The following is a 69,161-nucleotide window of genomic DNA, read 5'->3' as shown; positions in this document are numbered from 1 at the left end:
TCGGCTAAACGGTGAAAAACCCGTCTCTACTAAAAAATCAAAAAACTAGCCGGCGTGGTGGCGGGCGCCTGTGTCAGTACTCGGGAGGCTGAGGCAGGAGAAGGCGGGAACCCGGGAGATGGAGCTTGCAGTGAGCCGAGATTGCGCCACTGCACTCCAGCCTGGGCAACAGAGCGAGACTCCGTCTCAAAAAAAAAAAAAAAAAAAAAAAAAAAAAAAAAAAAAAAAGATGCCATTTCATCAATACTTCCAATCTTTAGCTCACTGCTTCCCCCCGGTCCTTTTTTTTTCTTTTTGAGATGGAGTTTTGCTCTTGCCCGGGTTGGAGTGCAATGGCATGATCTCTGCTCACTGCAACCTCTGCCTCCCGGGTTCAAGTGATTTTCCTGTCTCAGCCTCCTGAGTAGCTGGGATTACAGGCGTGCGCCACCACACCCAGCTAATTTTTTGTCTTTTAAGTAGAGACAGAGTTTCACCATGTTGGTCAGGCTGATCTTGAACTCCTGACCTCAGATGATCTGCCCACATCGGCCTCCCAAAGTGCTGGGATTACAGGTGTGAGCCACTGCACCTGGTTGATTTTTTAAATTTTTGTTATGGAATATGCCAAACATAAATAAAGATAATTTATAGTGACACAAAACAGAACAGTTGTTGCCTCTGGAGTGAAAATTGACTTGTAAGGGATAGGAGGGAACTTACTGAGGCAATGGAGATACTCCATATCTTCATTGGAGTGTGAATACAATAGTCATCAAGTGAGTAAACTTAAGGTTTATTTATTTTATTGTATATAAATTATATCTCAATTGAAATGTGAAAACAAAGCAATAAAACATCCCCTGTTCCCATTTCAGGAGTCATGTCTGGGCTGCCTGGGAGGAAAACAGAAATACTACTCCTTCCTCCTTCCTTCCTTCCTTACTTTCCTTTCCTTCCTTTTGAGATGCAGTCTCAGTCAGTCACCCAGGCTGGAGTGCAGTGGCGTAATCACAGCTTACTGCAGTCTTCACCTCCCGAACTCAAGTGATCCTCCCGCCTCAGCCTCCCAAGTAGAAAACAGGACACAATTGAGAATAGTCTATCAATCAATAAACTGACCCAGAGCTGACACAAATGTTAAAATTAGTAGACAAGGATATTAAAAGTTATTGTAACTATCGCCTGTGCTCACAAAGTTAGTAGAGACATGGGAAATGTTTGTAAAAGACCCAAATCAACTTTATAAGACTTCTACTCCTGGGAAAATGAGGTAGATGCATTTTTTCCTGTTCCTCCCACTAAGTACAACTAAAAATCCTAGATTGATGTTTCTAAAACAAACATAAGAAGATTCTGGGCTGAGCGCAGTGGCTCACACCTGTAATCCTTGCACTTTGGGAGGCTGAGGCAGGTGGATCACCTGGGGTCAGGAGTTCAAGACCAGCCTGGCCAACATGGCGAAACCCCGTCTCTACTAAATAGACAAAAAGTAGCTGGGCATGGTGGCAGGTGCCTGTAATCCCAGATACTTAGGAGGCTGAGGCAGGGAGAATCGCTTGAACCCGGGAGGTGGAGGTTGCAGTAAGCCAAGATCATACCACTGCACTCCAGCCTGGGCAATGGAGTGACACTCCATCTCAAAAAGAATAAAGTAAAATAAAAATAAAAGTGTGGCACTTCCCCCTGCTTGGCTCCTGCTCTGGCTATGTGTTGCACCTGCTCCCCCTTCACCTTCTGGCATGATTGTAAGTTTCCTGAGGCCTCCCCAGAAGCTGAGTAGATGCCAGCACCATGCTTCCTGTACAGCCTGCAGAACTGTGAGCCAATTTAACTTCTTTTCTTTTTTTTTTTTTAGACAGGGTCTTGCTCTGTCACCCAGGCTGGAGTGCAGTGGCATGACCTCAGTTCGTTGCAACCTCTGCCTCCTGGGTTCAAGCAATTCTCTGTCTCAGCCTCCCAAGTAGCTGGGATTACAGGCACCTGCCACCATGCCCAGCTAATTTTTGTAGTTTTAGTACAGATGGGGTTTCACCATCTTGGCCAGGCTGGTCTTGAACTCCTGACCTTGTGATCCACCCCTTGGCCTCCCAAAGTGCTGTGATTGCAGGCATGAGCCACTGCACCCTGCGCTAGTTTTGTATTTTTAGTAGACATGGTTTCACCATGGTTTCACCATGTTTGTCAGGCTGGTCTCAAACACCTGACCTCAAGTGATCCACCCACCTTGGTCTCCCAAAGTGTTGGGATTACAGGTGTGAGCCACTGTACCTGGCCTTCCTCTTCTTTTTATCTTTAATATATATATATATATATATATATATATATATATATATATATATATATATATATATATATATTTAATTAACTGAATGCTTGCCACAATATTCCTCTTATAAGGACATCAGTTCTATTGGATTAGGGCTCCACCCTTTTAACCTAATTTAACCCAAGTTATCTCCTTAAAGGCCCTATCTCTTTCAGTCACATTGAGGGTTAGGGCTTCAACATATGAATTTGGGAGGGCACAATTCAGTCTGTATCAACAACCCTCGGCTAGGTGTGGTGGCTCATGCCTTTAATCCCAGCACTTTGGGAGGCCAAGGCAGGTGGATCGTTTGAGGTCAGGAGTTCAAGACCAGCCTGGCCAACAGGGTGAAACCCCATCTCTACTAAAAATACAAAAATTAGCTGATTGTGGTGGCACATGCCTGTATCCCCAGCTACTTGGGTGGCTGAGAAAGGAGAATCTCTTGAACCTGGGAGGCAGAGGTTGCAGTAAGCCAATATCACGCTGTTGCAGTCCAGCCTGGGTGACAGAGCCAAACTCCGTCTCGAAAACAACAACAAAAACAAAAGAAAAACACAAACAAAAAGCTGGGGGCAATAAAGGCATGAAGGGCTAATGTACACGCCTTCACAATTGCGTGCTCACCATCAAAATGAGGAGGACCAAGGCAGGGTCTCCACCAGATGGATTCATTCACTTTATAGAAGGATCTGGGGAAGAGGAAGTCAGAGGGGATGCTGGTACAATAAACAGTTTCCTCCCACACCACCCCATCTTTCTGTTTTCCCCTGCCTGACGCAGTAGTGTCAGGACCAGAACTGCAACTGTAGCTTCCAGAAGCAGGGATGAACCCTAACCAAGAAACTTTAACTGTACTTTTACATGTTTATGTCAGAAATCCTAAGGGCTTGATATAGTTTGAATATTTGTCCCTGCCCAAATCTGTTTTTTGTTTGTTTGTTTTTGTTTTTGTTTTTTTCAGTAGAGACGGGATTTCGCTGTGTTGACCAGGCTAGTCTGAAACTCCTGGGCTTAAGTGATCCAGCCACCTTGGCCTCCCAAAGTGCTGGCATTACAGGCATGAGCCACCACACCAGGCCTCAAATCTCATGTTGAAATGTAATTGCCAGTATTGGAGGTGGGGCCTGGTGGGGGGTGTTTGGATCATGGAGGTGGATCCCTTGTGGCTTGCTGCTGTCCTCACCATAGTGAGTGAGTTCCCCTGAGATCTGGTTGGTAGGTGTGTAGCACCTCCTCGTGCCATGCTGTCTCTTGCTCTCCTGCTCCCACCAGATGAGATGCCTGCTCCCGCTTTGCCTTCCGCCATGATTGGAAGCTTCCTGAGGCCTCCCCAGAAGCTGAGCAGACATCAACACCATGCTTCCTGTAAAGCTTATAGAACTAGACTGGGCACGGTGGCTCACACCTGTAATCCTAGTACTTTGGGAGGCCAAGATTGGGCAGATTCCTTGAGCTCAGGACTTCGCGACCAGCCTGGACAACATGGTGAGACCCCATCTGTATTAAAAATACAAAAAAAATAGCCAGGTGTGGTGGTGTGCATCTGGGTCCCAGGTACTTGAGAGGCTGAGGTGGGAGGATCGCTTGAACGCGGGGATTGGAGGTTGCAGTGAGCCGAGATTTCACCACTACCCTCCAGCCTGGATGACAGAGTGAGACCTTGTCTCAAAACAAAACGAAACAAAACAAAAGCCCACAGAATTGTGAGCCAATTAAACCTCCTTTCTTTATAAATTACCCAGTCTCACGTATTTCTTTATAGCAATGCAACAACAGCCTAACACAGGGCCTAATGTGATAGACTGCACCTTCACCTCATCTGGCAAATTAGGGTTGACACTGAATGCATGCAGCTGTGTTACCTAATGACTGAGGTAGCCCACTGGTTCCATACCTATGTAACTATACCCTACATGGATGGGGGTAGACCGAGGCGGAAGCATTTGCTAGACTGGTATTGCTGCTGATAATCTAGACTAGCACAGAGGCTGAGCCTAATGTCCCTTCCAAAGGTGGAAAAGTAGGGTCAAATTCAACCATACATGGAGAAAAAGAGGAATGGTACCTGAGAGTAAAAGAATGAAGAAGTGTGTTGTGCAATAAGGAAAAGTCATTACATTGATGCCCTGAAAGAGGCTGAGAATAAGAGATGACTTTATTTATTGGCTCAGTTATACCAGATATCTGAAAGAATGAAGTGACCAGGCATGGTGGCTCAAGCCTGTACTCCCAGCACTTTGGGAGGCTGAGGTGGGAGGATCGTTTGAGGTCAGGAGTTCAAGACCAACCTGGGAAACCTGGTGAAATCCCATCGCTACAAAAATTACAAAAATTAGCCAGGCATGTTGGTGCATGCCTGTAGTCCCAGTTATTCAGGAGGCTGAGGTGGGAGGATTGCTTGAGCCCAGGAGGTCGAGGCTGTAGTGAGCTGAGATTGAGTCCACTGCACTCCAGCCTGGGCAACAGAGCAAAACTCCATCTCAAAAAAAAAAAAAAAAAAAAGATTGAAACCCTATGTTGCGAAAACTAACCTCAACATGTATAACCTAACAAGGTTGATGCCTGTAAACCTCAGTGGCATTGCTCTGGGAGATTAACTGGACCAACTGTTAACGGAACTCCACTAAATGTATCTTTTGACTCTTACTCTGCAGGTTACATTTACTACCATAGCATGATATAATGTAACACTGGCATTGTTGCTAAGATCATAATATCTACATTGATGGTCAAACATATTGGTAAGTTGAGCTAAAGCCTTTTCAAGATATAATACTAATAGAAAATGACTGCCTTGTGGAAAAACTTGTTTTGGCTAACCATCAGCTAATTTCTATGCTAAACAGTTTTTTTTAAAATTTTATTTATTTATTTATTTATTTATTTTAAAGACGGAGTCTCGCCCTGGAACCCTGGAGTGCAATGGCATGATCTCGGCTCACTGCAACCTCCACCTCCTGGGTTCAAGCGATTCTCAAACCTCAGGCTCCCAAGTAGCCGGGATTACAGGCGCATGCCACCATGCCGGGCTAATTTTGTGTTTTAGTAGAATTTCACCATGTTGGCCAGGCTGGTCTCAAACTCCTGATCTTGGGTAATCTGCCCGCCTTGGCCTCCCAAAGTGCTGGGATTACAGGCATGAGCCCCCACGCCCAGCCTGCTAAACAGTTTTATACAAGTTTATCTAAGATACAAATAGAAGGAGATCAAAGAGGAAGAATAATCAAATTAGTACAAAAAGCCGGGCTCGGTGGCTCACGCCTGTAATCCCAGCACTTTGGGAGGCTGAGGCGGGTGGATTGCTTGAGTCCAAGAGTTTGAGACTAGCCTGGGCAACATGGCACAACCCTGTCTCTGCTAAAAAGACAAAGAATTAGCTGGGTGTGGTAGCATGAACCTGTAGTCCCAGCTACTCTGGAGGCTGAAATGGGAGGATCACTTGAGCCTGGGAGACAGAGGTTGCAGTGAGCCATGGCTGTACCACTGCACTCCAGCCTGCGTGACAGAGAGAGACCCTGTCTCAAAACAAAAACAAAAACAAAATAAAAAAATAAAAAACAAAAACAAACAAAAAATAAAATTAGTACAAAAATATGAAGATGCATATAATGGCTTGACAGGATGAATTAGTTTTTACTATTATTATATGTTATACAAATGCTATGCTAAAAGTAGATGCCCAGACAAATACGATCATTTTGCTGTGAATGAGTCTTGGCCAAAGGCCAGGGGTCACCTGTGTATTAATGAATTTAAGTTTATCCGAAGAGAGGTCTGGCCTTTGCCATCAGATTCCAGTTGGTAATCTCTAAGCCCTTGGACTGTTGTGTCTGACAGGAATCTGTCTCTTTGTTTGCTTGGGGGTCTTGGGCCAGTTAGATTGAAGCAATGTGATTTAGGGTAGGGATTTAGCCCAGCCAGATAATAGCTATGTGATTTAGGGTAGGGCTTGACCTCCTGAGGGCTGGAAACTGAAATCAACCACGTGGACAGTCAACTGTTCCTACATGATGGAGCCCTGGACACCAAGGCTTGGGCGAGATTCCCTGGTTGGTAACACTCCATGCTATTGTCACACATCAATGCTGGGACAGTATTGCTGTTCTGATTCCTTGGAAAAGGACAACCGGAGGCTCTGCATTTATTACCTTCCTGCACTCTGCCCTATGTGTTTCACCCCTCGGCTGATTAAAATCAGTATCTGTATCCTTTCACTGTAATAAAATGAAACCATGGGTATAACTGCTTTCAGTGAGTTCTGTGAGTCCTTCTAGTGAATCTTTTTTTTTTTTTTTTTTTTTTTTTTTTTTAGAGTGCAGTGGCACAATATCAGCTCATTGCACCTCTGCCTCCCGGGCTCAAGCAATTCTCGTGCCCCAACCTCCCGAGTAGCTGGGATTACAGGCACCTGCCACCAAGCCAGCTAATTTTTGTATTTTTAGTAGAGATGGAGTTTCACCATGTTGGCCAGGCTGGTCTCGAACTCCTGACCTCAGGTAATTCACCCGCCTCGGCCTCCCAAAGTGCTGGGATTACAGGCGTGAGCCACCGGCCTAGCCTCTAGTGAATTGTTGAACTTGAAGGTCTTGGAGACCTTTGAGTTTGCAATTGGTGTCAGAAGTGGATACAGTCTTGTATGGTGATTATTCCCTCTAACTTTTGCACAAGGTAAACATACAAACATCCATTTATTGTCCATAGACTAGCAATTAACAATAAGAAATTGAACTTAAAAATGAATACCACACAATAAAGTGGAAATAGAACAATACCAAGTGAAACAGCATAAAAATATGAAATATGTAGGGAATAATTTGTCAAAATATGTGAAAGATCTGTACACTGAAAAATACAAAATATTACTGAGATAAATTAAAGAAATGGAGAGGGGGCTGGGCATGGTGGCTCTTACCTGTAAGCCCAGTGCTTTGGGAGGCTGAGGTGGGAGGATTGCTTGAGGCCAGGATTTTGAGACCAGCCTGGGCAATATAGCGAGATGCCCATCTCCACAAAAAATAATTTTTAAAAAATTAGCCAGGTGTAGTGGCACATGCCTGTAGTCCCAGCTACTCTCAAGGCTGAGGCAGGAGAATTGCTTGAGCCCAGGAGTTGGACGCTGCAGTGAGCTATGATCATGCCACTGTACTCCAGCCTGAATGACAGTGAAACTCTGTCTCAAAAATAAAAAAACAAAAAACAAAAAGCAGAAAATAAAGAAAGAAAGAAATGGAGAGGCATCCTGATTTATGAGTCAGAAAACTCAATATTGGCCAGGTGCAGTGGCTCATGCCTGTAATCCCAGCACTTTGGGAGGTCAAGGCGGGTGAATCAGTCGAGCTCAGGAGTTCAAGACCAGCCTGGCCAACATAGTGAAACCCCATCTCCACTAAAAATACAAAAAATTAGCTAGGCGTGGTCACGGGCATCTGTAATCCTAGCTACTTGGGAGGCTGAGGTAGGAGAATCGCTTGAACCAGGGAGGTGGAGGTTACAGTGAACTGAGATCACGCCATTGCACTCCAGGCTGGGCAACAAGAGTGAAACCCCATTTCAAAAAAAAAAAAAAAAAAAAGAAATCCAAAAAAAAAGAAAACTCAATATTGTTAAGATTTCAATTCTGGTCAGGTGCAGTGGCTCACACCTGTAATCCTAGCCCTCTGGGAGGCTGAGGTGGGTGGATTACTTGAACCCAAGAGTTTGAGACCAACCTGGGCAACATGGCAAAACCCCATCTCTGCAATAAATACAAAAGTTAGCTGGGCATGGTGGTTCACTCCTGTAATCCCAGCTACTCAGGAGGCTGCGGTGGGAGGATCATCTGAGCCTGGAAAGGTTGAGGCTGCAGTGAGCTGAGATCAAGTCACTGCACTCCAGCCTGGGCGACAGTGAGACCCTGTCTCAAAAACAAAAAAAGATTTCAAATAAATCTCTCCAATTGATCTATGGATTCAAACCAATCCCAAAAAAAATCACAGCAGCCTTTTTTTTTTTTTTTTGGCAGAATTGGATAAACTTATCTTACAATTCATATGGAAATGTAAAGGATCTATAATAGCCAACACAGCTCTGACTTTATTAAATTTACCTACTTGTGCAACTGTCACTACATTCAAGTTTTAAAACATTTATGTAGTCCCAATAAGATCTCTTTTGCTATTTTTTTTTTTTTTTTTTTTTTGAGACAGGGTCTCGGTCTCTCACCCAGGCTGGAGTGCAGTGGAACGATCACGATTCACTGCAGCCTCCACCTCCTGGGCTCTAGCGATCCTCCCACCTCAGCCTCCTGAGTAGCTGGGACAGCAGCCATTATGTATCACCATGCTCAGCTAATTTAAATTTTTTTTTTTTTTTTTTTTTTTTTTTTTTTTTAAAGAGACGGGGTCTTGCTTTGTTGCCCAAGCTGGTCTTGAAGACCTGGGTTCCAATAATCCTCCCCACCTCAGCCTCCCGAAACACTGAGATTTTAGGCATGAACTACTGTGCCTGGCACTTTGTGTTAATTTAGTTAATATCCATTAATTGCAATTCCCACCTTCAGACAACCACTAATCTACATATCACTATAGGTTTTTTTTTTTTTTCCCCTTAGAAGGTCTTGCTCTGTCACCCAGGCTGGAGTGCAGTGGCACGATCTCAGCTCACCACAACCTCCACCTCTCGGGTTGAATCAATTCTCCTGCCTTAGCCTCCTGTGTATCTGGGATTACAGGCACACGCCACCATGCCTGGCTAATTTTTGTATTTTTAGTCACTTAGTATGTTTTTGAGGTTCATCCCTGTTGTATTTCCCAACATTTTATTCCTTTTTCTTGGTGATTGTACCACATTTTGTTTATTCATTTGCCAGTTGACAGGCTTTTGGGTTCTCTCCTTTTAGCTAGTTTGAATAATGCTGTTCCAGGCCGGGCGCGGTGGCTCAAGCCTGTAATCCCAGCACTTTGGGAGGCCGAGACGGGTGGATCACGAGGTCAGGAGATCGAGACCATCCTGGCTAACACAGTGAAACCCCGTCTCTACTAAAAAATACAAAAATCTAGCCCGGTGAGGTGGCGGGCGCCTGTAGTCCCAGCTGCTCCGGAGGCTGAGGCAGGAGAATGGCGGGAACCCGGGAGGTGGAGCTTGCAGTGAGCTGGGATCCGGCCACTGCACTCCAGCCCCGGCGATAGAGCGAGACTCCGTCTCAAAAAAAAAAAAAAAAAAAAAAAAAAAAAGAATAATGCTGTTCCAAAGATTCAAGTGCAAGTGTTTGTGTGAACATTTGTCACATTTCTTTTGGATAGATATCTCGGAGTAACATTGCTGGGTTGTATATATGATCAACTTTCTTTGTTTTTTGAGACAGTCTCGCTGTGTCACCCAGGTTGGAGTGCAGTGGCATGATCTAAGCTCACTGCAACCTCTGCCTCCTGGGCTCAAGCGATTCTCATGCCTCAGCCTCCCAAGTAGCTGGGACTACAGGCACCTGCCACCACGCCCAGCTAATTTTTGTATTTTTTAGTAGAGACGGGGTTTCGCCATGTTGGTCAGGCTGGTCTTGAACTCCCAACCTCAGGTGATCCACCCGCCTTGGCCTCCCAAAGTGCTGGGATTACAAGTGTGAGCCACTGGGCCCAGTCAAATTTTTGATCAATTTTCTAAGAAGCTGCCAAACTTTTCCAAAGTGGCTATTACATTTTACATTCACAGCAGAAATGTATGAAGGTTTCTTATTCTCCACATCCTTGCCAACATTTCTTATAATTGACTTTTTAATTATAGTTACTTTAGTGAATATCAAGTGGTATTTCATTGTGGTTTTAATTAGCATTTCCCTAATGACTTATGATGCTATGCATCTTTTCATGTGTTATAGGTTGTTGTTGTTGTTGTTGTTGTTGTTTTGAAACGAGGTCTCTCTCTGTCACCCAGGCTGGAGTGCAGTGGCTCCATCAAGGCTCACTGCAGCCTCGATCTCCTGGGCTCAAGGGATCCTTTCGCCTCAGCATCCCAAGTAGCTGGGACTACAGGCTTGTGCCATTGAGCCCAGCTAATTTTTAAATTAGTTTGTGTAGAGCCAGGGTCTCGCTTTGTTGCCCGGGCTGGTCTCGAACTCCTGGGCTCGAGCAATCTTCCTGCGTCAGCCTCCCAAAGTATCATGTGTTTATTTGTATATTTTCTTTGGTGAAATGTTTTTGCAATATTTTTGCCCATTTAAAAACATTTTGGAATTTTCTTAATTTTTTTTTTGTTTCAACAATAAAAGTAATATGAACCATTGTAATAAAAAGGGGGATTTAAACAGTATAGAAACTGGCCAAGCATGGTGGCTCACATCTGTAATCCTGGCACTTTGGGAAGCTGAGGCAGATGGATCACCTGAGGTCAGGAGATTGAGACCAGCCTGGCCAACATGGTGAAACCCTGTCTCTACTAAAAATACCAAAATTAGCTGGGCCTTGTTGTGCGTGCCTGTAATCCCAGCTACTCGGGAGGCTGAGGCAGGAGAATCGCTTGAACCCAGGAGGCGAAGGCTGCAGTGAGCTGAGATCACACCACTGCACTCTAACCTGGGTGACAGAGCGACACTCCGTCTAAAATAAATAAATAAATAAGACAGTATAGAAATATATAAAGAGAAGCACTTCCTTCCTCAGTGCACTTGCATACTCTTCCCATTAACAGTCTGACATGACCTTTCAAACTTTTCACTGTGCATTTATAGAAACAAACATCAAAAACTATGTTTGTTGTGTGTTTTTACATAAATGAGGTCTTGCTGCGCATACTATTTTGTAATTTGGTTTTTCCTCCTGGCAATGTTTCTTCGTTAGCGTCACTGTGCACCCCTGCCATATGGATGTGCCCCAGTTTCTCAACCAATACCCAAGTTATGCATTCAGGATGTTTCCAGTTCTTCTCTACTACACACTAAACACTTTGTTTTCTTATTCTCCTGGTATAAGGTATGCCACACCATTCTCATCCTCTAGTGACGGAGGAGGAGTCTCAGCTCAGAGAGGACTAGGACAGACCAGGATTGCTCAGCAGGACCCTAGCAGGCAGGAACCTGACCCGGCCAGAGACACGCCTGCTTGGAGCTGAGCGGGTGGCAAGGCAGGCAGGGGCCTGCAGGAACATCTGCCTGGGACAGAGTGGGCGTGAGGGGCGCAGGGGCAACCTGGCATTTCCCTGCCCTATGCACTCCCTTTGGCCTCAGCATGGGGACACTGATACACCTACACCCACCCTCTTTTGCCCATTTTTTAACTGGGTTGTCTTCTTTTTGAATTCTTTTAATTAGAGACCAGGTCTCCCTAATGTTGCCCAGGCTGGTCTCCATCTCCTGGGCTCAAGTGATTCTCCTGCCTTCACCTCCCAAATTGCTGGGATTACAGCGTGAGCCACTGCGCCCAGCCTGAGTTGTGTTCTTTATAGATTCTGGATACAAGTCCTTTATCAGATACATGATTTGCCAGTGTTTTCTCCCAGTCTGCGTTTTGTTTCGTCTTTTTTTTTTTTTTTTGAGACAGAGTCTCACTCTGTCACCCAGGCTGGAGTGCATTGGTGTGATCATAGCTCAATGCAGCCTTGAACTCCTGGGCTCAAGCGATCCTCCCGTCTTGGCTTCCCAGAGTGCTGGGATTACATGTGTGAGCCACCGCACCCCGTCAAATTTTTGCTTTAATGTCTTCAATAGAACTGGGTCCTTTCAATGTTTTAGGAGGTTTTTTCCTGTTTTTGGAAGGATTCTTGACTTCTGATCTTGGTGTTGATGGTAGTGAGTCATTTTCATCTCGTTTGATTTTTGTGCATTTTTGGCTGGAGTACCTCGTATAGATTTCTCCACTGGGGTTTTTTTCTTCAGTTTCCTCATTATGTTCATCATCTGCATCATCTTCCTCATCATATTCATCAGTAGCAAGTTTTAGTTTTTTAATGTGGAAACTTGCTACTGCTCCCGGGGCAGATTCCTTTCCAGATAGACTTAGGGATTTGACATCCTCCTCTTCATCTGACTCCTCCACAGCTGCTAAGTGCTACTAATATGCATAGGCCCTAGACCACACTTCAATTGTAAGACAATAGCCAGCGTTATTTCCAAGCCCCCAAGAGAAGCTGTTGGCTGTACAAACATTTGCAAAGTTGCCAGTGTTACTTTTTTTTTCAGAGACAGTCTTGCTCTGCCGCCAGGTTGGAGTGCAGTGGCACGACCGGCTCACTGCAGTGGCGTTACCTTGGCTTACTACAACCTCTGACTCCCAGGTTCAAGCAATTCTCCCGCCTCAGCCTCCTGAGTAGCTGGGATTACAGTCACCCGCTACCGCGCCTGGTTAATTTTTGTATTATTAGTAGAGATGGGTTTCACCATGTTGGCCAGGCTGGTCTCGAACTCCTTGCCTCAGGTGATCCATCTGCCCTTGGCCTTCCAAAGTGCTGAGATTACAGGCGTGAGCCATTGTGCCTGGCCAACCAATGTTACTTTTAATTGGACTGCTTTCATATACATTGCCTCTGCTTCAGCAATGTGCAATTCACCCTTTGCATCAGCCTCTAAACTGTCCTTTCTGAAAGATAACTGGTGCTCATTTTCATCATTATCCACTTTAAAGTGATCAATCTTTGTCTGCCTTTAGTTTGCAACCTAAAAGATACTTCTGGGAGCTCAGGGGGCTCATATCCATGTCCACTGAATCTTCCATGGGGTGGTGGCATGCACTTAGATGGGAGGGAAGGTGGAAGGAGCTAAACGGCTACTGTTCCAGAGAACAGCCACACAGAATCACATCGGTGCAAGCTACTTTGATTCAATTTTGAATGTTGGCTGGGTGCACACACCTGTAATCCCAGCACTTTGGGAGGCTGAGGCAGGTGAATTGCTTGAGCTCAGGAATTCAGACCAGCCTGGACAACATGATGAAAACCTGTCTCTACAAAAAATACAAAAATCAGCTGGGCGTGGTGGTGTGTGCCTGTGTTCCCATCTACTTGGGAGGCTGAGGTGGATTAGTTGAACCCAGGAGGTTGAGGCTACAGTAAGACTGGTGATCACCCCACTGCACTCCAGCCTGAGCAACAGAATGAGATCCTGTCTCAAAAAAAGAAAAAAAAAAAAAAAAAGTTCAAACAGCCTTGAATCACTGGATTAAACCTCACTTAGTCATTATGTATAATTCTTGATAGGTTGCTAAATTTAATTTGCTAGTTTTCTTGTGATGTGTTTGTTTGGCTTACATCTCAGAGGTCTCTTAGGTCTCAATACTGGCTTCATAGGGTTGGAGAGTGTTCATTCCTCCTCTCTCTTCTGAAAGATTTTGTAGTGTTGGTATTATTTCTCCTGTAAATGTTTAATAAAATTAATCAGTTAAACTATCTGGCTTTGGGTTTTTCTTGTGTGAACAGATTTTAACTTACTTATTACAACTCTTTTCATATTTTCTTTCTTTTCTTTTTCTTTTTCCTTTTCTTTTTTTTCCTGAGACGGAGTCTCACTCTGTTGCTAGGCTGGTGTGCAGCGGCGAGATCTCGGCTCACTGCAACCTCTGCCTCCTGGATTTAAGCGATTCTCCTGCCTCAGCCTCCCGAGTAGTGGGGATTACAGGCGCCTGCCACCACGCCCGGCTAATTTTTGTGTTGGCCAGGATGGTCTAAATTTCCTGACTTCGTGATCTGCCCACTACGGCCTCCCAAAGTGCTGGGATTACAGGCATGAGCCACCACGCCTGGATCTGTCCATATTTTCTATGACTTCTTGAGTCAGTTTTGATAATTGGTGTACTTTTACAAATTTGTCCATTTTGTCCAAGTTGCCTAATTCATTAGCATAAAGTTTTTATAGAATTATCTTGTCATCCTTTTCCTTTCCATAGGGTCAGTGGTCTTGCCTCCTAATTTTGGTGAAGTGTCTTCTCTCTTCTTGGTCCATCTAAATATTTGTCAATTGTTTGATCTTTTCAAAGAATCAACTTTGGTTTCACGAATTTTCTTTATTGTTTTTTAAATTTTTCCATTGCAATGATTTCCATTAAAATCTTTATCATTTCCTTACCTCTGCTTGCTTTAAGTGTAGATTGCTACATTTCTACATTTTTAAGGTGGGAGCTTAGATTATTGGTTTCAAATCTTTCTCCGTTTTTCTTTTCTTTCTTTTTGAGACAGAGTCTCGCTCTGTCACCCAGGCTGGAGTGCAGTGGCACAATCTCAGCTCATGGCAACCTCTGCCTCCTGGGCTCTAGTGATCCTTCCGCTTCAGCATCCCAAGTAGCTGGGACTACAGGCACGTGCCACCACACCTGGCTAATTTTTGTAGAGACGGGTTTTGCCATTGTTGCCCAGGCTCATCTCCGGCTCCTGAGCTCAAGCAATCTGCCCGCCTTGACCTCCCAAAGGGCTGGGATTACAGGCAGGAGCTACTGTGCCACCCTCTCCTTTTCTAATATAGGTATTTAAAGCTATACATTTCCCTTTAAGCACTGCTTTAGTCGTATTCCATAAATTCCTGTATGTTGTTTTCATTTTCGTGCAGTACTTTCTAATTTCCTTTGTGATTTATTCTTGATTCATGGATTATTTAGAAATGTGTTAAATTCTGGCCGGGCCCGGTGGCTCATGCCTGTAATCCGAGCACTTTGGGAGGCTGAGGCGGGTGGATCACCTGAGGTCAGGAGTTCAAGACCAGCCTGGCCAACATGGTGAAACCCCCGTCTCTACTAAAACTACAAAAATAAGCCAGGTGTGGTGGCAAGCGCCTGTAATCCCAGTTACTCAGGATGCTGAGGCAGGAGAATTGCTTGAGCCCAGGAGGCGGAGGTTGCAGTGAGCCGAGATCATGCCATTGCACTCCAGCCTGGCCGACAGAGCGAGACTGTCTCAAAAACAAAAAACAAAAAACAAAAACAAAACAAACAAATGAAACAAAACAAAAATGTGTTAATTTCTAAATATTTGTGGGTTTCCCCAATTTCATTCTCTTGTCGAGTTCTAGTTGTTATAGTAAGAAAATAGATTTTGTAGAATTTAAGCCCTTTAAAATTTTTTGAAACATGTTTTATGGTCTAGCATAGATCTATCCTGGAGTGTGTTCCATATGTATTTGAAAATAATGTGTATTCTGCTGTTGTTGACTGCAGTGTTCTATTGATGTCAGCTAGGTCACATCAGGTTTATAGTGTCCAAGTCTTCTATATCCTTGATGATTTCATTTCTAGTTGTTCTACTAATTCCTGAGAATGGGTTATTGAATTCTCCAACTGCTATTTCTGAATTGTCTATTTTTCCCTTTGTTTCTGTCAGATTTTTGTTCTGTGTGTTTCGAAGCTCCTTTGTTAGAGGTGTGTATATATATATATATATACATATATATACACACACACACATACAGTTTTATAAATATATATTAAATATATTTTTAAATAAAATAAACATTTATATAAAATTTTATACATTTACATAAAATTTAAAAATATATTTTTCTGATGAATTGACCATTGTATCATTATAAAATGACCCTTTTGTGTTTAGTAACATTTTCCAACTAAATTTCTATTTTGCCAGAAATCAGTATAGCCACTCCAGCTCATTTATGCTATTCTTTGCATGTTAGATATTTTTCTATCATTTTACTTTCAATGTATTTGTAACTTTGAATCTAAAGTGTGGCTTTTATAGGTAGCATACGGTTGGATCCTCTCTTTATCCTAATTTGAGAGCCTCTGCCTTTTGATTGGAGAATTTAGTCAATTTATTTCTGATATAATTATTGATATGGTTAGATTTACATCTGCCATTTTGAGATGTTTTCCTTAGTTCTCATATCTTTTTTGTTCTCTTTTTTTTTTTTTGTTAACTAGATATTTTATTTTATTTGTTATTTTTGAGACAGTGTCTTGCTCTGTAGCCCAGGCTAGAGTTCAGTGGCACTATCATGGCTTACTGCAGTCTCTAATTCCTGGGCTCAAGTGATCCTTTTGCTTCAGCCTCCTGATTAGCTGGGACTACAGGCATGTACCACCACACCTGGCTATTCAATACATAAAGACACCAAGTCTTTATCTATTAAATGCAACATGTGGACATCCTCAGAGACAGTTTCTAGTGGACTGGTATTTTTTTTTTCCTGTGTATGGACCAGAATTCTGTGTGTGCAGTTTGTTTTGCATGTCTCATAATTGTTAAAAAGTTGACACTGTAGATAATATATTTTAGTAATTCTGGATTATGATCCCACCCTCCAGTTATTATTTTTGCTGTTGTTTTTTGTTTAGGGACTTGTGGGGACTAATTCTGTAGAGTTTTTCTTCCCTCAGTGTGCAGCTACTGATGTCTCTTAGTTTTTTTTTTTTTTTTTTTTTTTTTTAGACGGAGTTTCACTCTTGTTGCCCAGGCTGGAGTGCAGTTGTGTGATCTCTGCTCACTGCAACCTCCACCTCCCAGGTTCAAGAGATTCTCCTGCCTCAGCCACCCACGTAGCTAGAATTACAGGCATGTGCCACCACACCTGGCTAATTTTGTATTTTTAGTAGAGACGGGGTTTTACCATGTTGGCCAGGCTGGTCTCGAACTCCTGATCTCAGGTGATCTGCCTGCCTCAGCCTCCCAAAGTGCTGGGATTACAGGTGTGAGCTGCCACACCTGGCTGGTTAGTTTTTAAATAATTCTTTCTGTTTTTATACCTGGCTTCCTTGGGGTCACCTGTGGGTCTGCATAGCTTATTTTTATCCAATGATTGCTTAAAAGTTGTGGTTATACACCTCAAACCAGTATGGCTTCCACTAAGGGGGTAAATGTGTGAGTTTGAGTACACATATTAAGTTCAGGCTGCTTGTAAGTCTGTGCTGGCATTCATTTCGGCTTGCATCGGGTCTCACATTCATGCAGGGACCTGATATTTTGTGGTCATGTACACAGCCTTCCACATCCTCACGCATATGCATGGGCTTATCAATTCCCACTATTGCTGTCTTATTTTCCATATCCCCTTAATTTTTTGTCTGGTCTGCTGTTCACCCAAACAATGCTGCAGCCTCAGGCAGTAGTGAGGTTGGCCTTCCCCAATTACTTGCTACCAACATTGTTGTTGTTTTTGACAATACCCCTAAGCATGGAGCTTTTCTCTGGAGCTCAGAGTCAGGTCAGCTCCCTCCATTTACAGTGAGGCTTCCATTCCTCATGGCTACCATGCCCACAGAGCTGAGGACGGGAGCAGCTCCAAGTCTAAATGCCACAGACCCCACTGTTCTTATCAAGGTTTGGTAGTTTTTCCATCAATAAATACTTTTCAATTTGACACATGCTTTTGGTGAATTGCCAGTGTTCTAAAATGCTCATTTTTGACCATTTAAAAAATGTTTTATAGTTGCTTTTGGGGGAGGGGTTCTGATGAGCTCCTCACCCTACCATTCCAGAAGCGCTACCTCTGGAGAAGTGATTGTTTTCTTCTTTTTAAAGAGACTGGGTCTCACTCCGTCACCCAGGCTGGAGTGCAGTGGTGTGGATCATAGCTCCCTGCAGCCTCTAGCTCCTGGGCTCAAGCAATCCTCCCACCCCAGCCTTCTGAGTAGCTGGGACTATAGGCATGCACCACTACCTGGCTAATGTAAAAAAAAAATTTTTAGAGACAGGATCTTGCCATGTTGCCCAGGCTGGTCTTGAACTCCTGGCCTCAAGTGATTCCCCCCTCATCAGCCTTGCAAAACACTGGGATTACAGGCATGAGCCACCATGTCTGGCCTGGACAAGTGACTTTTGACAAAAGTCAAAATATTGAGAAAGGGTAGTATTTTTAAACAAATGGTGTGGAAACATTTGAATATCCATAAGCAAAAACAAAACAAAAACAAAAAAGAGCTTGGATCCATATTTCACACCATATAACTCAAAATAGATGCCAGACCTGGATGTAAAACTTAAAACCTTTGGAAGAAAACACAGGAAAAAAATCATTGTAATCTTTGATTAGGCAAGGATTTCTTAGATCCAGCACTCAAAGCACAACCCAGAAGTGAACAAATGGAAAGACTGGACTTCATCAAAATGAGCAGTTGTGTTTGTCAAAAGACACTCTTAAGAGAATGAAAAGACAATCCAGAGACCGGGAGAAAACCTTTGCAAGGATAATGGACTGATAATGAAGTTATACCCAGAATATATTTTTAAAAACTCTCAGTGTTCAACAGTAAAAAAACCCGGTTGATAATGGGCAAAAGATTTGAACAGACGCTTCATCAAAGATTCTCAATAAAAGATGATCAATATTATTAATCATTAGGGCAATATAAATTAATATCACAATATCACTTCACATGTACTAGGATAGCTATAATAAAAAAGACTGATAATAATAAGAGTTGGTAAGGATGTGAAGAAACCGGAACCCTCATACATCGATAGAATGTAAAATGGTACAGTCATGTGAGGAACAGGCCTAGGTCTCAGGTCTCAGCCATCACTCATCTAACGTGGGGAGATACTACAATGGTTCGGAGGACAAGAATATAAAAACGAAAATCTGTTTGGAGGACAAGGAAAAAAAAAAACGAAAAACGAAAACTGACATATCACTATATGCCCACCACTAATAGCTATAGTAAAAAAGATGGAAAATGCCAAATGTTGGCAAGTATGTGGAGCACTAGAACTCGCATACTGTGTTGCTGGGAGTGTACATTGGTACAACCACTTGAAAACTGGTTTTATAATATATAGCTGAACATATGGATACACTTAGGTACATACCTAACAGGAATACACACATATGTTCACCAATACACAGCAGCACAATTCCTAATAGCCCAAGCTGCAAACAACCCAAATGTCTACAAACAGTAGAATGGATAAATTATATTGCAGTATATTCACAGAATGGGATACAACATGACAATGAGAATGAATTATCTACAACTATATGCAACATATGGATGACTCTCACGTACATAATGTGAATGACAGAAGACAGATGCCAAAGAGTATATTGCTCAATTATATGATATATAATTGTTTGGCTCAATTTATATAAAATATAAAACAGGCAAAATGAATCTATGCTGTGAGAAGTCAGGATAGTGTATACCCTTGGGGGCTTGCCTGGAAGGGAAAGTGGGGAAGGCTTCTGGGGTGTGGTCATGTTCTGTTTCTTGATCTGAGTATGTTCAGTTTTTGAGAATGCATTGAGCTGTATGTTTATGATATATGCATTTTCTATATACAGTTTAATAAAAATATTTTAAAATAAAATAAAAATACAATTGCATGCTAGAAAGTTCCTTTTTATGAGTATTGTAAAAAAAAGTTTAAGGGAAAATGAGAAAGTGTCTATATATCAGTGTCAAAAAAGAGCAGTGATCTTTCTTGAGAAGTCTTCCAGTTATTCAACTATGATAAACTGTAATTATGTTTTAGAAAAACTAATTGCAATGCAACATGAATTTATCCCATAGCGGTCTACACAAAACTACCCTTAATGTGCATGTAGGAAATGAAATGAATATACCTTAACCAAATAGGAAGAAAAACAAAATACTAGAAAGTGAAACCCAATTTTTCAACCATTCTTTTTCAAACAGGAATCCCAAGGAATGCAGGGGTGTTGGTGGGTGAGCCTGAAAATCTAGAGTGCTGTGGATCAGTTCCATTGTTGTAGGGTCAGTTACTGAGGGGATAAGGAATCTACGGCCTGAAGCTTATGCAAATAACAGCTGTGGGGAAACAGGTTAGAAGGCATGCATACCTCTTATAGGGTATGACTCACCTGCTCTCCCAGCAGGGAATTAATAATGAGACAACTACTACCTTTATATGTCTGTATCATTCAATGACTATATTTCTGTAACACAGGCTAGAGCTAGGCCTAATTTCCCAATTCATAAAGTTATACCTTTAAATTTAAAAATTCTGTTGCACTTAAAATACATATACCATGAGGACTTCCCAAGGGAAGAGAAAAAACAGTTTTTCATGGGAATCTTTTCTGTGTCTGAAGTGCCAATGATCACAAAAACAGATATCTGCATTCCCAAGTAGATTTCCTGCCTTGATGTCAGTGCCCTGCCAGTGTTTGGACAATGAAAACTCTTCTCCCCAACCTAGAGATTTGAAAAAGTGTTTCCCAGTAGTGAGTACTTTTATGTCCCCGGATATGCTGAACTAATCAGTACTGAATTTAAAAAGTTCTTTATCCAAAAAGTGAAGCATAGGAGATGACAAGTCATCTCCTCGAGTCTTAATTCTACTATTTCCAGAGGTCTGTATGAATCATGTCACCAAACATGACTATGGCTCAAATGCTTTCTCTAAAGGCTCTTCCTATGCGTCGAATTGCATATACACTGTGGTGATGCAGGAACTTGTCTTTCCAGTGGACTGAAGGATACTTGGCTCTGTTTGCTTTCAGTTCACTCAAGCCTCAGTCTCTCATATCCATTTCCCCCTGCACAACGATTGCAGCATCAGGCCTTCCTCGTCCCTACTATTAGATACCTGATGCATACCCAGTTGTGATTTCCAGGTGAAGACTTTCTCAGTCACTGGCTTTATAGCGTTTTTCTCCATTATGCGTTTTCTGGTGTTTAATGAGATTCGATCTGTCAGTAAAGGCCTTCTGACATTCTGTACAAGCATAAGGTTTCTTTCCTGTATGAATTAGCTGATGCATACTTAGTGTGGCTTTCTGGATGAAAGCTTTCCCACATTTACTACATTCATAGTGTCTTTCTCCAGTATGAGACTTCTGATGTATATTGAGGCGTGACTTCCAGGTGAAGGTTTTCCCGCAGTCACCACATTTATAGGGTTTCTCCCTAGTGTGGATTTTCTGATGCGTTATGAGATTTGATCGGTCAGTGAAGGCCTTCCCACATTCAGCACATATATTGGGCTTCTCACCTGTGTGGATTTTCTGATGCACACGGAGTTGTGACTTCTTAGTGAAGCATTTCCCACAGTCGCTGCATTCATAAGGCTTCTCTCCAGTATGGATTCTATGATGCGCAATGAAGTGTGATTTCTGGATAAAGGCCTTCCCGCATTCAGGACAAACGTAGGGTTTCTCTCCTGTATGGATTCTCTGATGCACGCTTAGTGTTGATTTCTGGATAAAGGCTTTCCCGCAGTCCTTGCATTCATAGTGTCTCTCTCCAATATGAGATTTCTGATGTATTTTGAGGCGTGACTTCCATATGAAGGCTTTCCCACAGCCATTGCACTTATAGGGTTTCTCTCCAGTGTGAGTTTTCTGGTGTTTAATGAGATTTGACTGGTCAGTAAAAGCCTTTCCACATTCAGCACACATATAGGGTTTCTCCCCAGTATGAGTTTTCTGATGTGTGGTGAGGTTTGTCCTGTGAGTGAAGACCTTTCCACATTCTGTACATATATAGGGTTTCTCTCCGGTGTGAATTCTTTGATGCACATGGAGTTGTGACTTCTTAGTGAAGGATTTCCCGCAGTCGCTGCATTCATACGGCTTTTCTCCAGTGTGAATTCTCTGATGTGTGTTGAAATGTGATTTCTGGATGAAGGCCTTCCCACAGTCAGCGCATACATAAGGTTTCTCTCCTGTGTGGATTCTCTGATGCATCCTGAGTGCTGATTTTCTTGTGAAAGCCTTCCCACATTCATTGCATTCATAGTGTTTCTCTCCGGTATGAGTTTTCTGATGTATACTGAGGTCTGAGTTCTGGGAGAAGCCTTTTCCACATTCACTGCATTCATAAGGTTTTTCTCCTGTATGAATTCTCAGATGTCTAAAGAGGTCTGATCTCTGGAAAAAGGCTTTTCCACATTCACTGCATTTGTAGGGTTTCTGCCTGGTATGAATTTTTTGATGTGTAATGAGGTTTGATTTGAGGGTAAAGACTTTCCCACATTGAGTACACAGATAGGGTTTTTCTGCTGTATAAACACTCAGATGTGCATCAACCTGGGGTTTCTGGGGGAAGACTTTGTTGCTCTTGTCACATTCACGGGACTTTTCTCCAGCATGAATTCTCTGATGCTCAAACAGATGTGACTTCTGAGTAAAGCCTGTTACACATTCAGTACACATATAAAGCTTCTCCTCAGGATGAATTTTCTGATGGTGGGTGAGAGCTTGCTTGTGGCTGAGATGTTTTTCATAGTGATCATGTTCACAGGAATTTGCTCCTGTCTTAGCATTCTCATTCTTAGTAGAGGAAGGGCTATGGGGGAAATTATTACCATTTCCAAAAATCTTGCCAAGGTTCTTTGTTGCACTGTTTCTATTATGATTATGTGAGTTTAAAGTATGCTTCAAAATTGTGTCACAGTTATGGAGTCTTTTAATTGAAGGAACAAGCTTGGTAGTCACATGAATTATTTTTTCAATGTTTTTACGTTCATAGCCCCTCTCCTTAATCAATACTTTCACATGACTTAAAAGGTTATTCTGGTTTTCCTGATATCGCTCTAACTGGTCATTATCTTGCCACAGTGCTTCTAAAATAGAACACAATGAATCTTCTCCTATGGGTTGATCAAATTTCTCACAGTGGAAGAAAATTTCTCCAGGAATTCCCTGTTGCTGCATTTTCTCAATAGCCTCACCTAAAAAGAAAAAGAAAGAAATGAAAACGACACAAAGAACAATTAGCAGAGGCTAGAGAGGACATGTAGTTCAGACAAGATGAACACAGATAAACGGAAGAGCCCATAGAACAATACAGTAGCAATCATGTAGCAACACAACATTCTTATAGAACACTTAATAAATGCAAAACAACTATATACCATTTATGATGCACAGGGACTGTTACAAGTGCTTTACACGAAACAGCTCATTTAATCCTCACTAAACCCTATGAGGTAGCTATGATTATCAATTGTTTTACAATTGAGAAAACAGGCACAGAGAAGTCATGCAACTTGCTGAATATCGAATAGCTCAATAAGTGGGAGAGATGGGATTTGAACCCTCAGAGTCCAGTTCCACTATGTAAGAGGCCTGGATTGTGAGTAGAGTAACCAGAAGAAACTGTAGCCTGTGAAGGGGAAGCCTGGCATGGAAGAAATATTTCAGAAGGTATGTTCTTAATACATATCAGCTCCACCACTTTACTAAGCTCCCTGCTTCTTCTTGCTTTTCCCTCTATACCATTATGAGTGGAGCTCTTCAAATTTAATGTGAATTTGAACATTAAATCTATATGCCTCAAACACCAATTTCTTTATATCTATAGAAAAACCAGTTGCAACACGCCATCCTGACACAGACAAACAGTAAATAGATATCTACACTCCAACTCTATAACCAGCTGCAAGTTTCTTTTTTTCTTTTTTCGTTTTTTGAACTGGAGCCTCGCTCTGCAGCCCAGGCTGGAGTGTAGTGGTGCAATCTCGGCTCACTGCAACCTCCACCTCCTGGGTTCAAGCAGTTCTCCTGCCTCAGCCTCCCAAGTAGCTGGGATTACAGGTGCCTGCCACCACACCCAGCTAATTTTTGTAGTTTTAGTAGACACGGGGTTTCACAATGTTGGCCAGGCTGGTCTTGAACTCCTGACCTCAAGTGATCTGCCCACCTCGGGCTCCCAAAGTGCTGGGATTACAGGTGTGAGTCACTGCGCTGGCCCCAGGTGCAAGTTTCTATTGGTTCCAGGAATACATGCTTATAACAAGAAGTATAAAAGAGGAAAGGAAAAGCCATCTGTGGCAGAATCTGCAGGCCCTCCCCTGAGATCTATTCTCCCCATCTTTCACAGGATTAGAATGTGGCTAGGACTTACATCCACTGGCCTTGCTGTGTTCTCACCAGTGGAATACGAGCAGAAGTGATATATGCTACTTGCAGGCCAGCCTTAAGACAGTGGGCAAATCTCCTTTATTTCCTCTTCCCTCTTCCCACTGGACTCCACAGTGACCCATCATTAACCAGGCAGGTGATAACGATGCCCCAGGAGATGTCAGAAGAGTGACTTACAACATGGTCCCTGAATGACCCATCAGGATTAGAGTTGACTTATTGAACTGGACCCATTCACCTCAGAATTATCACGTAGGGGAAGATATACATCTATATTTAGCCTCTTGTTTTGTTCCTCCATGCATATCCAAAATGTGTTGTCTTTCTAAATATTAGTTCTAATTTTGGTATACTTCTAGGGAGCTTATGTTTGCTATGAATTTGTAAAGCAGACACTGTACCATTCATATTGATACTCAGTTTGGCACAGTTTTATAACAGAAAGGACAAATACACAAAGGGTGAGAGTGTTAACATTTCATGCAGCCATCTTCCCTTTCCAAATATACTGTATGTTCTTTTGAATTCCTCTGAGCAGACACTTGAAAATTTCATCTGAAAGAGAAAAAATCTCCTCCTCTGCCTATATCCCCAAATTCAATAAATTCATTTACTAAATATTTTCTACATGCTCCACTTCAGAAAAGTGAAGAATGCGGCACTATTCACAATAGCAAAGACTTGGAATCAACCCAAATGTCCATCTGTGACAGACTGGATTAAGAAAATGTGGCACATATACACCATGGAATACTATGCAGCCATAAAAAAGGATGAGTTTGCGTCCTTTGTAGGGACATGGATGCAGCTGGAAACCATCATTCTTAGCAAACTATCACAAGAAGAGAAAACCAAACACCGCATGTTCTCACTCATAGGTGGGAACTGAACAATGAGATCACTTGGACTCGGGAAGGGGAACATCACACACTGGGGTCTATCATGGGGAGGGGGGAGGGGGCAGGAGGGAGGGATTGCATTGGGGAGTTATACATGATATAAATGATGAATTGATGGGTGCTGACGAGTTGATGGGTGCAGCACACCAACATGGCATAAGTATACATATGTAACAAACCTGCACGTTATGCACATGTACCCTAGAACTTAAAGTATAATAAAAAAAAAAAAAAAAAAAAAAAAAAAGTGTGCTGGTTATCAATGTTTTGCCTCTCAGTTCCAAATTCACCCTTCCTTGCCTGCTCAACAAAAACGGATCTGGCCCCATTTACCCTGATGTGATTATCACACATTGTATGCCTGTATCAAAATATCCCATGCAGGCTGGGTGCGGTGGCTCTTGTCTGTAATCCTCAGCACTTTGGGAGGCCGAGGTGGGTGGATCACTTGAGGCCAGGAGTTTGAGACATGGAAAAACCCCATCTCTACTAAAGATACAAAAATTAGCTGGGCATGGTGGCATGTACCTGTAATTCCAGCACTTTGGGAGGCCGAGGCAGGCGGATCACCTGAGGTCAGGAGTTTGAGACCGGCCTGGCCAACATGGCAAAATCCCATCTCTACTGAAAATACAAAAATTAGCCAGGCATGGTGGCATGCACCCGTAATCCCAGCTACTCAGGAGGCTGAGGCAGGAGAATCACTTGAACCCAGGAGGTGGAGGCTGCAGTGAGCTGAGATTGCACCACTGCACTCCAGCCCGGGTGACAGAGTGAGACTCTTTCTCAAAAATAAAAAACTCCAAAACCCTCAAATATCCCATGTACCCCATAAATATATATACCTATGTACCCATAAAAATTAAAAATTTAAAAAGTGGATCTCAGCCTCTTTAAATATTTTTTTCTTCTGCCAGCTGGCATGATACTAAACTTTGTCAGTATAAGATGCTAGAGAGACACTGCAGGAAGAGGGGGGTTTGCTTCCTGGTTCTAGGGTGCTCACTCAGCAGGCTCATCCAGCAGGGGTAGCCTGTCCAGCACCAGGCTCATGTAGTGTGGGCATCTTTGCCAACACTTGGCTCCTGATGCACATGTAGTGTTCCCAGTACCCAGGGCTCATGGTCTTCTCTTAGAGCTCGGCTCCTGCAGTGTGGGTGACTTCTCCAGCACCCAGCTCCTGCAGCTCATATGGCTTCCCAAGCAACTAGTTCCTGCAGGCCCCTGTAGCACTGTATAGTCAGCAGCACCCAACACCCCCCAGTTTACTCTCAGATGATTTGTAGTGGAATAGCTCCAGTGAGTCACCTCCGTATCAACAGTTTTCTCGGGAATCCTAGAGGGCAGATTTCCAGCAAGTTCCACCAGGACAGCACCATAGCAAGTATTCTACCTGCCTCGAGCCATGGTTGTGCCCTCCCTACAAGGTCTGAATCTCATCCCTGGGAAGTAGGGAGCCTCTTCCTTGGGTACTCGCTCACAACCCTAGAAGAACCTGCTGTGCTTTCTATCTGCTATTCCTTTATTCTTCAGAGTTTCTTTTTTTGCTAGCAAATCCCTCATTATTCCAGTCCCACGGCTCACTGAAACCTCCACCTCCTGGGTTCAAGTGATTCTCCTGCTTCAGCCACCCGAGTAACTGGGATTACAGGCGTGGGCCACCACATCCAGCTAATTTTTGTATTTTTAGTAGAGATGGGGTTTCACCATGTTGGCCAGGCTGGTCTTCAACTCTTGACCTCAGGTGATCCACCTGCCTTGTCCTCCCAAAGTGCTGGGATTATAGGTGTGAGCCACCACACCCGGCTGCAAAGAATCTTTATGTTAACCATTCTCTGCTCCCATTAGTCTGTGGTTTCTCCCTCGGTAAGACCCTGAGTTATACTATAAGAAATAGGCTCTTCATGTATACATATTTCAAAACATCATGTTGCACATGATGAATACACGCAATTCTTTTTTGTCAAATTAATAGATTTTTCTATAAAAAGAAACAGGCTCTTTTTTCTTAAAATTTTTTTTTTTTTGAAATAGAGATGGAATCTTGTTGTGTTGCCCAGGCTGGTCTTGAACTCCTGGCCTCAAGTGATCCTCCTGCCTCAGCCTCCCAAAGTTCTGGGTTTACAGACATGAGCTACCACACTCAGCCTGAAATAGGCTCTTAATTCCGGAGACTTTCTGAAAACATAGAGGTAAAAGCCTCAGTTACCCTATATGCTAAAATCCTGTGATTTTTTCAGAATTCTTGTGGGATGGAGGATGAGAAAAAGGAAAGAGCCATATAGGCTGGAATAATTAAGAGCCATTTTGTGAGACAGGTGAGAACTGATCACAAGGTGGAAAATGTCTCATCTGAATAGAGCACAGAATAAACAGTCAGATTCAGGGAGGACTATCAGATATGGTCAACGTTAAGAAAATATTAAAAATGGAGTTGAGCAGAGGTTACAGAAAATATACAGATATGAGTTGAATTGGAAATATGTGGCCATGTTTTTTATCTCCTTGAAAGAAGAGTTTAATTGTCATATACTAGGTAATGGAGAACAGTTGTAGGTTTGTTTCATAATGCTCATGACAAGAGAAATAGAATGTTTTAGGTAAAGATATCTGTCATTAGCATTTAATATGAAGTAGTAAAAACAATGGAATCAGCAAATCAAATCAGGAATAGAATAATTGCAGTTCAGGCAGCAGAAAATATGGAGCTGGCTGGGCGCGGTGGGTCACACCTATAATCCCAGCACTTTGGGAGGCCAAGGCAGGCAGAAACACTGAGGAAGCCAGAACCCTTGTACAGTGCAGCTAATCTGAGAATAATATGGCGGTACTCAGTCCTATTCTGGATGAGATACTCCATGATTAGGCACAAATCCTCTCTTCTCTACACATCCCTGAGAAATTCTCACACCCTGTAAGGAAACATTTATGTAGAAGTTGATTGCAGAATTGTTTGTATTAGATGAGACTTGGACACAATGCTCAGCATCCATGACTAGGTGAGTGGTTAAGTATGATGTGGTGCTGGGGACATTGTGAAATACTACGTAGCAATTTAAAGAACAAACTCAGACAAACACACTAAAATATGGAGAGACCATAGGAATGAGTGGAAAAAAAAAAGGAACAGAATTGAGAAACATAGTATAATATGTTTTATATATACTAAAAATACATACTTATAAACCAATACTTCAGGCTTTAAGAGAATATCACACAATTTCAAGGTTCAAACACAGTAGACTAGCTGCCCATGGGAGGAGGCATAAAGAATGGATATGGAGAACTGGAATAAAAGAAAAGACCTGGCCGGGCACGGTGGTTCATGCCTGTAATCCCAGTACTTTGAGAGGCCGAGGCGGGCAGGTCACTTGAGGTTGGGAGTTCAAGATCAGCCTGACCAACATGGAGAAACCCCATCTCTACTAAAAATACAAAATTAGCTGGGCGTGGTGGCACACGCCTGTAATCCCAGCTACTAGGGAGGCTGAGGCAGGAGAATTGCTTGAACCTGGGAGGCAGAGGTTGCGGTGAGATGAGATTGTGCCATTGCACTCCAGCCTGAGCAACAAGAGCAAAACTCCGTCTCAAAATAAATAAATAAAAATAAAAATAAAAATTAAAAGACCTGTAATCCCAGCAAAGACCTGTAATCCCAGCACTCTGGGAGGCTGAGTCAGGCAGATCAGTTGAGCCCAGGAGTTCGAGACCAGCCTGGCCAACTTGGTGAAATCACGTCTCTACAAAAAATACAAAAATTAGCTGGGCATGGTGGCGTGTGCCTGTAGTCCCCACTACTTGGGAGGCTGAGGTGGGAGGATCACTTGAACCTGGGAGGTGGAGGTTGCATTGAGCCGAGATCATGTCACTGCACTCCAGCCTGGGCAACAGAAATTTTAAAACACTTGGATATACAAGAAAAGACTAAGATGGGGGGCAGGGGTAGAGTAGGAAGAACAAAAAGGTACTAGATAAGACAGGGTGGTATGTGATACACAGTACAGAGACTAGAGACAGCTCTCTTGCCAAAAGGCCAATCAAAGAAGACAATAATGTGGCAAGGATCATACATGGAAATGGCATTTAGGTATTTGAGGGCTATTGTAAACTATCTCCAATTGACTCCAAAAGTTTAGAACTTTCAAGATGGGTTATCTTCAGAGTGTTTCAAAGGCATCAGGCTTTCCTAGGGAAAGTGAGACTGACTTCCATGTCCCTGTCTGTCTGGGTCACACCCACTCACCTGAACAGCTCTGATGTGGGGCTTCCCCTGCCAGCGTCCATGGCCCCTCTCCTTGCTCCAACTTGAAGGCGGCCTCTGACTTGGGAACTTGGTACCCTGTTAACAGGACATGATACATGATTGGGTCCAGCTGACTGGATTTCAGGGGCCTTTCACTGATACTTTCCCTTTGCTTTTCAGAAAAATAAACACATTTCACTGGGAATAGAGTAATAATCACAGAGGTGAAAAGGAACTGAATCCCAGACAAATCCAGGATGACACCATCACATAGTTTAGGTGTCGGGCAGCACTCAGCAGCCGAGAATGGAAATACCCTCACTAGCAGATGCATAGGGCAGCTATGCTTACCCACTGAGAGCAGGTGGCTGTAGTTCTCTAGTGTCACATCCCAGTACAGGCGCCTCTGGGCAGGATCCAAGTGCTGCCACTCCTCCCTGCTGAAGTCCACAGTCACATCCTCAAATGACACTGAAGCCTGTAACGACACAATCCTGTTCAAGGCAGCATGGTCAGCACTGGGGGATGGAAGAAGGTAGATAGCAAGCTGTTTTTAATGCTTTTTACCGTAATGTATCATGTAGGGTTTTCACTAAGTACCTAGTTTTGTATTTTATTTTGTGAGAGTTAAAAAGCTTATTCAGGCCGGGCGCGGTGCCTCAAGCCTGTAATCCCAGCACTGTGGGAGGCAGAGATGGGAGGATCACAAGGTCAGGAGATCGAGACCATCCTGGCTAACACGGTGAAACCCCGTCTCTACTAAAAAAAAAATACAAAAAACTAGCCGGGAGTGGTGGCAGGCGCCTGTAGTCCCAGCTACTGGGGAGGCTGAGGCAGGAGAATGGCTAAACCCGGGAGGCGGAGCTTGCAGTGAGCTGAGATCTGGCCACTGCACTCCAGCCTGGGTGACAGAGCAAGACTCTGTCTCAAAAAAAAAAAAAAAAACTTATTCAAGTATCTTGACATTTGTTGTATACTACATTCATTAGTTTATTCATTCATTCTCTCTTCAAAATGAGGATTTTAAATGAGCTCTCTTTAAGTCCTCTAGCTAACTTAAAAACAAGATACTGGCCGATTATGTGTCAGATGATGTTCTAGGCAATGGTGATAAAGAGTTGAGTAAAATATAAAGCAACTTAAAGACTTGGATAACCAACAGAAGAAGACACAAAGGGAGCTTTAGGAATTTGGAAGAAAAGTATAGGAGGTATAATGTTAGACTTCATAGAGACAGTGGGGCGAGAGTTATCTAGAAGGGAGAAGCATGAGCAAAAGTGTGGAGAAAGGGAAACAGAAAAATACATGGTAGATTCTGAGAACTGCAAGTAGTTCCATATAAAGGAAAGGAGTCTGTGTAGTATATTGAGAAGGTGACTATGAGGAAAATCCAGTAGAGATATACTAGCATCAGAACAAGGAACAAGTCTTTTTTTCTAATAGAGAATGGACTGCAATTTATATGCAGGAAAAGATATGATCGTAATTGTGTGATTTCAAACAGTATTCAACATGCATCACGCTGGGCACGGTGGCTCACTCCTGTAATTTCAGCACTTTGGGAGGCCGAGGCGGGTGGATCACCTGAGGTCAGGAGTTCGAGACCAGCATAACCAATATGGTGAAGCCCCATCTCTACTAAAAATACAAAAGTTAGCTGGGCGTGGTGGCACACACCTGTAATCCCAGCTACTTGAGAGGCTGAGATAGGAGAATTGCTTGAACCCGGAGGCAGAGGTTGCAGTGAGCTGAGATTGTACCACTGCACTTCAGCCTGGGTGACACAGAGTGAGACTCCTTCTTAAAAAAAAAAAAAAAAGGCCGGGCGCGGTGGCTCAAGCCTGTAATCCCAGCACTTTGGGAGGCCGAGACGGGCGGATCACGAGGTCAGGAGATCGAGACCATCCTGGCTAACACGGTGAAACCCCGTCTCTACTAAAAATACAAAAACTAGCCGGGCGAAGTGGCGGGCGCCGTAGTCCCAGCTACTCGGGAGGCTGAGGCAGGAGAATGGCGTAAACCCGGGAGGCGGAGCTTGCAGTGAGCTGAGATCTGGCCACTGCACTCCAGCCTGGGCGGCAGAGCGAGACTCCGTCTCAAAAAAAAAAAAAAAAAAAAAAGGATAGATCACGAGGAATATTTGAAATGGGTGAGTCCAGATTGATCTGGAGACGCACTACAGAGTTTATGTGAGAGAATAAGACAATCTGGACTTAAGGCAGTAGTTGTCATGGGCAAGTAAAAGAAGGTGTTGGTAGGCGTGGTGGTTCACGCCTGTAATCCCAGCACTTTGGGAGAATGAGGCAGGCAGATCACCTGAGGTCAGGAGTTCGAGACCAGCCTCGCCAACACGGCAGAACCCCCGTCTCTACCAAAAATACAAAAATTAGCCAGGCATGGTGGGTGTCTGTAATCCCAGCTACTCAGGAGGCTGAGGCAGGAGAATCACTTGAACTCAGGAGGCAGAGGTTGCAGTGCTGAGATCATGCCACTGCACTCCAGCCTGGGCGACAGAGTGAGACTCCATCTCAGAAACAAACAAACAAATAAACAAAAAGAAGGTGTTGATACTGTGTTTTAAAGAGGTTGAATTATGGGAGTGAGAAAAAGAAAGAAATCTAGGGCAATTCTCAGTTATTGGTTTTGTACAACCATGCAGAGGGTGGTGGTACATACTGAGAGGGGCTAGTAGATTAGGAAGGGAGTAGGGAAGAGAATGAAACACAATGTTATATTTTGTCCATGTTGAAATAAAGGTGAAATAAAGAATGAAACATAATGTTACATTTTGTCCATGTTGAAATAAAACATGCAGGGAGTTATACAATAAGATGGGCTAGAATAGAGATAAGATCTGGGAGTTCTCATATAGAGCTGGGAAACAGATGAGATGGCCCAGGAAGGGCACACAGATAGAGAATATACAAAAACCATCTCTTACAGACCATCTCTAAACCAAGTGTATTTAAGTCAGAAATCAGTAATAAGAAGAAACTTTTCAGAAATCATCATTTTAAAGTTTAAAAATACAGTTCAAAATAACTGATCGTCTAAGAAGATACGCTAAATATCAATGTAATCAGTACATGTAAGAATTTGTTGAATTACGAAATGGTAACTAAAGTGGAAATTAGGGTCTTCAGTGCTTATATTACAAAAGAATAAAGTCCAAAATTCCATGCATTAAGTATTGAAATAAAGACGTTATAAAAATAACAATAGAGTAAAACCCAAAAGAAAGTCTTTAAAAAGCAGAAATCAATACATTCAATGCCATCCCAATTGAAATCACAACAGGATTTTTGTAAAATCTGACAAACCAATTCTAAAATTTCTGTGGAAATGCAAATGGCCAGGAATAGCCAAGACAATTTCTTTTAAAAAAATTATTTTGTATCTTGTTTTCAGAGACATGGTCTCACTTTGTCACCCAGGCTAGGGTGCAGTGGCACAACCACAGCCCAATGCAGCCTCAACCACAGGCATACGCCACCATATCCTGCTTCGTTTTTTTTTTTGTTTGTTTTTTTTGTATTTTGTAGAGATGGGGGTCTCCCTAGGTTGCCTAGTCTGGTCTAGAACTCCCGGCCTCAAGTGATCCTCCTCCCTCAGCCTCCTAAAGCACTGGGATTGCAGGCGTGAGTCACTGTGCCCGGCCTGCCAAGACGCTCTAGAATAATTAAAGCAATGTGGGAGGACATACTTTACAAGACCTCAAGACTTACAAAGCAATGGAAATTTAAGACATTATTGTCCTGGTGCTAGGACAGACAAATAATCCATTGCAACAGAATATAGAGTACAGGTCGGGTGCAGTGGCTCACGCCTGTAATCCTAGCACTTTGGGAGGCCGAGGCATGTGGATCACCTGAAGTCAGGAGTTGGTGACCAGCCTGGCCAACATGGAGAAATCTCTTCTCTACTAAAAATACAAAAATTAGCTGGGCGTGGTGGCACATGACTATAGTCTCAGCTACTTGGGAGGCTGAAGCAGGAGGATTGCTAGAGTCCAGAAGGCGGAGGTTGCAGTGAGCCGAGACCAGGCCACTGCACTCCAGCTTGGGCAACAGAGCGAGACTCAGTCTAAAAAAAAAAAAAAAAAAGTCAATTCCAAGGCCAGGTGCTGTGGCTCATGCCTGTAATCCCAGCACTTTGGGAGGCCGAGGCAGGAGGATTGCTTGAGTCCAGATTTAAAACCAGTCTGGGCAATATGGCGAGACTCTGTCTCTATAAAAAAATAAAATATATAGCACATACATAAAAATTAGCTAAGTGGGGTGGCATGTGCCTGCAGTCTCAGATACTCAGGAGGCTAGGCGGGACGATCTCTTGAATCTGGAAGGTGGAAGCTGCAGTGAACCATGCTTGTGCCACTGTACTCCAGTCTGGGTGACTGAGTGAGATCCCATTTCAAAAATATATATAAATTCCAGATGTATTATAGACTTAAATGTGAAAGGCAAAAAGTATAACGCCTTTAGAAGATAATACGGATGGCTATCTTCATGACCTTGAATTAGGAAAATAGTTCTCAAACATGAAACATGAAAATTGATTAAGTCTTTCTAAAACAAAGTTTAGAACTACTATTCATTTAAAAGATAGCATTAAAAGAGAACAAAGGGAAAGCCACAGAGTAGGAGAAGATATCTCCAACATACATTATCAACAAAAGGCTCAGAGCTAGAAGATGTAAAGAACTTGTACAAACCAGTAAGAAAAAAAGAGACCACCTAGTAGAAAAATGGGTGAAGCATTCATTTTACAAAAGAGGAAATCCAAGGCTTTAATAAACATATAAAAAAAGATTTAACCTTCTTAGTAGCAAGGGAATACAAATTAAAACTACAATGGATACCACTACACAACCTCTAGAAAGTCTTAAATGAAAAAGACTGATAGTACCAAGTGTTGAAGAGAATATGGTGCAAGGAGAACTCTCATATTGCTGATGGAGGAGGTGGGAATTGCTACAATCATGCTGGGAAGTATTTTGGCCCTAAGTGGTAATGTTGAAGACATGCAAGCAATATGACACAGTGAGTCCACTCATGGAAATATATACACTCACGTGGAATATATGCACATGTACAACAGGAGATGCATTCAAGAATATTTCTAGTGGCATTATTTAAAATATATATAATATTTCATGATAAAAAGGTTTAAAAACAGTGATTTAAAAATCAGTATTCAAAAAAATCAGTATTCAATATATGTACAGTATCTATTGTCTTTGTAAAAAAAAATTAAGGATATTTTCTTTTTCTTTCTTTTTTTTTTTTTGAGACAGGGTCTTACTCTGTCACCCAGGCTGCAGTGCAGTAGCTTGATCTTGGTTCACTGCAACCTCCACCTCCTAGGTTCAAGTGATCCTCCTGCCTCAGCCTCCCCAGTAGCTGGGATTACAGGCGCCCACCATCGTGCCTAACCAATTTTTGTATTTTTAGTAAAGACAGGGTTTCACTATGTTGGCCAGGCTGGTCTTGAACTCTTGATCTCAGGTGATCCACCTGGCTCGGCCTCCCAAAGTGCTGGGATTACAGGCTTGAGCCACCGCGCCTGGCCAGGATATTTTCTTTTTTTCCTTTTTTTTTTTTTTTTGTTTTTTGAGACGGAATCTCACTCTGTCGCCCAGGCTGGAGTGCAGTGGTGCAGTCTTGGTTCACTACAACCTCTGCCTCCTGGGTTCAAGCAATTCTCGTGCCTCAGCCTCCTGAGTAGCTGGGATTATAGGCGCCTGCCACCATGCCTGGCTAATTTTGTATTTTTAGTAGAGATGGGGTTTCACCATGTTGGTCAGGCTTGTCTAGAATTCCTCGCCTCAAGTGATCTGCCCACTAGACTTCCAAAAGTTCTGCTATGACAGGTGTGAGCCACCATGCCCGGCCTCTTTTTTTATTTTTTTGAGACAGGATCTTGCTCTGCTGCCCAGACTGGAATGCAGTGGTGCAATCACGGCTCACTGCAGCCTCAAACTCCTGGGCTCAAGGGATCCTTCCCGCTTCAGCCTCCTTAGTAGCTGAGACTACAGGTGCACACCACCATGCCCAGCTAACTTTTAAATTTTATTTTTACATTTTTGTAGAGATGGTGGGGGGGGGAGGATGTCTCACAGTGTTGCCCAGGCTGGCCTCCCTCCTGGGCTCAAGCAACCCTCTTGCCTCTTAAGTAGTTGGGATTACAGGCATGAGCCACAGCACCTGGCTGTAAAAACTTTTATTATATGCACTGGGAGCTGGTAGACAAAAAACCACCTCACCTGTCTCTCCCTCCCTGGAAGTCATGAAGGTCACATTAACAATGCCACGTTCACATGCACAAACACCATGCCAGGCATCACAAGCATTGACAGATGCAATAGAAATACAGACAAGGTACACTGCCCTGTTTGGTCCCTTCCCCCACCAAAATAGAAGCTTGGGACTCCACCATGGCTGGGAAGGAATGTGTAGGGTGGTGAAAGAGGGCTCTGGAGAGATGTGGGGAGAAAGCTGATAACACAGACACACCCAGATTCCAGCCTCACCTGCCACATATGAAAAGGTGTCATTTTTCTGGGCAGTATCTACCATGGAGGATGGCGTGTGTCCCTACCACCACAAGGACTCCTACAAGGACTTCCTCATACTAGGTAAGGGCCCCCATCCCAGAGCCTCATGGCTCTCCAGCTAGTCATGCAGCAATGTCTCCATTCAGGGTCATCTCAGTCCCAGCACATTCTGCACCCTCACCCCTGGGGGTATACTCTGCTGCCAGGACTGGCTGCCGACTGCCCAGTCTGTCCCTGATCCCTTAGGCACCTGCTCTGTCCTATCCTGCAGCTGGCTGGGGGCTCAGGCCTCTTGCTTCGGGGCTGCTCTCATTCCTGCCTCAGGATACTTCTGTCACCTCCTGGTGTGATCTTGCCCTTTCACTCTGCCCCAGGCCTAGCAGAAGGGCTTCCAGGGCACATAGGAGCATTGCTGGAAGTAAGCCTGGGGCGAGGGACCCAGCTGCTCTGCAGGTTCCCCCAGGGCTGGGGGCGCCCTGGTCTTTGCAGGATAATTTTCTGGGTGGCCGTGGACCAACCCAGTTGTCCCCTCTGTCTTGCTTGCAGTTCTCAAGAATAACTGTAGAATGTGCTGGAAATGGAACATCCTGAGCTGTGGAGGGACTGGTCTAAACAGGAGAGAGAGCTGGGGGCTCTCCTGGAAACAGGATGTCCAGTGCTTTAGCCCTGAACGTTGGGTTGTCCTAGGATATAAAACCCCACACGGGCTGCTTTCTGGGATCCCTCAGCTGTGGCGCAAGTGGGGCACGCGCAGATGAGACTCCAGCTGTACCAAGCAGCTTTCATGAGACTTGGGGGACCAGCTTGCAATGAATCGTAGGCTTCTGCTGTCCCTCGCTGCCTACCTGTAATAACCCTGCTCCATGTAACTTGTGTGCATGGGTGTTTCTGTCTCATGGGACGTAGACAAGCTGGTAGCCAGTACGCAGAGACCCTGCTTCGGTTTTTGTGAAAAAAAACATGAAGGATATTTTCTTTTTTTTTTTTTTACTTTTTTGAGACACGGTCTTGCTCTGTTGCCCAGGCTGAAGGGCAGTGGTGCAATCATGACTCACTGCAGCCTCAAACTCCTGGGCTCAAGGGATCCTTCCGGCCTCAGCCTCCTGAATAGCTGAGACTACAGGTGCACCCCACCATGCCCAGCTAATTTTTAAATTATATTTTTACTTTTACTCCTCCCTGTCCATCTGAGTGTTTCCTATTCCCCGGGACTGTTCTCTGTGGCCCTGCAACTGTTCTTCCCTCTTTCTGGCTTTCCCCGCTTCCCTTGCTGCTTCCTGTACAGCTGTTTTCTGCCTGCCCAGATCTGTCCCTGCTCCCTCTGCTGGTTCTTGTTCCCTCTGACTTTTCCTTGGTCCCTCTCTTTCCTATTCCCTCTAAATGGCTCTTGTTCCTTCTGAATATCCCCGTTCTTTTATTGCTTTCTTTGACTCTACCTGGATCCCTCTAACTATTGTTTCCTGTTCTGACTGCCCTGTGCTCCCTTTGTTGTCCCTCCAGCTGATCCTTGTTCTGTGGCACCATTCTGATTGTGTGCTAGTCTACCTGACTGTTCCCTGGTCCCTAAGGGCCTTTCTTGTTCCTTCCAGCTGTTCCTGGCTCACACAGACTGACTGCTGTTGGATTCTGCTGACTAATCTCTAGTCTCCTGATTCTTCCTTGTCCTTGGACAGTTCCTTGAGTACATTTCTTTCTTTCCATTCTTTCCTTCCCTTCTTCCTCCCTTCCTCTTTCTGAGACGGGGCGTCACTCTGCCACCCAGGCTGGAGTACAGTGGCACAATCATGGCTCACCAGCCTCTACCTCCCGGGCTCAGATGATCCTCCCACCTCAGTACCACCCTACCTGGCTAGTTTTTTTTTTGATACATATATATATATTTGTAGACATGGGGTTTCACCATGTTGCCCAGGCTGGTCTTGAACTCCTGGCCTCAAACAATCCTCCCGCTTTGGCCTCCCAAAGTGTTGGGATTACCACCGTGCCTGTCCATTGAATTCATTTCTACTATGCTCTCCCGCGATGTTCACCCATCTGGTCTGTGGACCACACTTTGAGCAGTACCTAACTAGCTAGCTTACGCCCTTACCCATTAAAACGCACTACTGCGTGTTCTATGCCACAGCTGGATTCTGTACTTGCACTGCCTCCATTACTCACATTACATTTAACTATTGGCTGGTTCCTCTGATTGCTTCCTGGGTAGGGTGGCCAAGTGTCTCAGTTTGCCCAGGAATGTTCCTGTTTTAGCACTGGAAGTCCCATGTCCCCTCAGTCACAGGCAAACCGGGATGGTCCTGGGAACTCTGGCTGTTTCCCAGCCTCTCCAACTGTGCCTTCACGCCAGTAACTACTGCATGGGCCCTTGGGCTGTTAACTCGCTTCAGTTATACCATTCCTTCTGGTTCTCCTCTGTTCTCTCTAGCTGGCCACTGGTCAATCAGGCTGCTACCCCATACTGGATACATGTTTAATGCTCACTTGACCTGTTCCCTATTCCTCTGGTTACTTCCCAGGGCCTCTGGTGGACCCTCAGCCCCAAGCACATTTTGGCTGCTCCCTCTGGCTGCCCCCCAGCCTCAGTGACCGTTCCTTGCTCCAGATGTTCCACAGTACTCTAGGCCATTCTGCAGCTTCAGAGGCTCTTCTCTCATCTTTCCACCTGTTCCATGGACTCTGTCCCTTCCCTGATCCCTCTGCCCATTCTACAGCCTCAGCAATTGTCTCCTGGTTCCTCTGGCTGCAACCCATTCTCTGGGTCATATTTCCCATTTCTTGTTCCCTGGTATTTCTGTCTTTTGCCTATACCCTCAAGCTCTCTTCTAAACCAAGGAACTGCTTCCTGGTTCCTCGGGAAGTTGCTTGTCCCTCAGGCTCATACCCAGTTCCTTGGATATGTTTGCTTTTTCCATTTTATCTGATTCTTCTGCTTCCTCACCCCTCTGGATACTGACTGCTCCGTCTGGCTGTTTTCTGGTTCCTCTGTTTCCTGGTACCTCCTCCTATTTCATGATCCTTCTCACTGTTCTTTAACCCTCGGCTCTTCCCTGCTCCCCAATGATCACCACTTCTCCAGCCTCAGCAACTGTTTCTTGGTCTCTGGCTCCAGCGTCTGACTCATGTCCTGTTTGTTTCATTATTCTTCCACCTGTATCCTGGACCCGTTGGCTACTCTTCATCTCTAGTAAGTGCTCCATGGTCCCTGTTCCTTATTCCCTTGTGGCTCCCTCCAGCCCTCTTTACCTTACTGATCCCTCTGCTTATTCTCCATCTTCAGCCACTGTTTCTTGGTACAACTGGCTGCTCCTCAAACCCTGGGGACATTTTTATTGGTTCCTAGGTATCTCTGCCTATACCCTGCTCCCTGATGTTTAATGAAAAAACCAAGACCCTAACCAATAAATAAGTCAATAAATAATATTCCCCCCAGGGTCTCGGTCATTTCCATCTCTTCTTGAGGTGGGTCAGAGATTTGTGGTTAGGAAGGAAGAGATGAATAGAGAAATGTGCCTTCCAGAATCATTCTTCTAGAAATCCCCACTGTTGGCTGGGCAAGAGGCCATGTGCAGGAGTGGGGAGGACCACATTGTCATGGCCCTAATCTGTGGGTCCGTGACTGACACGACTGGGCAGAGCTTAGACAAGGTGGAAGTGTACTACTGTCGAGCATTGATTCACTTGCTATTTAATGCCCCTATACCTTTGACTGAAAAATATAATTTCAATGACTTGGCAGAAAGATGTATTTATTTATTTACTTATTTATTTATTTTGAGACAGAGTCTCACTCTGTCACCCAGGCTGGAGTGCAATGGTGTGATCTTGGCTCACTGTAGCCTCAACCTCCTGGGCTCAAGTGATTCTCTCACCTCAGTCTCCCAAGTACATGGAACTACAGGTGCACACCACCACACCCGGCTAATTTTTGTATTTTTGCTGAGACAGAGTCTTACTATATTGCCCAGGCTGGTCTCAAACTCCTGAGCTCAAGAGATCTGCCCGCCTTGGCCTCCCAAAATGCTGGGATTACAGGCATGAGCCACCATGCCCAGCTGGCAGAAAGATTTAAATGTAGGAATTTTATCATAGTAGTTTAATCACAATAGAAAACCTGAAATACCCTAAATGCACATTATTATTATTATTATTATTTTCTTTTTTTTTTTGAGACAGAGTCTCGCTCTGTCCCCCAAGCTGGAGTGCAGTGGCCGGATCTCAGCTCACTGCAAGCTCCGCCTCCCAGGTTCACGCCATTCTCCTGCCTCAGCCTCCCAGGTAGCTGGGACTACAGGCGCCCGCCACCTCGCCTGGCTAGTTTTTTGTACTTTTTAGTAGAGACGGGGTTTCACCGTGTTAGCCAGGATGGTCTCGATCTCCTGACCTTGTGATCCGCCCGCCTCGGCCTCCCAAAGTGCTGGGATTACAGGCTTGAGCCACCGCACCCGGCCTAAATGCACATTATTAGTGAACTGGTTGTGGGGGGATGGGGAGACACTGGTCAAAGTATACAAAGTTTTTGTTAGAGGGAGTAAGTTTTTGAGATCTATTGCAGTTTGGTGGCTAGTTAATAATGATGTAATGTTATTTCAAAATTGCAAAGAGAGCAGATTTATTTTTTTTTTTTTTTTGAGACGGAGTCTCGATCTGTCGCCCAGGCTGGAGTGCAGTGGCACGATCTCGGCTCACTGCAAGCTCCACCTCCCAGGTTCATGTCATTCTCCTGCCTCAGCCTCCCGAGTAGCTGGGACTACAGGCACCCACCACCACGCCCGGCTAATTTTTTTTGTATTTTTAGTAGAGACGGGGTTTCACCGTGTTAGCCAGGATGGTCTCGATCTCCTGACCTCGTGATCCGCCCGCCTCGGCCTCCCAAAGTGCTGGGATTACAGGCGTGAGCCACCTCACCCGGCCGAGAGCAGATTTTAAATGTTCACATTGGGCGGGTGCGGTGGCTCAAGCCTGTAATCCCAGCACTTTGGGAGGCCAAGACGGGCGGATCACAAGGTCAGGAGATCGAGACCAATCTGGCTAACACGGTGAAACCCCGTCTCTACTAAAAAATACAAAAAGCTAGCCGGGCGAGGTGGCGGGCATCTGTAGTCCCAGCTACTCGGGAGGCTGAGGCAGGAGAATGGCATAAACCTGGGAGGCGGAGCTTGCAGTGAGCTGAGATCCGGCCACTGCACTCCAGCCCGGGCGACAGAGCGAGACTCCGTCTCAAAAAAAAAAAAAAAAGTTCACATCACAAAAGAAATAAGTCTTTGAAGTAATGGATATGTTAATTAGGTTGATTTAAATATTCTACAATGTATACAAATATCAAAACATCACATTGTACCCCATAAATATACACAATTATTATTCATCAATTAAAAATAAAATTTGCGGGGCATGGTGGTGACTCACGCCTGTAATCTCAGCACTCTGGGAGGCCAAGGCAGGAAGATTACTTGACCCCAGGAGCTTGAGACCAGCTGGGTGTGGTGCCATGTGCCTGTAGTCCCAGCTACTTGGGAGGCTATGGTGGGAGGATCGCCTGAGCCCGGGAGGTTGAGGCTGCAGTGAGTTGAGGTTGCAACACTGCACTCTAGCCTGGGCAACAGAGGGAGACTGCCTCAGAGGAAAAAACATTAAAATAAATAAATAAAATTTAAAAAATAGCGAACTGGTTAAATTATGGACATCATAAGTGTATGAAGAAAAATACTTGCTGCCTAGCAAATCATGTTAAACTGCCCAGTTAAAAATGAGGTAACCAAAGAGTATCATTCTGTTTTAAAACTTTAGCTATATATGTGTATGTGTACAGTATGCATGCACACTCAGGCCCCACACATATACTCACAGACATGCACACACAAAGGAAAAAACCACTGAAAGGAAATACAGCTAAATGTTAACACTGGTTAGCTTTGGGTAATGTTGGAAGGACAAGTAATTTTTTAGTTTCTTCTATTTGCTAAACTATACTTTCTAATATTTTATTATGAAGTTATAAAATGACCAAAAAATAATATTTAAAAGTTTAATGTTATCCTAATGACCACATGACCCTGAGCCCCTGAGACAATGAACCCTTCCAGAGTCAACAGCATCCACAGGCAGGTCTGAAAGGAGGGAGCTGTCGGGCAGGGTCTGGCTCGCTCGTGGTCCTCCTCGGCTTACAGAATCTCAATGGGAACTCTATCTGAACGGGAGCTCTGAGCAGGAAACTTAATCTCAGCTGTGGTGTGGTGAGGGTGGAAGACACAGTCAGGAGACCTGACTCCAGTCTAGTGGTGTCACCGCCAACCTGAGAGGCCTGGGCGAGTCATGTGTCTTCTGGGGCATTTTATTCATCTTTCTTTTTTGTTTTTGAGACGGAATCTCACTCTGTCACTCAGGCTGGAGTGCAGTGGTGTGATCTCAGCTCACTGCGACCTCTACCTCCCAGGTTCAAGCGATTCTCCTGCCTCAGCCTCCCAAGTAGCTGGGATTACAGGCATGCGCCACCAAGCTCAGCTAACTTTTTGTATTTTTAGTAGAGACGGGAGTTCGCCATGTTGGTCAGGCTGGTCTTGAGCTCCTGACCTTAAGCAATCCACCCGTCTCAGCCTCCCAAAGGTGCTGGGATTATAGGCATGAGCCACTGTGCCTGGCCATTTTATTCATCTTTGAAAGGAAGAGGGAGAGCCAGAAGGGACCCAGAGACTATGGTGGCCCTACTACCCTGCCAGTCTCTAAGTTCCAAAGAAAAAGGATTTTTCTCTACCTAAATCAGGATAGAGGAGAAATTGCCAGATCCCCAGAGACCTGGGGGAAGGGGGCACTGGTGGGGATCAGCTGACGTCTGTAAAGAGCCGATGGAGAGGGAAGGGTTGGTGCTGGGGTGGCGGATGGAGTCTCCCTGGCTATGGATAGTGGCTGCTTCCACCTGGACCTCACCCTCATTTGCCCTGCAGGGAGCTGCCCCCACTCCCTAGGTTGTGGGGCTCACCCTCCACATCCTCCCTCTCCTCTAGTGTAATCAGCCACATTACCCTGTCCACTGAAACACGTGGGGCTCTGGATGTGGCCGCATCAGTCAAGTGGTGCTCACTCTCAGTGGGAGGACCCTGATCTGTCTCCAGGGCAGCAGGTCCGGAATCTGCCGCTTCCCCTGACTCACCTGCTCCTGCCCTGAGGCCCTGGGGACAGGTCAGGGTATCTCCTCACTGAATGAATTCTTGCCTCCGGGGGCCTCTCCCTCCTCACCTCACATGAGCTGCCACGTCCCTCTGCAGCCACGACCGGGGACCATGGGGAAGAGTCCCCATTAGCTGCCATGTTCACGCTGGGCCTCAGCCCTCAGGCTCTCCTGCTGACAACCCCACTCTTTCCCAAGCTGGAAGCTGAGCTGGCATCTGTGGACTCAACCGGAGCTGCTGGGGCGAGGCAAGCAGGAGTCAGAAGGAAGATCCTGCAGTTTCCACTAAGGAGCCTAGCCCCCAGACTCTGCAGAGGCTCCAAGAAACCCTGGAAAGACAGTGTCCACATGGTCATCACTCCACGTTCACCCATAAATATTTTCTGGTGGTGCCCAGGGGAAGCTCACTGTGCTGGATGCTGCAGAAGAGAAAAGTTCAGTAAAACCCACACCAAGTATTAAAGCAAAACATGGGGAAAATTCACAAGATCTGGTGTAAAATGAATGAGCATTTGTATTCAAGCTCTTCTATGTTCTAGCTAGAATCTGAGGAAGTCATTTTATGTGAAGTTTTTTCATCTTAAACAGGATGAAAATACTTATCTCATAGGGTTGTTAGAATTAAATGAAATGATGCTTCTACGCACACCTACTTGGTACCTGGAACATGCTCAACTCATTTTAAATAGTGCTATTATTACAAGGTGCAAGGCATGTTTTATTAGGTACCTCATTTAATTTTCACACTCATCCTGTGGACTAGGCATTACTATTATTACTAATCCCATTTACCATCAGATAGAGCTGTTCAGAAATATTAAGAAATTTACCCCAAGATCACTCAGATGAGGGGGAAGGACAAGGATTCAAACTCAGGTATGCCTGGCTCCAAAGCATACTTTCTTAACTATTGAGCCATTTGGTACTCTATTCAAGGCAGAATCACAATAAACACTGTGGTTCCTGCTACCTTCAAAGTGCTCTGGCTGAGCACTGACCATGCCACTTGAGCATAAACTGAGCTTCTGTGTAATTCAGTGTACATTCTGTGCAAAGAACAGAGCCCACCCTCTTCTGTCAAAGATGAAAACTCAAACTTGTCCCTTCTCTTCTGCAATTCCCATCAGGCCCTGAAAACCAGCAGGTCTGCACAGGCTCCTAAATCCCTATAGCCCACATTGCTTGACAAAAACTGTGTACCAAATGGTGTCATCAACTGGTTTCCACAGGCTCCTCAAGTTATCACCAACCCAGGCAGCACATCATCAATAGGATCAATGACTCCCATAAAACCCTCAGTAATAGAAGTTCCAGTTCATCACACAGCAACTCACACAGTACTATAATAACCAATGTCCATAGGTCCCAATCCAGGACTGCCACAGGCCCCCCAAAACTGACTTGTAATCCCTGTGAATCCCAGACTTGCAATCATTCACCACCTTAGCACCCCAATCAATAAACTCTCATGGACTGAATCGATGACCTCAGATACTGACATTTCCAACACTTCCAGGCAGAACCAACACGTCATTTACAACGAAAAGGGATCACAGTGGCACTAGATGTATTTACAAAAACAGAGGCCATGTTAGAAGAAAACTCTACAAATTATTGCGAGAGAAGGTCTGAGATCCAAGAATTCTAAACCCACCCTAGCTAGATACCATTCTATTGTCAGAGCAAAAGAAAGACAATTTTAGACATAAAAGCATTTCTAGCATTTTATGCCAATATTCCAATCTCAGGAGAACACTCAAGGGAATAGTCTAAACAATGGTAAATGGAATAGAAACAAAAACTCTCACAATAGGAAAGCAGTTTTGAGATAGGATTCTTGCAATTGATATATAATTACATCTGGATAAAGAAAAACAACGTAATTGGGCATCTGTAGTAAATAAGGCTGTTACTATTAACTATGTAGAAATTTAAAAATTCCCTGGCTGGGTACGGTGGCTCACACCTGTAATCCCAGCACTTTGGGAGGCCAAGGCGAGCGGATCATGAAGTCAGGAGATCAAGACCATCCTGGCTAACACTGTGAAACATTAAAAATACAAAAAATTAGCTGGGCGTGGTGGCATGCACCTGTAGTCCCAGCTACTTGGGAGGCTGAAGCAGGAGAATTGCTTGAACCCAGGAGGCGGAGGTTGCAGTGAGCCGAGATCATGCCACTGCACTCCAGTCTGGGTGACAGAGAGAGACTGTCTCAAAAAAACACAAACAAACAAACAAAAAAATTCCCTGGGAAAATTTACTGAACAAAATGAGGAGAAGGCAAATTACAAATTTCCATGGGCAGATATCGGTACAATATTATTTGGATTTAGTAATATAGAAAATACATACAATCATATTTGTAAGGAAGGTAAAGGCAACTACTAACAGAAATTCATTAAAAAAAAAATCAAAATTTCAAACAATCAAAACTCAAAAGTAATAAAAACCTAAAAGGGGATTAAGCGAAACATGAATGAGGCCAGGTGCAGTGGCTCACACCTGTAATCCCAGCACTTTGGGAGGCCGAGGCGGGCGAATCACGAGGTCAGGAGTTTGAGACCACCCTGGTCAACATGGTGAAACCCCGTCTCTACTAAAAATACAAAAATTAGGTGGGTGTGGTGGTGCATGCCTATAATCCCACCTACTCAGGGGGTTGAAGCAGGGGAATTGCTTGAGCCCAGGAGGCGGAGGTTGCAGTGAGCCGAGATCTTGCCACTGCATTCCAGCCTGGGTGACAGAGCGAGACTCCATCTCAAAAAAAAAAAAAAAAAAAAAGAGAAACATGACCAGCCAGGCACAGTGGCTCACACTTGTAATCCCAGCACTTTGGGAGGCCAAGGCGGGCGGATCACCTGAGGTCAGGAGTTTGACACCAGCCTGGCCAATATGGTGAAACCCTATCTCTACTAAAAACACATAAATTAGCCGGGCGTGGTGGCAGGCGCCTGTATTCCCAGCTCCTTGGGAGGCTAAGGCATGAGAATCGCTTGAACCCAGGAGGCAGAGGTTGCAGTGAGCCGAGATTGTGCCATTGTACTCCGGCCTGGGGGGACACAGTGAGACTCTGTTTAAAAAAAAAAAAAAAGCAAACGAAAGATAATAGGAGAAAAAAAGGAAAAAAATAATAGGAGGCATAAAATCAAGTATGTTAAAACAAAATGATGAAGATGTGAAACGAAGCACTTGATAGAAATACACCATATCATTGATCATTCTTTCCTTTATGGTTGGCATGCATTATGTCTTGTTAGGAACCTTCGCCTATCTCAGGGTCATGTAAAAGTTTTATCATTTTAGCTTTCACATGTAGACCCACAGTCCATCTGGGAAGGATTTTAGCGTGTGGTATATGTTAGAGTCAAGATTCATTTCTTTCATATGGAAGCAAGATAATCCAGCACCATTTATTGAAAAGCCTACCCATGGCCAGGCACAGTGGCTCATGTCTGTAATCCCAACACTTTGGGAGACCGAGGTGGGCGGATCACCTGAGCTCAGGAGTTCGAGGTCAGCCTGGCCAATATGGCGAAACCCTATCTCTACTAAAAATATAAAAATTAGTCAGGCGTGGTGGCAGACGCCTATAATCGCAGCTACTCGGGAGGCTGAGGCTGGAGAATCGCTTGAACCTGGGAGATGGGGGTTACAGTGAGCTGAGATCTCGCCACTGCACTCCAGCCTGGGGGGATAGAGTGAGACTCTGTCCCCAAAAAAGAAAAAAAAAGAAGACTATCCTTTCTCCATTGCTCTGTAGTGTCTCCTTGTGATCATATATGTGGGGGCCATTCCTGAACTCTGTAATTTTCATTGGTTTATTTGTGTATTCTTGGACCAGTGTTATAGTCTTAATTAATGTGCTTTATATTAAGTCCTGATAAAGGATACCTAAATTGGACTACATTAAAATTAAGGACTTCTGTTAATCAGAAGATAAAATTAAAAATGTAAAGGCAAATGCTACAGTGGGAGAAGGTAACTGTAATACCTATATTTGACAAATGATTAATATCTCAAACATATCAAGAATGTCTAGAAATCACTAAGAGCCACAGAAAAAGGGCAAAAGGAACAGGCATTTCACAAAGAAAATATCCAAATAGCAAACAAGCTTATAAAAAGATGCTCGACTTCACCAGTTAGCAAGGAAATAGAAGTTAAACTACAATAAGATAATCCTCCACATAATCCTCCATATCTACAATAAGATAATCCCACCAGAAATTGCCAAAATGAAAAAGACGGGAAATAAACAAGAGCGGGCAAGGATGTGGAGCAGCCAAAACTCAGATTGCTTGTTAGGAGCATAAACTAGTACATAAACTTTGAAAACGTGTTTGGTAGTCTTTATTAATGGTGAATACATGCAATATCCTATGACCCTGCTGTTTGACTCCAGTTCTCTCTCACTCAAGAGAAACGCAAATATATGTTTACTAAAAGAGATGATAATGTTCATGGTAGCTTTATTCAAAACTAAAAATTATGTAAATGCCCATCAACATAAGAATGGATAGACAAGCTGTGTTATATTTATACAAGGAAATGCTATACAGCAATGAGAAAGAACAAATTGCTGTACTCAACATGCATGAGTCTCGTCCCATGAACACTCTGTTAAGCTAAAGAAGCCAGACTCAAAAGAGCAATGAAGCAATGCCATATGGTTACGTTTATATACATTTCAAAAACATGGCTTCTTTTTTTTTTTGAGACAGAGTCTCGCTCTGTCTCCAGCCTGTCGTACAGTGGTGAGATTTTGGCTCACTGCAACCTCCACCTCCCGGGTTCAAGTGATTCTCCTGCTTCAGCGTCCCGAGTAGCTAGGACTACAGGTGTGCGCCACCATGCCCAGCTAATGTTTGTATTTTTAGTAGAGACGGGGGTTTCACCATGTTGGGCAGGATGGTCTCGATCTCTTGACCTCATGATCTGCCTGCCTCAGCCTCTCAAAGAAACATGGCTTCTTTAAAACTTTTTTCTTTGTTTTTCTTTTTTTTGAGATGGAGTCTTACTTTGTAGCCCAGGCTGGAGTGTAGTGGTGTGATCTCGGCTCACTGCAACCTCTGCCTCCCGGGTTCAAGCGATTCTCCTGCTTCAGCCTCCCGAGTAGCTAGGACTCTAGGTGTGCGCCACCGTGCCCAGCTAATTTTTGTATTTTTAGTAGAGATGGGGTTTCACCATGTTGGGCAGGATGGTCTCGATCTCTTGACCTCGTGATCCGCCTGCCTTGGCCCCCCAAAGAAACGTGGCTTCTTTAAATTGTTGTTGTTGTTGTTGAGACAGAGTCTCATTCTGTCACCCAGGCTGGAGTGCAGTGGTGTGATGTCGGATCATTGCAACCTCTGCTTCCCGAGTTCAAGCAACTCTCCTGTCTCAGCCTCCCAAGTAGCTGGGATTACAGGCGCCCACCACCACGCCCGACTAATTTTTGTATTTTTAGTAGAGACGGGGTTTCACCATATTGGCCAGGCTGGTCTCGAACTCCTGACCTCGTGATCTGTCTGCCTCGGCCTCCCAAAGTGCCGGGATTACAGGCATGAGCTACTGCACCTGGCCTTACAAAAAAATTTTTTTTTTTTAGAGACAGGATCCTGCTCTGTCACCCAGCCAGGAGTGCAGTAGCACGATCATAGCTCACTGCAGCCTCAAACTCCTGAGCTCAAGTAATCGTCCTGCCTCAGCCTCCTAAGTTGCTGGGACCACAGGTGCATGCCACCACACCCAGCTAAAAAATATGACTTCTTGAGAGATAGTAACATTTCTTCATCTAGGTGGTGGCTATGCAGGTTTGTTTGGTCTGTTAAAAAATCATCAAGCTAAATATGTACAATGTGTGCACTTTTCTGTATTATGTAATATTTCAATGAGGATTTAAAAGCTATACAATTTACTTGGCAAATACCAAGAAAATGAAAGGAGGTCTGAAAATACAATTATCGTGGGGGAAATTAAGGTCCAAAGCATTCAACAGATTAACAAAAAAGGGGAATATCTTTTTTTTTTATTTTTTATTTTTTTATTTTTATTTTTATTTTTTATTTTTTATTTTTTTTTGAGGCAGAGTCTGGCTCTGTCGCCCGGACTGGAGTGCAGTGGCCAGATCTCAGCTCACTGCAAGCTCCGCCTCCCGGGTTTACGCCATTCTCCTGCCTCAGCCTCCCGAGTAGCTGGGACTACAGGCGCCCGCCACCTCGCCCGGCTAGTTTTTTTTTGTATTTTTAGTAGAGACGGGGTTTCACTGTGTTAGCCAGGATAGTCTCGATCTCCTGACCTCGTGATCCGCCCGTCTCGGCCTCCCAAAGTGCTGGGATTACAGGCTTGAGCCACCGCGCCTGGCCGGGAATATCTTTTAATAATAAAAGAAACAATAAAGAAGTACTAACTAGCATAAGCCTTCAGGATCATTCAACACATACAAATAAAACCAGCACAAATGCATTAAACCATATGAAGTCTTAAAAGTCGTATTTGTTTTTGTATTATATTTAACAAGTGTTGCTATTAAGGTTATGCCAGCTTTTAAAAGGAACTCAGGAAATTTATTTTTATGTGTTAAAATGGCATAGATACTATCTTCTTTAAAGCTTAGCTATAAACACATTTAGAACTGGTGCCTTTTAAAAATGGCACATTTTAACTATTTTCCTTTCTTTGAATATTGGTCTTTACCAAATGTTGGAGAGGACTCAGGGAAACTGGATCCCTAACATATTGCCAGCAGGAATGTAAAGTGGCACAGCCACTCTGGAAAATAGTTTGGCAGCTTCTTTAAAAACTAAAATACTTACCACATGATCCAGCAATTGCACTTCTGGGCATTCATCCCAGAGAAAGGAAATCTTATGTGTACACAAAAACCTGTACAACATTGTTCATTACAACTTTATATGTAATAGCCTCAGACTGGAAACAAGCAAAATGGCTCTCAATAGGTGAATGGCTAAACAAACTGTGGTAAATCTATAATATGGAATACTACTCAGCAACAAAAAGAAATGAATTATTGTTCTAGCAACAGTTTGGATGGTTTTCAAGGACATTATGCTGAGTGAAAAAACCAACCTCAAAAGATCACACACATTGGGCCAGGCGCGGTGGCTCACGCCTGTAATCCCAGCAGTTTGGGAGGCCCAGGCGGGCAGATCACCTGAGATCAGGAGTTTGAGACCAGCCTGGCCAACATGGTGAAACCCTGTCTCTACTAAAAATACAAAAATTAGCTGGGTGTGGTGGCAGGCGCCTGTAATCCTAGCTACTCAGGACGCTGAGGTGGGAGAACTGCTTGAACCCAGGAGGAGGTTGCAGCGAGCCAAGATTGTGCCACTGCACTCCAGCCTGGGTGACAGAGTGAAACTCCGTCTCAAAAAAAAAAATAAATAAATAAAATAAATCGCAGTCTGTATGGTTCCATTTATATAACATTCTCAAAATGGCAAAACTAGAGAGATGAAAAACAGATGGTTGGTTGCCAGGGGTTAGGGATGGCGGTGGGAGTAAAGACTATAAAAGGTCTGGGCACAGTGGTTCGTGCCTGCAATCCCAGCACTTTGGGAGGCCAAGGTGGGAGGATCGCTTGAGGCCAGGAGTTTGAGACCAGCCTGGGCAACATGGTGAGACCCTCATCTCTACAAAAAATTTAGAAAGTAGCCAGGCATGGTGGCATGCGCCTATAGTCTCAGCTACTCAGGAGGTCAAGGTGGGAGGATCACTTGAACCCAAGAGTTCGAGGCTGCAGTGAGTGATGATGGCACTACTGTACTTCAGCCTGGGCAACACAGTGAGAACCTGTCTTAAAAAAAAAAAGACTAGGCCGGGCACGGTAGCTCACACCTGTAATCCCAGCACTTTGGGAGGCCGAGGTGGGCGGATCACGAGATCAGGAGATCAAGACCATCCTGGCTAACACGGTGAAACACTGTCTCTACTAAAAATACAAAAAATTAGCCAGGCGTGGTGGTGGCGGGTGCCTATAGTCCCAGCTACTTGGGAGGCTGAGGCAGGAGAATGGCGTGAACCCGGGAGGTGGAGCTTGCAGTGAGTCGAGATTGCGCCACTGCACTCCAGCCTAGGTAACAGAGCGAGACTCCGTCTCACAAGAAAAAAAAAAGACTATAAAGGAGTAGTAGTTCTGTATCTTGATTGTGGTGGCTGTTACATTAATCTATGAACATGACAAAATGACGTAGAACTATGCACACACTAGGCTTGGTGCAGTGACTCACACCTGTAATCCCAGCACTTTGGGAGGCCGAAGCAGGTGGATCATGAGGTCAGGAGTTTGAGACCAGCCTGGCCAACACGGTGAAACCCCGTCTCTACTAAAAATACAAAAATTAGCTGGGCATGATGGCGCATGCTTGTAATTCCAGCTACTTGGGAGGCCAAGGCAGGGGAATTGCTTGAACCTGGGAGGTGGAGGTTGCAGTGAGCAGAGATCACGCCATTGCACTCTAGCCTGGGCAACAGAGCAAGCCTCTGTCTCAGAAAAAAAAACACACAAAAACAAAAAAGAACTATGCACACACCTTGTACCAATGTCAAATTCTACATTTTTATATTGTATTGTGATTTTATAAGATGTAATCATTGGAGAAAACTGGGTGAGCGTATACAGGGCTCTGTGCTATGTTTGCAACTTCCTATGAATCTATAATTATTTCAAAACAAAAAGTTTAAGAAAAATCATAATTATGCCAGGAGATTTTATTGTATCTCTTCTACGATGTAATGGATCAAGTAAACAAACAAACAAAAAGCAAGTAAAGCAGATTTGAGAAATACAATCAACAAGCTAGGCTCAAGACACATAACTTAACTTTACCTAATGAATATACTCTCTTCTCTTAGACCCATGGCATAGTTTACAAAAATTTTTAAAAATAATGTAACTTGGACTTGAAGAAAAAATCTTGATACATTTAAAAATTAGAGTTTTGGCAGGTTAAATTGACTATAATCCTGTAAAATCATAGATAATAAAACGATAAACTACCAAATCCAGATTTCGATTAAGAAATATTCTCTAAACATATACGAATTGAAGATGGCATTTGATAACAAAATTTTAGACTTCATAACAAATTTTGAGACATAGCTAAAGCTATATTTAAAGAATATTTTATCTTTGGCTAGAGTCACAGAGGAAAAAAAGAATATTTTGGCCAAATTATTTTTAATGTTTAAAAATAAAAGCTAAAGGTAAATGAACTAAATGTTCAATCTAAGAAATTAAAAAAAAAAAAAAAAAAAAAAAAAAAAGGCCAGGTACAGTGGCTCACGCCTGTAATTCCAGGACTTGGGGAGGCCAAGGTGGATGGATCGCTTGAGGTCAGGAGTTCCAGACCAGCCTGGCCAACATGGTGAAACCCTGTCTCTACTAAAAATAAAAAAATTAGCCAGGCATGGTGGCACACACCTGTAATCCCAGCGACTAAGGAGGCTGAGGGGGGAGAATTGCTTGAAACTGGGAGGCAGAGGTTGAGGTGAGTCGAGATTGCGCCACTGCATTCCAGCCTGGGCAACAGAGCAAGACTCCATCTTAAAAAACAAACAAACAAACAAACAAACAAACAACAACAACAAAAATTAGCCGGATTGCTTGAGCCTAGGAGGTGCAGGTTGCAGTAAGCCGAGATCGCACCACTGCACTCCAGCCTGGATGACAGAGGGAGACCTTGTCTCAAAAAAAAGGAAAAAAAAAGTCAGGGCACAGTAGCTCACACCTGTAATCCCAGCACTTTGGGAGGCCTACCGGGCGGATCACGAGGTCAGAAGTTCGAGACCAGTCTGGCCAACACAGTGAAACTCCATCTCTACTAAAAATACAAAAAATTAGCCGGGTATGGTGGTGTGTGCTTGTAATCCCAGCTACTCGGGAGGCTGAAAAAAAAAAAGAAATTAAAAGAAGACAACAAAATATTCATGAGAAACCTGATCAAGGTAAAAGAGAAAGGAAATATATATATATATAAATATATATATATTTATATATACATCCACACACATCAGAAGCATGCACACAGTTTTAGGAATGAAAAAAGAAGCTATTGCCACAGGTATGGAAATGATCAAGGTAAATTAATGGAGCATTATGCACAAATGCACAAAAACATAACATCCCTAGCAAACATACACTATCAAAATTAATCCCCCCCACTAGAAATCTGTAGAGCAATAATCAGAGAAAACAAAATAGTTAAAAATTGCCATTTTAAAAAAGGCATTAGTTCTAAATGCGCATATAGTTGAACTTAAGAGAATGTCTATGCTATTTTAACACATACAAAATGGAAATCTCCTGATTTCCTTTTAATACCTGGCATAACCTTAATACCAACACTTGTTAAATATAGTAAAAACAAGAAAACTATAAGCAAATTTTTTATAGTGGCAAAAATTCTAAATAATATATTACTAACTGAGGCCTCCTGGTGCTTACCACAGGCTGTGTTCTGACACTGACTGCATAGAAAAAGAAGTGGGCCTGCCTTCTCTGTTCTTATACTGACTGTATAGAAAAAGAAGAGATCCTACCCTATATACGTCTCTGCCCAGGCCCTAGTCATGGTCTGAACTGTGAATGGGGGGCCATGGAGTTGAGGAAAAAGAAAAAAATACATTACTAACTCAAATACGACCATGACTCATAAGAAAAATTGCCCTTGACCAACAGAATTATCCCAGGAAGGCAAGGATGGATCCGCCTTATATATCAGTATCATTCATTACAACAACCAATTTAGGAAAGTAACATCATTAGGCTATTACATCAAAAAGGCATCTGACATAATTCAAGAGCCATTCCTAAGAAAAATACAAATCAAGATAGGAACATATGAAAACTATAAGGACACCATCAGGAAAGTGAAAAGACACAGAGGCTGGGCGCGGTGGCTCACGCCTGTAATCCCAGTACTTTGGGAGGTCGAGGCAGGCAGAGCACTTGAGGCCAGGAGTTTGAGACCAGCCTGACTGAAATGGTGAAACCCTGTCTCTACTAAAAATACAAAAATTAGCTGAGTGTGGTGGTGCGCACCTCTAATCCCAGCTACTTGGGAGGCTGAGGAAGGAGAATTGCTTGAACCCGGGAGGCAGAGGTTGCAGTGAGCCGAGATGGCACCACTGTGCTCCAGCCTGGGCAATAGAGCGAGACTCTGTCTCAGAAAAACAACAACAACAACAACAACAACACCCCACAGAATGAGGGGAAATACATGCAAATCACATATGTGACAAAGGACTTCTATCGAGATTATCTAAAGAAGTCTTACAACTTGATTAAAACAAAGACAATTCAATTTAAAAATAGGCCAAGGATTTGAATAGATATTTTTTCAAAGAAGATATACAGATGGGCAATAAGTACAGGAAAAGATGCTCAACATCAGTGGCCACTAGAGAAATGGAAATCAAAACCACAAGATACCACTTCACACCTACTAGGAAGGCTAGAATTAAAAAGACAATGAACGTTAGCAAAAGTGGCATTTAATTGAATTAGAAAACGGTATTCATTTAACGACTGGTGCTGGCAAATTAGGTATCCAAATGGAATATATGAACTGATTCCATCTCATACCATACACCAAAATAAATTCCAGTTAGATTAAAATTTAACTTTAAAAATTGAAACAATAAATACATTAAATATAAATTTAAGGCATATTTGTTTGAACATGAAATGAGGAGAAGTCACTAGGCAAGACAATACACTCAGAACTTGTAAAGGAAAAGGGCAGATATATCTTCATAGATGATTTTTAAAAAATCGGCTGGGCGCGGCGGCTCAAGCCTGTAATCCCAGCACTTTGGGAGGCCGAGACGGGCGGATCACGAGGTCAGGAGATCGAGTCCATCCTGGCTAACATGGTGAAACCCCGTCTCTACTAAAAAATACAAAAAACTAGCCGGGCGCTGTGGCGGGCGCCTGTAGTCCCAGCTACGTGGGAGGCTGAGGCAGGAGAATGGCGTGAACCCAGGAGGTGGAGCTTGCAGTGAGCTGAGATCCGGCCACTGCACTCCAGCCTGGGCGGCAGAGCGAGACTCCGTCTCAAAAAAAAAAAAAAAATCAAAGGTGAAGACATCTTTCAAAAGTCAAAATACAGAGATAGAGGAAATATAGTTACAATACAGGTTAATACTCACAAATTAGTAAGAAAGACAAACCACCTAAAGGAAACAAAGGGCAAAGGACATGAAAAAGTTTAAATATATATTTCAATGGCCAATAAGAATGAAATAATGTTCAGCCACTAGTTGTCAGGAAAATGTACATCAAGGCAAACTAGATACCCTTGTGTTTGGCCCTCAGAATGGGGAAAAAAAAAATCCAGTGTGGAAGAGGATTTTGGAAGAAGCCTTTTTATATGTTGCTGGTGGGAGTTCTAATTTTACAAAAGTTTTGGAAAGTAGTATGGTGGTATGTATTGAACTTAAAAGCATCATTCCTGCACGTAATGATCACTCAGGTGACAGCCTCTAACTACAATTTAGAAATCAGTAACAAAAATGTCAATGTTTTGGGAAATCAAAATCTCATATTTAAATAACCCAGAGGTAAGAGTGAACATTGCAACTGCAATTAGAAAACATTAGAAGGAAACTATAGTGGAGATGCTACATATCAAAACTTGTGGGTTGGATGCTCATGCCTGTAGTTCCAGCACTTTGAGAGGATGAGCTAGGAGGACTACTTGAGGATTGCTTGAGGCCAGGAGTTCAAGACCAGCCTGGGCAACATAGCAAGACCCCAATCTCTACCAAAAATTTAAAAATTAGCTGGGCAAGCCTGCCTGTAGTCCCAGCAACTTGGGAGGCTGAGGTGGGAGGATCACTTGAGCCTAGGAGGTTGAGACTGCAGTGAGCCATGATGGCTCCACTGCACTCCAGCCTAGGCAATAGAGAGAGATTCTTGTATGTTAAAAAAAAAAAAATCAGCCTGGGCAACATAGTGAGACCCCGTGTCTACACAAAATAAAAAATTAGTGGGTGTGGCAGCACACGCCTGTAGTTCCAGCTACTTGGGAGGCTAAGTTGGGAGGATCGACTGAGCACAGGAGCTTGAGGCTGCAGTGAGCCATGATCGTGCCACTGCACTCCATCTCTGGGCGACAGAGTGAGACCCTGTCACAAAACAAAACCGAACAGCAGCAACAACAACGACAACAAAACATGTGACATGGAGCTAAAGAGTTCTTAGAGAAAAATTTATAAACTTAATGTTTATATTATAAAATAAAATGACTGGATAGTAAGAGATAAGCATTCAATTCAGGACTTTAAAAATGAGAACAAAAGAAAAAAACAGAAAAGAAATAACGAAGTTAAGGGCAGATATTAATGACAGAGAAACAAAGACACAGGAGGACCAACAAAATCAAAAGTAGGTTTTCGAAACAACCTCATCTCAGACCTAAAGACCACCTATCACTGACCCCAGGAAGCCGCATATCTGATTCTACAGCCCTCCATCACCAGTCCCAAATAAACGCATCACTCACCCGGCAGAAACCTTGGTCAATCACCCAATAAATCCCATCCTACACCTCACAGACCTCCAGTAGTCACCCCGCACAGCCCCTTCTCACCCCACGGACTTCTCATCACTCATCTCACATATACCTTATCACTCACCCTAGAGACCCTGTATCACTCACCCCACAGACCCCCTTATCATTCACTCCGGTGTCCCCAACACTCATCCCACAGGCTACCCATCAACTTTCCCTAGTGACCCATCACTCACCCACAAACCCCAATCACACTCTCTGCACCTCCCTATAAATGACCCCAGAGAAGCCTCCTCACTCACCCCACTGAGCATCATCGAGTAGAAAATCCATGTCATAACATTCCCATAATTATCTCAACGCTTGATCCATGTCTTAACATCTCCATAATTATCTCAATGCTTAAGTGGCCCTAAGTCCATCTGTTAAACTCACTCCCAGAGTCTTAAGTCCTGAAAACTGCTTGGAGGGACCCCGGCGCTTCTGGACTTGATCTGCACATGCTTAGTGTCAGCTCCGAAGCGGCCGCTCGCCCACAATTACACCTGGTGCCCTTACGCCGCGCCGGAGCGTGCGTGCGCGTGTGCGTCGAAGGGGAGGCGGGCTTTCCAATTTCCTTCAGTGACTGTCAGGCAAGGAACATGGCTGTCCCCTTGGGAGTGTCTCTACGGGAGCCGCCATCTTGGAAGGGTGATCATTTCTGCCGCGGAGCCCACGGTACCCTACTCGATATACCCCTGTGGGATTTTCCAGTGGCCGAGGCACTGGGCCATGGAATGTACCACCAGGCTTCTCCCCTCCGCCGCAGCCTCTAGGAGTCAGTCACCTTTGAGGCCCCGGCGGGCGGGGCGCTTTACCTCTTCCGCCTTCAGGGTACACTCGGCCTCAGGCCGTCCCCACCCGGGAGCCTCCGCCTCTTTAAATATCGCCCAGCCCCCACCCCCAGGAGCAGGTCCCGAGACGCACCCGGCCCCGCCCCCGCCCCCGCCGCCGCACTGCTCTGTGGGACGCGGCGACCCCTCTCCCGCGGCGGCCGGGACCCAGCACCCGCCCCGTCCCGAGCCCACCTGGCGGCCCTGCTGGCTACAGCTCCGACCTGGGCCCTGGCCGGCTGCGGGAAACGCCCGGCGTCTCGGCTGTCACCGAACCTGTGCAGTTGCCGCGGGGGGAGTCGTGCGTGTCAGATTTAGGCCAGGAAGCGGAAGTTGCCGGCAGCGAGAGTTTAACCTCTGTGGGCGCGGAGGGTTGCGGGGATTCAGCGCCCGGGACCGTGGATCTGTGCAGGGAGTCTTAGGTGTGTGTGACATCAGGGGTGGAGCATTTTGGCTCGTTTTCACAATTCAATCATTAGCCTTTTTGCTTTCCTCCTGGAAGCATTAAGGTTGAAGTTTTCTTCTAAAGATCCAAGTTTTGATTTGTTGTATTAGTTCGGATTTGATTTTTGTTCGTGTTCGGTTTCAAGTGCTGATTTGTAACTCTCCCCCCACACACGCCTTTTGACCCCTGAGTTATTTAAAAGTCCATTGTCGGAGTGGCAAACATCCTCTGAGACTCAAAGGGCAAGGCCATGGGCGCTTTATTCCAGCTGCTGCAGGAACGTGGGAAAGCAGCGGAGTTTTATTCTAGGGGAAGGAAACAAAGGCGGCCGAGTGCCAGCTGCACGTTTGGTGGGCTTTGGTCATCAGGGGTGGACATGCTGCCCAACGGAGCTGTCGGCAGGTTGACCCAGCTTGGCCCATCGCGTCCTGTTCTAGGAATCGATTATTCAAAGAAGGAATGTAGAGGGACTGCAGAAAATGTTACAGGTCTTAACATCATTTTGCATTTCCGCAAACGAACAAGAAGTTAATCACTGTGTTAGTGATTTCTAAGCCCATTTGCCTTGTGGCCCAAGAATGTTGAGCTTGAAATTTGATGAAACTTGCCTTAAGGCTCGAGTACGAGGCCAGCTTTCAAAAATGGTTTTGTGTCTTGATTGAAAACACTATATCTTCTAGTTGTTGGGTTTATCGTACTCTACAGCTCTATCGGTTCAAGCTTGTGCGTTGGGCCTTTTAAAATGTGTGTTTTCTGATAATTCCCTTCAGCTTGTCAACTGGGGGTGATGTGGGCGGGGCGGGGGGGAGAAAGAGAGAGAGAGAGGAGAGAAAGAGAGACTGTATTGTCAGATTTTTGCTTGTGCTATTCAATTTTTTGCTTCCTATGTTTTGAAGTTTTATTAACTGCAGGTAACGGTGTTTCATTACTGAATAGATAATAGCCAAATTCCTTCCCCCAAAAGATTATAAGGTTTCCTAGTCCTACCAGCAAAATCATTAAGTTCATTAAAGCAAATCCCTTCCAGCGCTGGATGTTGATGCTGTCTTTAATTTTGTATTTTTCTGACTACTTGTGCAATTGAGGATTGTTTTGGTCTGTTGGCCATTTGGCTTTTCTCTTTTGCAAATGTTCATATCCTTTGTCCAGTTTTCTCTGGGGTGATTTGTCCTTTTCTTATCAATTTGTAAACAGTGTACAAATTACATTGAACATTAGGGATATTAACAGTCTGTCAGTTACACTGTACATTAGGGATATTACATTAGAGATATTAACATCTTTGTCCATTAAGGCTATTAACCATCTGTCAGTTACATTGCAGTATTTTCCCCCAAACTCCTTTTGTCTTTTGCATTTTATGTTTTTTTAAATGTGCAATTAGAAAAATTTTATGTGGGCTGGGCACAGTAATCCCAGCACTTTGGGAGGCTGAGGCTGGTGGGTCACCTGAGGCCCAGAGTTCGAGACTAGCCTGACCAAAATGGTGAAACTCCATCTCTACTAAAAATAAAAAATAAAAAATAAAAAAATAAGTAGCTGGGTGTGGTATCTCTACAAAAAAAAAAAAAAAAAAAAAAAAAATAGCCAGGTATGGTGGTGGTTGCTTGTAATCCCAGCTACTTGGGAGGTTGAGGCAGGAGAATCGCTTGAACTTGGGAAGTGGAGATTGCAGTGAGCTGAACTCATACCACTGCACTCCAGCCTGGGTGATAGAGCAAGACTTCATCTCAAAAAAAAAAAAAAGAAAGAAAGAAAGAAAAATTTTATGTGTAATATGTAACTAGTGAAATGTAGCCTCTGATCAGATATGTCTAAACTTTCTTTTTATGGCTTTTGTATATCCCATCTTGCCTAGTTTCCCTTCCCTATTACAGATAGAAAGATAATCTTAACATTTATTTCAGTGTTGTTATTGCTTTAATTTTTTTCTACTTTAATCTAATTGAAATTTACTGTGGTATATGGTATGAAATCAAGATCAAGCTTGAACACAAAGCCTGTGTCACGCTTTTTTCTGTGTCAAATAAAATCAGAGACTTTAATTAGAAAGACAGACTATTGCAAAAGGGAGAATGCTCCCAGCTCAGAAACCTGAGAGCATCTTGAAACCAAACAGAAAAAGGCTTTTCTTGTAGAGGGTAGGGAGGCAGGCAGAGATAAGCAGAATCTGTGGAAAGGAAGCTGCACAAACAAGGGGTAATGGCCAGTGGGGTCTGCCAGGAAATTGTCCCACTGTGGTCTGCCCATTCCCAGGAGAAGCTGAGAAGCAGGGTCCGTCGGGAGGGGGGGAATTTCGACTTTTTTTGATGCTTGCCCAGGCTTAGGGGCAAGCAGAGTTAGGAGCTTGTAGGAAAGAAGCCTGGTTCAAGTTTGGCTAAAGAGCATTTCGTTCTGATTGATCAGTGGGGACAAGCAGTTAGGCTTGTCATCTATGAGGCAAAGAATGGGAATTTGGAGAGTGGGTGTCAGGCCTTTTCATAGGTAAACGGGACATCCGTGACTTCTAAGTCATATGGGGAAGGATGGTTCTTTGCAGTAAGCCATTTTCCAGAAAAACCATTTTCCCTTTAGAGTAAGGGGATTTTTTGACCTGCACTGCTCACCAGGCTGAGGTAAAATTCAGTATTGTCAGTTGGCACCATGTATGAAACATACCACCTTGTACCCACAATTCAGTCATATAAGGTCACAAATATACTTAGCTTGACCTGAACTCTATTTTGTGTCTATAATCTATTTGATTTCAAGGGATTTTTGTTCTTGCAAATTTATTTTTTAGGAATTCTCTGAAGTTTAAAATCATTTAATCAAGTTTCAAAATGAATGCTACCAACCCGTCCCCCCCCCCCCCCCAAAAATCCCAAAAACACAACAAAACTAAATTGTCGTGGCTGGGCGAGGTGACTCATGCCTATAATCCCAGCATTTTGGGAGCCCAAGGCAGGCAGATCACTTGAGGCCAGGAGTTCGAGACCAGCCTGGCCAACATGGTGAAACCCTGTCTTTACTAAAAAATATAAAAATTAGCCACCCTGGTGGCATGCACCTGTAATCCCAGCTTCTTGGGAGGCTGAGGCAGGAGAATTGCTTGAACCCAGGAGATGGAGGTTGCAATGAGTAGAGATCACACTGCTGCACTCCAGCCTGGGCAACAGAGTAAGACTATCTCAAAAAAAAAAAAAAAAAAAAAAACCTCAGCTATTGCTGGGCGAGGTGGCTCACACCTGTAATCCCAGCACTTTGGGAGGCCCAGGCAGGCGGATCACTTAAGGTCAGGAGTTTAAGACCAGCCTGGCCAACATGGTGAAACCCTGTCTCTACTAATAATACAAAAATTAGCTGGGCACAGTGACACACGCCTGTAATCCCAGCTGCTCGGGAGGCTGAGGCAGGAGAATTGCTTGAACCTGGGAGGCAGAGGTTGCAGTGAGCCAAGATCGTGCCACTGCACTCCAGCCTGGGCGACAGAGCAAGACTGTCTCAAAAAAAAAAAAAAAAAACCAAAACAACAAAAAACAAAAAAACTAAACTATTATGCTTTTGATTGGAATTATATTTACATTAATATAATAGTTAGGGAGATTTAATGTTTTTATTACATTAAGCCTTTCTTTGTATCTAGGGATTTGATGTGTCTGTTGGATTATGTTTTATATGCTGCAATGATATTTATAATTTTCAAAATCCACCATCTTTTTATCTTTTTTGGTTAAATTTATTTTTGCATATTTATATTTTTGTTGTCATTAAGACTTATTTTTGCTAGTCCCATCTGCTTACTGCTAGTATAGGAAGAATCTATTTTTATAATTTTCTCTTTTATTTTTATTTTTTGAGACAGGATCTTGCCTTGAAGTTCACTGGCATGATCACAGCTCACTGTAGCCTCAACCGTGCAGGCTCAAATGATCCTCCCTCCTCAGCCTCCCAAGTAGCTTGGACTACAGGTGTGCACTACCAGACTCAGCTAATTTTTGAATTTTTCTGTAGAGATAGGTTCTCCCTGTGTGGCCCAGGCTGGTGTCAAACTCCTGGACTCAAGTTATTCTCCCACCTCAGCCTCCCAAATGGCTGGGACTACAGGTAATAATTTTATCTTGTATCCAGCTCCTTATCAAAACTATCTGCCTATTCTGGTAGCTTCTCAGTACAGTTTTTTCTTAGGTTTTCTAATGGTATAGTCATATCAGATATAGATAATATTCCCTATCTGACATTTGATATGATTATTTCTTCTTTTTTCACTGTATTAACTATCTAATAAGGTAGCCACTAAGCTCATTGGCTATTAATTTTATTTTTTATTATTATTTTTTGAGACAAGGTCTCACTCTGTCACCTAGACTGGAGTGTAGTGGCATGATCTCTACTCATTGCAGCCTCTACCTCCCAGGCTCAGGCGATCCCCTCACCTCAGCCTCCCAAGTAGCTGGGACTACAGGCATGCACCACCATGCCCAGCTAATTTTTGTATTTGTAGAGACTTGGTTTCACCATATTGCCCAGACTGATCTCAGACTCTTGACCTCAAGGTATCCACCTGCCTTGGCCTCCCAAAGTGCTGGGATTACAGGCATGAGCCACTACACCCAGCCGCAGTCTCTTTATTTTAAATGTGCTTGTAGGCTGGGCGCAGTGGCTCATGCGTGTAATCCCAGCACTTTGGGAGGCCGAGGTGGGCGGATCACCTGAGGTTGGGAGTTCGAGACCAGCCTGACCAACATGGAGAAACCTTGTCTCTACTAAAAATACAAAATTAGCCAGGCATGGTGGCAGATGCCTGTAATCCCAGCTGCTTGGGAGGCTGAGGCAGGAGAATTGCTTAAACCCAGGAGGCGGAGGTTGCAGTGAGCCGAAATCACACCATTGCACTCCAGCCCGGGCAACGAGCAAAACTCCATCTCTCTCTCTCTCTCTGTCTCACACACACACACACACACACACACATACACACACAAAGTGCTTCTAGTAAATAACACATAACTTTTGTTTTATAACCCAATTTTAGTCCCTCTCTTTTATAGGAGAACCCAGTCCATTCAGTTTATCAGCGATATGCCTGTTTTTGTGTGTTCCATTGGACTTCGTTTCCTTTTTTTTGATTTTGTTATTGTTACCACCTTTTCAATTTCCTTACATTTGTTGGTTCTGTCAAGCATCTGTTTATTCCCCTTCTCCCTCCCTTAGTAATTTGGAACTTCTGCTCTGCTTATCAATTCTTCTGGTGATTATCTTTCTATTCCTTATAAGCATAATTCATGTTTTCTCTGTTGGTAGATTAAGCACACACATGGGCACACATACACACACAGATGTGTTACTGGCCTTCACTCCTAATTTCTCAGGAGAATGAACCATTTAGAATATTTTTACCTCTTCATTCTACCCTCACCCAAAATTTCTGTTCTTTTCTGAGTTTTTTTTTTTTTTTTTTTTTTTAATTAGAAGAGACACTGGAAATATGATGGCAGCAGTGTAGTTTCCACTCTCTTGTTATGCCAGCATACAGACAGAGCAACCAGATGACAAAATCAAAACCCATGGACAACATTTATGGTGGGTTCAGTGGACACAGTGTCCCCAGTGTGGCAGATTTTCCGCAGATAGGGCTGCCAGCTGTATTTCCAACCCTGTACGTGTTTGCCACCCTCCCATCAAGACATAGAGCCTATTTTTTCATCCTTTGTGTCTGGGCTGGCCTTGTGTTCCATTTGACCAATAAGGTATGGTAGAAATGGCATTCTGGGACTTCTGAGCCCAGCCTTAAAAGACATTGAACTTTTGCTTTAGTGAGAGGAGAACCTAGATACCCTGTAAAGAGGTCTGTGCTGTTCTTCTGAAGACAGAGGTCCTGGAGGATGAGACACCTTTTAAAAATAGGTAATGCAGCGCTATGATGGCCACCCAGCTAGCTCAGTCGGTAGAGCATGAGACTCTTAAATATAGGCCATGTACATAACTGAGGCCCCTGCTGGCAGCTAGCACTGAGGTCCCAGTCATGTGATGAAATTATCTTGTATCCTCCAGTACCATTCCAGCTTCCCCAGGCATCATATAGAGAAGAAACAAGTCTGGGCGTGGTGGTTCACACCTGTAATCCCAGCCCTTTGGTAGGCTGAGGCGGGCAGATCATCTGAAGCAGTGAAGCAAGGAGTTTGAGACCAGCCTGGGTAGCAAAGCAAGACCTCATCTCTACTAAAATATATTAGCCAGGCACAGTGGCACATGCTGGTAGTCCCAGCTACTCGGGAGGCTGAGGCAGGAGGATTGCCATGCCCAGGATTTTGAGGCTGCAGTGAGCTGTGATTGCACCACTGCACTCCAATGGTCAACAGGACAAGATCCCACCTCTAGGAAGGAGAAGGAGAAGGAAGAAAAGAAAAGAAGAAGAAACGAGCCATCCCCACTGAGCCACGCCCAGATTCGTGAGCAATAAAATAGTTATTAATCCACTAAGTTTTGGTGTGGTTTATTTACACAGCAATAGATAGCTGAAATATCCATGAATATCAAAATACATATGAGTAAGGACAAGTCACCAATAGCCGCAACAACTTCATGGTACAATTATCTGTATAGGAAAAAGCAGGGGGAAGTAAGTAGCATTTGCTAGACCTGAGAACACAATACCAAAACAGCCAGTGGGCATGACAGACCAACTTGAATTCAGCAGCTGAAACTGAGGAATTTTGCAAAATTCAGCAACAAGTGAGTTTGAGGGGTCTGCAGGAAGGTTGGAAGGGGTTGGAGCAGACTATAATAATTCCTATGAACTTTTTTTTTTTTTTTTTTTTTTGAGACTGGGTCTTGCTCTGTCACCCAGGCTGGAGTGCAGTGCCATGATCTTGGCTCACCTAAGCCTCAACCTCCCAGGCTCAAGCAATCCTCTCCCCTCAGCCTCCCGAATAGCTGGGACTATAGGCACATGCCATCACACTGAGCTAATTTCTTAAATTTTTAGTGGAGACAAGGTCTAGCTATGTTGCCCAGGCTGGTCTCGAACTCCTGACCTCAAGTGATCCTCCTGCCTCAGCTTCCCAAAATGCTGGGATTATAGATGTGAGCCATCATGCCCAGCCTTCTATGAACTCTTAAGACTGACTGTGCTTGGGGGTTCCCAGGACCAACCTCAGGTTCACTGATTCACTATGAAGGACTCAGAATTCAGCAAAGCTGCTATACTGATGGTTACAGTTTATTAGAGCAAAAGGATAGAGACTTAATTCAGCAATGGAAAAGGGCACATAGGGCAGAGTCCAGGGGAAACAAGGATCAAGCTTTGGGTTCTCCCTTCTCAGTGGAGTCATATGGCCAGTGCTTAATGCTCCCAGCAAGATGTGGGGTAACATACATGAAGTATTACCAACCATGGACTCTCACTTGAGCCTCGGTGTCTGTGGCTTTTATTTGGAGTCAGTTTCAGGCATGGCCAACTACCTGTGTGGTTGACCTTACTCAGTCCTTCCAAGGTTCACGCCGATACTGCACAGCCCAAGACTCATACCAAAAATCCCAGCTATCTGGCATGGCTCATACACTCAAGTAAACAAAGGTTTCTTAACAGGCAGTGTATTTCAAGGGTTTAGAGCCGTGGTCCCCAACCTTTATGGCACCAGGGACCAGTTTTGTGGAAGACAATCTTTCCATGGACATGGGGCAGAGGGGGATGGTTTCAGGATGAAACTGTTCATCTCAGATCACCAGGCATTAGATTCTCATAAGGATGTGCAACCTAGATCCCTTGCATGCGCAGTTCACAATAGAGTTTATGCTCCTATGAGAATCTAATGCTGCCACTGATCTGACAGGAGGTGGAGCTCAAACAGTATCGCTCCCTTGCCTGCTGCTCACCTCCTGCTGTGCGACCCAGTTCCTAACAGGCCATGGACTCGTACTGTCTGTGGACTGGCAGTTGGGGACCCCTGACTTACAGGTTATATCCCAGGAGCTGGGGCAAGGGCCAAACCTTTCCTTGGAATGCACAAGGTTTAAACAACCCAGACCTCCTAAGTTAATTCTTTACTGTATGATGATATTACCAGGGCTCTCTTCTAGGACAGCAGACTACACTAAGAAACTGCTGGGAGTGAAACAAAAATTGAGCAGGATAGGGCAATAGTAAATGTAATTTTTTTGTTGTTTTTTTTCTGAGATGGTCTTGCTCTGTTGCCCAGGCTGGAGTGCAGTGATGCAATCACAGCTCACTGCAGCCTCATCCTCCCCAGGCTCAAGTGAAACTCCCACGTCAGCCTCCAGAGTAGCTGAGACTACAGGTGCATGCCATCACAGCTGGCTAATTTTTTGTATTTTTTTGTAGAGATGGGGTTTCACTGTGTTGCCCAGGCTGGTCTCAAACTCCTGGGCTCAAGCAGTCCACCCACCTAGGCCTTCCAAATTGCTGGGATTATGGGCATTAGCCACCGCACCCAGCCTCTCATGTTTGTTTGTTTTTATTATTTAATTGACAAAGAAAAATTGTATGTATTTATGGTATTAATAGAGGTAGAGGGAAAAAACAGTCTTTCTTTCTTTCTTTTTTTGAGACAGGGTCTTGCTCTGTTGCCCAGGCTGGAGTGAAGTGGCATGATCTTGGCTCACTACAACCTCCACCTACCAGGTTCAAGCAATTCTGCCTCAGCCTCCTGAGCAGCTGGGATTACAGGCATCCGCCATCATGCCCGGCTAATTTTTGTATTTTTGTAGAGACGGGGTTTTACCATGTTGGCCAGGCTGGTCTTGAACTCTTGACCTCAGGTGATCTGCCCTCCTTGGCCTCCCAAAGTGCTGGGATTACAGGCATGAGTCACCACGCCTGGCCAAAACAGTGTTTCTTTTAGCCTAACACAGCCAACATAACACCTCTGACATCAGATTCTCCAGTGGATACCACCTGGGTGTCCTCTAATTCAATTCTGACGCTCCCTGAAAATACTACCATTAGAGGGCTCAGTACCACAAGACTGCCTCCACTTCAGATGCCAATTGTAGGTCCCAGGTTGTGACCTACACGTCTGACCAACCAACTATAAATCAATGACCCCCTCTTTGGGTTCAATTAACTTGTTAGAGCAGCTCCTAGAATTTAGGGAAACACTACTTACATTTACCTATTTATTATCAAGGATATTACAAAGGATGCAGATGAACAGCGGATGGAAGAGATGCATAGAGTGAGGAATGGGGGAAGGGGTGCAGAGCTTCCATGCCCTCTCTTTTCTCCTCATGCATTTTCCCATTATAGTGGAGGTGACGTTCTCACGAGAGTTATGGTTTTCTGCCATGGGTTCGTCCCCCTTCGGCTCGGCCCTGGTCTTCGTCCACATCCCCCCCCCAGGACCCTGTGCGCCGCAGGTCCCCGCCCGTTGGCGTCCTTCCCTTTTTGCCCATGCATTGCCCCTTTCCTGCGGCCTTCCCCGCCTCCTGGCGGCCCCTGTGCTTCACTTCCCCCTTGCTTTCCCTTAGACCCCTTCACCCCCGTCTACCCCGGCCGTTCTTCTCGACCGTACCTGCCCCCACGCCTCCCGTCTGGCCCCTGTCCTGTCTCCTGGCCCCTGCTGCGCGCAAAAAAAATAAAAAAAACAACAAAAACACCCACTAAACACTCGTACAAACAAACAAAGTGTATCAACAAGACAAAGAAAAAAAAATAAAAAAAAAAACGGCCCCCCATGCCCTTTGCGGTTCTGTCGCCTTTCCCTTACGCCCTTGCGTTTTGGGCCCTTCTCCATCTCTCCCTCGTTCCCTCCCCCGCCTGGTTTTTGTGGCCCCTAGTGCTCTTTAGCATTTCGCCTCCCGATCTCTAGCTTTGGGTCTTCTCACCTGACTGTGGTTTTGGATTCTGTGCCCTGCCCAAACCTCTCTGTATTGTGTATCCTGTTGGAAAGGGGCCCGGTGGCGGTGACTGGATCACGGAGACAGTTTCTTATGAATGGCTTAGCACCATCCCCTTGGTGCTAAGTTCTCAAAAGATCTGGTTTTAAAAGTGTGTGCAACCTCCACCCTCTCTCCCTCATGCGCTGGCCATGTTAAGACATGCCTGCTTCCCCTTCGCCTTCTGCCATGGTTGTAAGTTTCCTGAGGCCTCCCCAGAAGCAGAAGCCGCTATGCTTCCTGTACAGCCTGTGGAACTGTGAGCTAATTAAACCTCTTTTCTTTATAAATTACCCAGTCTCAGGTATTTCTTTATAGTAGTACAGGAACAGTCTAATACATTCCCCATTTCCTGGCACAGAGTTCCTAAAAGTCTTGGAATCTCCAGAGTGATGAATGACTTTTTACACTAATGAGATGATGATGACTGGTGGCCCCTAGATAGCCTCAGGATGGCGGATGGTCACCAGAAAGACCAAGGCATGATTAGAGGATTGAGACTTGCAGACTCACTATGAACTCTGGGGAGGGGAGATGGGCAAAATGTTGACTTCATTACCAATGGCCAATTATATAACCAATCATGCCTACATAATGAAGTTTCCACAAAAGCCCAAAAGAACTGGCTTTGGATGAGTTTCCAGATAGTTGAACACAGAGAGATTCCTAGAGCATGGCATGACTAGAGAGGGCATGGAAGCTCTGCACCCCTTCCCCCATTCCTCACTCTATGCATCTCTTCCATCCGCTGTTCATCTGCATCCTTTGTAATATCCTTGATAATAAATAGGTAAATGTAAGTAGTGTTTCCCTAAATTCTAGGAGCTGCTCTAACAAGTTAATTGAACCCAAAGAGGGGGTCATTGATTTATAGTTGGTTGGTCAGACGTGTAGGTCACAACCTGGGACCTACAATTGGCATCTGAAGTGGAGGCAGTCTTGTGGTACTGAGCCCTCTAATGGTAGTATTTTCAGGGAGCGTCAGAATTGAATTAGAGGACACCCAGGTGGTATCCACTGGAGAATCTGATGTCAGAGGTGTTATGTTGGCTGTGTTAGGCTAAAAGAAACACTGTTTTGGCCAGGCGTGGTGACTCATGCCTGTAATCCCAGCACTTTGGGAGGCCAAGGAGGGCAGATCACCTGAGGTCAAGAGTTCAAGACCAGCCTGGCCAACATGGTAAAACCCCGTCTCTACAAAAATACAAAAATTAGCCGGGCATGATGGCGGATGCCTGTAATCCCAGCTGCTCAGGAGGCTGAGGCAGAATTGCTTGAACCTGGTAGGTGGAGGTTGTAGTGAGCCAAGATCATGCCACTTCACTCCAGCCTGGGCAACAGAGCAAGACCCTGTCTCAAAAAAAGAAAGAAAGAAAGACTGTTTTTTCCCTCTACCTCTATTAATACCATAAATACATACAATTTTTCTTTGTCAATTAAATAATAAAAACAAACAAACATGAGAGGCTGGGTGCGGTGGCTAATGCCCATAATCCCAGCAATTTGGAAGGCCTAGGTGGGTGGACTGCTTGAGCCCAGGAGTTTGAGACCAGCCTGGGCAACACAGTGAAACCCCATCT

At 44.1% G+C, this 69,161-nt stretch overlaps 1 protein-coding gene and 1 pseudogene across 11 annotated transcripts; one reads left to right on the top strand and one right to left on the bottom strand.

The window, feature by feature from the left end:
• Positions 1-19,237: 19,237 nt before the first annotated feature.
• Positions 19,238-57,597, bottom strand: ZNF41 (zinc finger protein 41). Of its 11 annotated transcripts, none has more exons than XM_030934287.1 (5): positions 57,459-57,597; positions 42,946-43,296; positions 29,511-29,637; positions 29,160-29,255; positions 19,238-22,825 (listed from the first exon to the last, which is right to left on the bottom strand). In XM_030934287.1, exons 2-5 carry the CDS (start codon positions 43,015-43,017, stop codon positions 20,781-20,783), a joined length of 2,340 nt encoding a protein of 779 aa, XP_030790147.1. In that variant the 5' UTR covers positions 43,018-43,296; positions 57,459-57,597; the 3' UTR covers positions 19,238-20,780. The 11 variants fall into 11 exon arrangements, with proteins under 11 accessions (XP_030790147.1, XP_030790142.1, XP_030790140.1 ...); XM_030934282.1 differs by having other exon boundaries at positions 29,511-29,653; positions 57,459-57,570; XM_030934280.1 differs by having other exon boundaries at positions 29,511-29,653; positions 42,946-43,206; positions 57,459-57,569.
• LOC115898898 lies at positions 53,305-53,476 on the top strand (annotated as a pseudogene).
• Positions 57,598-69,161: the final 11,564 nt, after the last annotated feature.

Source organism: Rhinopithecus roxellana, chromosome 7 (genome assembly GCF_007565055.1).
Source record: "Rhinopithecus roxellana isolate Shanxi Qingling chromosome 7, ASM756505v1, whole genome shotgun sequence".
In the NCBI taxonomy this organism is placed as follows: domain Eukaryota; kingdom Metazoa; phylum Chordata; class Mammalia; order Primates; family Cercopithecidae; genus Rhinopithecus; species Rhinopithecus roxellana.
Note: the sequence above shows the minus strand (reverse complement) of the source record. Positions and strands in the feature narration are given on the sequence as shown.

What these genes read in the sequence shown, in the direction of transcription:
- ZNF41 (XM_030934282.1), bottom strand. Translation starts at nt 43,007, where the DNA reads ATGGGGACTCTTCCCCATGGTCCCCGGTCGTGGCTGCAGAGGGACGTG. An exon ending in GACGTGGCAGCTCATGTGAG is followed by an intron (nt 29,654 to 42,945) that starts GTGAGGAGGGAG and finishes TGCCTTGAACAG; the next exon opens with GATTGTGTCGTTACAGGCTT. An exon ending in CAGCCACCTGCTCTCAGTGG is followed by an intron (nt 29,256 to 29,510) that starts GTAAGCATAGCT and finishes TCCTGTTAACAG; the next exon opens with GGTACCAAGTTCCCAAGTCA.